Raw genomic sequence first — 72,089 nt, 5'->3', positions numbered from 1 at the left:
GTGTGTGTGTGTGTGTGTGTGTGTGTTGTCCAAACGTGCAACTAACCCAGTATCTTCCTTTTTAAGCTTAATATTATGTCATAAGTCTTGTCCACGTTACTAATACTATTTATTGGGAAAGCCGCTCACTACTCCATAATAGTCTATGAAGTGAATTTATAATCATTTTTTACCCTTCTTATGATTGAATATTTCAAGTTTTTTTCCTCAAGTTTATTACTGTGAAAATGCTGAAATGAATCTCTGCCTTTTTCTTTTTTTTTAATATTTTGGTTCAGTCCCCAGAGTAGATTCCCAGAGAGGAAACTAAGAAGTAAAGGAATATCAACATTTTTCATCTTATAAAATGTGTTGTAAAATTCATTTCAAAAAATTTTTGAAATAATTTATTTTCCCTCCAACAGTGAATTAAAGTACCTATTTTCACACATCTTCTCTGACATTGGGCAATGGGAAGCACAGGGGAAAAACAGCAACAACTTGCTATTTTAAAAACAATCCACCCACGACAGGATGCACACTGTGGGTAGGAATATCCGCCACATATTGCAACAGGAAATCTCCTTCCCAAACCAGAGGCTTACAGTATTCCAACCAGGGGAACTGAAGCAAATCGAGAAAAACAAATTGAGAAAAACAAAACCCAAAAAACTAAGGTTCTGTTGAAAAAGTTTCCAAGGAACATGCATTACTTTTGTCGTAACTTCAAACCCACTCAGTGGATACATTCAGTTCTGGGAAGTATTTTTCAGCTGAGGTTGAACTAGTATTCGAGCTATCCAAAATCCTACTGATGAAAAGTTTTCCCTCAGCTCACGTGATGCATCCTTTCTCTTGCTGAGAGGTGTGTCTGAGAGATGGAGCTGAACTACAAAGCACAGGGCTGGATGGGTCTGCCAGGCTCTCAGACCCTGAACCTGACGTCAGAGGGGAATGCCAGCCAACCTGCCTCTCCACCAGCCTGGAGGACTGAAGGTCCCCCCCCGCCCTGCCCCCAGCTTGCTTAGGAACTGTATCAGACTTGTCAAACATATTGTGTACTCTGAACATGCAAGAAGGGAGAACAGAGAGGTAAAGGAGGTAGTTAGAAGTACTGAACTCTCGCTTCCAACGGCTTGCAGCAAAACATACCTCCAGTAAAGGAAATGGAGACGATCTTACTTTTTCCCACACACAGAATGTGAGGGGAATCCAAAATGGAACACTGAAACAAATGAACCTAAATGACAAATGAGAGCGCAGAGAAGCAGTGACAGCCAAGTAGCAGTGAGCACCCTTCGTGTCCAGATCTTGGCTTCTAAGCAATATTCTCCACTTTCAAAAGGGAGCAGGGCTCCCTGGGGGAGCAGCTGACACCAGGGCTGGCCCAGGGAATGTACAGAATCAGCCAGGAACATTTTGTGGTGCCAGAAAATAAGACGGTGATCCAAAAATGATGGGATCATGCCAAAACGGGAGCCAACTTGAAGGCTCTCCCAATGACTACATCTGGGACAAGTTGAGCAACAAATATATGATGCTAGTAATGGATTATAATGCCTAGAATAAGCTAAATACCCACAAGTCCATACTAATACTAATCCATAATTGAATAAATAAATAGGAGAGAAAGCACAGCTCTTACTTAAAATTCCGGTTAGTACATATAGAAATGATGGAAATAGAAGGTAATTATTTGGCTAACACATAACAATAATTGTTGTAAGCAAAAATCAGTCATGGATGGTAAAATTAGTGAGTAAAAGTCTGATGAGAAATGGAATATTTACATAACCTCAAAGTATCTCCCCACTAGATATTTATTAATGGCAAAGGGAAATATGCTAACTTGACAGTGGAGAAACCTGGCAGACACGACTTTTACCAAATCAAAGTGACCATTACTAGTAATCGGACATATGGATCTAAGGTACCCCCTGCTACGAGGCACTGAGGATTCAGCATTGCCCCTGGGGTGTCCCTGCCTAAAAACACATAACCTCAGTCTCGTCATGAGAGAATACCAAATACAAATTAAAAGACCGCCTGTAAAATAATGGCGGGCATTTCTCACTCACACTGAGGTCATAAAAGGCAGACGAGAATACAGTTTGTAGATTAGTTAGTAGTGTTGTGTCAACATTAATCTCCTGGTGTTGATAATCATACTATTGGTTATATGAGACGGTAACGTTTGGAGAAATTGGAAGAAGAGACAGTAGAATTTCTGTATTATTTTTGCAGTTTATTGTTAAGTTTGAAATTATTTCAAAATAAAGAAAAGCAAAAAAGTGATGGCATGATTTTGTAGGGCTTCAAAATTTCTCATTGGGAATTTTATTTATTAATCATGCAGAGAAAAGTCAATATTTGAACAATACTGAACCGTTCTTTAGGTCACATGGCTTGATCTCTTCTTTAAAAACGAACAAACTAACAACATAGAGTGTATTTAAAAATCTTGAAAGTAAAATTAGCTAGGAAAGGGACTGTATTTTATGGTGAGCTGTAGAGCTAACAGCCATCCAAAATCAACAGTGTTGACTGCTAAGAGTTCAAGTTGAACTAATTATACAAATCTTTGACATGCTGTCTTGATTAAGAAAGAACTCAAACTAGCATTTATAGCACTTAGCAGAGATGGAGAGTCTCACAAAAGTATGTATGTAATCAAGGCATTTCCAGAGACACACCTTGAAGTCCCTGCTGCTGAATTAAGAAGCAGGTCAATTAGCTCTTCCAGCTGAAGGCCAGCTCTAGTTTCATGGATAATTAAGCCAAGGCTGTTGAATCTTGAGTAAGATGTAAATTACTGACAATTTCAGGATGAGCTAATAAAGGAGGCCCTCTAACTGGCTATGGGTTTTACTAGAAAATGAAGAAATAGTCAAAAGTCCAGATATCAAGTTGGATTTTAACGACATTTGATCCCTAATCTCTGAATTTACTATTTGGCATGCATTTAAAACTACAGATGATTTCCATCATAGAGCTTCCTTTAAAGTTCTCATTCAGGATGACATGCCAGCCTTTTGTAGCTTTTATATTCTTTACCCTCTCAAATCTCCACTAAAATGACCTAACAAAGTACTAGAAGATTATTCTCCATAATCATTGGGAACTAGGAAAAGGCACCATCCAAATTCCTAATTTCCCAATGATTTAGAGTAAGAAATGGTACCAGAAAAAAATGGGGTAAGGGAAGGTGGACCATCCCACCACTTATGTCTTCCAGAGTGGGCTGCAGATCATGGTGGTTCAGTTAATAGGGAATGGATGTCAGTCCTGCTGCAGACCCACACTGGGGCCAACCTTGCCCCACAATAACTGCCTAGAGAGTGGTGGGGAGGGCACAGAGCAGGGTAACCTGCTGTGTCAGTTCCCGCTGAAGTTGGTCACCTGGCCACTGGAAACAAGGGCTCAGCGCCCCCAGCTGGCTGCAGACTGACACAGCAGATGGTCCAGGGAGACGAGATGTTCCACCACAAGATTTGCCCAGGTCCCAACCACCTCCTGCTAATTGCAGTTCCTACCTTGCACATCAAATTACATTAAATCCACCAAAAAGGTCAGGAGTTCCCAAATTTTCCATTCTTTTTTTTTTTAATCTGGGATAGATTTCCTTCTGAAGGCTAAAAAAGCACTGACAACTCACCAGTTTCTGTGGATGAAAAGATGGACACCAGTTAGCCTGTTCAGGGAACTTGGACCTCTATAAAACAGGGGAAGTATTTTAAGAAAAACAGAAAAAAAAAACCCTTAAGAGACAAAAAGAAGCCAAAGTTAAAGTTAAGAGATTTGACATATATATTCTAAATGAGATTTGAGGAGGTATTCTTTCGTTATGACTGTTTTGCTGGTGCAATGTGAGAAAAAGAGAGAATTCTCAAAGTATCATGGACCCAGCTAAACTACCAATAAAGGATGAAGGCAAAACAAAGTCCTATTAACAGTGAAGAAATGAGAACATTGTCTTCTTTTATGTCCTTTCAGGGAACAGGAAAATGCACTCAGGAATAAGATTCAGCAAAATAAAGAGGAATCTAAGGAAAATGAAACGAGATTCAAAAATCAATGGAAATAAACCAGAAGTGCAATGAAAAGGAACATCAGGATACTAACATTAGGGCAGATGGCCTATGGGGAGTGAAAAGGGAACTCACAGAATGTGAGAAGAGACTGACATGCATCTATCTGACAAAAGGCTCATCTCTAGAACATGTGTAGAGCTCCTAAAAATCAATCATAGTAAAATAGTAAAACCAATCCAACAGTAAAATGAGCAAAAGACTTTGCAAAAATGAAATCCAACGACCAATAAACCTATGAACAGCTGCTCGGCTTCTCAGGTCATTGGAGTACAAATTAAAACCACACACATCGGAATGACCAAAATACTACATGTTTAAAAACAAACAATACTAAATGTTGGCAAGAATGCAGAACAACCGTACTTTCATACACAGCTCAGGGGAGTGCAAATTGGTACAATTGCTTGGGACAACTCCATGAGTCGGACAGAAACCCTCGGATCAGGGATTTGGAGCCACAGATCTGGGCTCTTCCTGTTGTTCACTAGCTTCTGGGCTCTGGGCCCTGTGAGCCACTCTTTAAGAAGATTGGTGTCATACCAGTCGGGGCCCCAGAGGGAAACAGATGGTGCTCTCAGGCAGGGTCGTGTAGGAGGGTTTAACAAAGGGACAGTGAAAAGCGCAGGGCCCTGTCTCCCGGGCCACCACATGTGGGCTCAGCCTACAGCTGAAATCGGGTCCTGTCCTCAGCAGCAGTGCACATCATCCCCGAGGGGAATTTGCAGTGCCCATTATTACCTAGACCTGCAACTTTAGGCACCTAGAGGTGCTTCCACTAGAGGGCACTGCAAGGGTCCCACTGAAGTTGAGGCCACCACCATGTTGGACTCCTCAGCCACTGGACCAGCAAGCAAAGAAAGGTATGGCTCCAAATACATTTTGAAGCAAGTTATTCTTGGTAGTGGGGGCTGTCCCGCAGCTGTAGGCAGTTCATCAGTAACCCTGGCCTCCGCACCCTCCACCACTAACTGTGACCACCAAAAAAATCTCCAGATGTTGCCAAATGAACCTTGAGGGACACAACTGCTCTTGGTTGAGGACCAGGATGATTTAGGGTATCATCCCAAAGGTTTGAAAAAATAAATCTAAGTTCCAACAGTTGCAGAATTCCTGCTGAGCAGCTGACGGCAGCTGAGGGTAGGGTTCCAGGTCAAACATAACTGCCGCCTTGTCCGCCGCTTTCCCGACAACCTTGGGCCCTTCCCCAGCTCCTGTAAAATACTTGAAAAACATGAAGCTTATGTTTTCTAATACCTTTACAAATATTTGAGATGCCTTGGTACTGAGAAAACAGAATGCGCTAGAATCGAAGAGGGAAATTTGAGTCCTGGTGGCACCATTTCCCGCCCCTTGCAGGGTCAGGTTTCCCCCGGGGGTGGGGGGCAGTGTCCTCAGACTTGTAAAATTATTCCTGCCCCGTGGGGTAAGTGGGTATCAAGGGGTAAATGAGTGATAGCACACTGGTAAAGCATGCACCCAACGCTCTTTTCCTGTCTGAGGCTGGCTGGGTTTCCAGTTGGCCGCACTTCCCCTGCCGGCTGATTCTCCGCCTTACCCTGCTGGACCAGGAGCATCAGCGAGCGACCGGAGCGTCCCCTGTCGCTGCGTACAGCCTTGGCTGTCCCCGTGAACCCGGCATAAACAACTGAAAATAGAACTTGAGGCTTTTGTAAACATCTCCTGAATTGACACGGAATGACCCCCACATAAACACATAGGTGTGGTGCGCGGCAAAGAGGGCTTTGTCGAGTCTCAGGCCCCGCCCTGCGGGGGCTGGGGGGGGCAGCGGGGGGGCCGGGGGGCGCTTGAGCGGGGGCCGCGGGGACGACCCATCCTGTAGAGCCCACCTACCTGCGTCAAGTGCCCTTCCAAGGCCTAGTCCCCGGAAGGCATTTGGGGGGAAGAAAAAGGGGAGGAGGGAATAAAGGGAAGCTGGTGTGCACATGCGCAGATCTGCCCCGCAGGCTTACACCTGTGCACACACTTACACACGAGCTCGCACACACACGCAGTCACGCAGGCCCCGGTTGTCACCCCCAGGGCCGTGCCATCTCCTGCGGCCCTCTATGACTCAGGGTTCCCAGAAGGAAGACTGCGCCACATCATGGTTTTGGCACCGGGTCCCCCCATCTTCCAGCCGCCTCGTCCGCGATGACTCACAGGCCTCTTGTTTATTTGACCACTTCAAGAAGCTGGGTTTCTGCCAGGTGTTTTCTTGGGCAGTGGGGACACGAGGCGGGGCAGCGCTGGGAAAGCCGGGCAGGAGCACCCTAGCGCAGGAGGAGGCGGGCATGCGGCACGGGGTCGGGGTCGGGGGGCAGGGGGGGACTCCCTCTGGAAACCAGCGTGACCTGCTTGTCTGCAGCCGCCGGGTATCCCCTGCCCCAGGATGCGGAGGCCCCTAGAGTCAGGGCGCCCCCAGCCCGCAGCGGATGCTGCCAAGGGCCCCCCACCGCCTCTCGACCCCCAGTCCCGAGCTCAGAACCCAGAGGGCTGCAGAAATGTTCTGTTTTCAGCTCCTGCGGACTTCACCAAGGCCCAGGAAACAGGATACTAGCAAATCAGGAGGCCTCCCGAAACTTCTGGAGGGCCTCTATCTGAGGCGGCGTGGATAAGGGCCAGGGGGAGTGGCTCAGCAACAGCTTTTCATATTTGCTTCTCCGGGTGCTTGTCGGTGTTTCTGTAAGGCCAAGAGGAAAGCAGAGTGTATTAGCTGCCACGTGTGCAGGAAATTAGATTTGTTTTACCTGCTTCTCAAAGGGGCTGACAGCCACTGATTTGCACACGCCCTGATGCCACTCACTGTCTCCCACTTCCAAGCAGGGTGCCGCCCCCCACTTTGAGGCATTCTGGATGAATTTGGCGGGCATCGCTCGTCCTCGTGCTGACCCACAGGGGGCACAGGTCCAAGGGGACAAGGCCGTCCCAAGGAATACAGTAACCCACTGCACATCCTTACCCTTCTTCCAGAAGCCACAACCAAAACCTTCAGTTGGTCAGAAGTGGGAGTCCACAGAAGAGCGACCCAGCCTGCGGCTCCACTCACTTGAACGTGACACCGGCTGGTCGCGCCTGAGCTCTGGTCACTGACCCAGGGACAACGGGCTGTCCAAGGAAGCGAGGGCCACTCATGTGGACAGCTCTGCTTCCCCTTTATCGGTGGCTGGAGACTATGGTTTAAGGAAAAGTGTCTTTTAGACCGAATTCTACGATACTTGGTTTCAGTTCAAGAGCAAAAGAAAAAGAACAGGAATGGAGAGGAAGGATGAGGTTGAAGCCAGAAATTGAGTTTCAAAGAGAGGGACAGGGACATAAAGAGGGGGAGCGGAGGGGCGCCTGGGTGGCTCAGTCGGTTGGGCATCCGACTCTTAGTTTCAGCTCAGGTCATGATCTCAGGGTCATGGGGTTGAGCCCCACATAGGGCTCCACACTCAGCAGGGAGTCTGCTTGAGATTCTCCCTCTTCCTCTGCCTCCCCTCCCTGCTCTCTATCTCAAATAAATGAAATCTTAAAAAAAAAAAAAAAAGAGGGGGAGTGGGGACAGAAAGGGAAAGAAGGGGAGGGGGGTCCGAGGAATGGTGCTGGCAATGGTGGTCCTCGTGGGACCCTGGGCTCAGACTTCATACTGGGGAGGGCCTGAAGACCAGGTACAGGCCCGACCCCACAGTGGGTGGGATACAGGGAACTCAGGAGGTCCCGGGCCAGCCTTGGTCTCCCCCAGTAGAGAGGACTGGGGGGTGGGAGACCAGCCTGGCCTGGGGCCAGGTGCTCCACACCTGTGTCCCCTTAAGGCGTGGAGGGAAGTCTCGTGTCCTGCTCCCATCATTGCACGCAACCGTGTGGCCTTCATAGCCCCTGCAGCCCGTGTGTAGACCCTGGTTCAAAGTCCAAGTCCACACAGGAACACTTCATCAACCTAAAAGTGAAGTTGAGGCCCGGAGCTCTCGGGTGGGGCTAGGAGGGAAACCGAGTGGGCTGGTCTGGGCTAAGACCCTGAGGCCGGGCTCCAGCCGTCCCCCGGTGCAGATCCACACCTGCACCCCCACCCTAACCAGCCCTCCGCCGCCCGGGCCATCCACATCCGCATCCCTGCCCCTCCCCCAGATGAGGGCAGACGCAGGAGTACACAGGAAAGGAAGAGAATCTGTTGGGAGAGGAAGACCGGCAGAGAAAGGAATTTTGGTATTTCCGCCATGCATTCGGTGGGTAATCTTGTGCATGTATGGATGTGCCTTGTACGTGTGTGCAGGTACTGGTGTGTTAATGTATTTATCTGGAGTAGGAGCACGTCTTGAATTTGGACAATACCAGAGAAGCTCTAGGTTCATACCAAACCTGAGGGAAACAAAATCCTCTTACTGGTAGAAAACTTTAGTCAATTAGGGAAAAAAAAAAAAAAACAAAAAAACAAGTTCTATCTTTTTCTTGAAATGCTGAGAAAGTACATTTCTGAGCTTGGGCATTTTCAATTCTCAATTTTTGAAGTGCTTCAAATTCCTTTTCATGGGTTGACATGAAGAGTTTTTAGTGTGTTAAAATTTACAGTCTTATTACGATGTTAGAAAACAGACAAAGCATTTAGCGCCCCTCCCAATCTTTGTCTAGACTAGTTCACTAGACACAGAAAATGGCAACAAAATAATTGAATTAATTTTTCCAATGCTATGGAACAATGGAAAGCCTTCAATTATTTGTGCTTCTAATTACAGAGTGGGTTTGTAAATGCCAAAGCTTCTGAATCTATTTTGAAGTTAACTGAATGATCACTCTCTCTGAGAAGGCGTTTTCTGTCCGGGCAGGAGAGAGGCACAGGGAGGGTGAGGACCTCGGTGGTGACAGTCACTGGTGTCCGTGAATGGTCCTTGTCCTCACTGTCCCGGTTTCTGGCTGCTCTGATAAATGAAGGATCAGCGGGCCATAGAGACAAAGAGAAGGAGGGCCCAGAGCAGGAGTGAATAACATCAAGGTTGGTTTTAGCCAAGCTCCATGGGAGGAGGCCCTGCTGGAGACAGGGAAGCGGGTTCACGACTCCCTCAAAAATCCTTCCAGTGCACCAGCTCTATTTTGCAGCGCTGTATCCGCAAACAAACATGCATCTGAACCCTCTAAATTAGGTGGAAAAGTATCTGCTCTTGCTCCAAGCAGGCCCCCCGTCTCTCATGTGCTCCGGGACAAGAGCGGGCGCCCCCCTCCCCCGCGTGCTCTGGGATAAGAGCGGGCGCCCCCCTGTCTCTCCTGTGTTCTGCGACAGGAAGCTGTTCTGGGCTCAGACAAGGGGGCCCAGGCTGCCACTCACCTGCAGGCTCACCTGGGGGAGAGATGACAGAACAGCCCCAAGAGGGCCTTCAACATGTGGAACAGCAGCTTGGGGGCCTCTCTCAGCAGAAGAGAGGTTCTCCCCAAATTCAGTTTTTCGGCTGAAAGCATTAAAGCAAACCACAGCTGCCCTTGAGAGAGAAGGTAGATCGTGCAAGTCGCCAGTGGCTTCCCAATGCTCTCCCAGCCCTGGGTTCCTGATGCACCTCTGGGGGCATGGGGGGAGGGTGGCAAGAACGTTCCAGTTTCCTGTGCACGAGATGGCCTGTGAGGGTGCAGAGTGGTCTGAGCAGGGCTGGAGCCCCGCCCTTCGGACATACTGGTGAGAGAGTGAACAGAGCAGGTGGGGCTGGGCCTGGCACTGCTGGATGGGCTGCCATTTAAACTCCAGTCTCCCAGACCTTTTGAAGTACACGTAGGCAGCCAGGAGGCCTTTCGGGGATTTCAAGAACAGGTCGCTCACTGCAGCGTAAGGCATGCTCTGGGTGGCATTTTTCTGCTGTTGTCCTTGAACTCTTAACAAAATGTTACTAGGACGTGTAGATGGGTCTCTGCCGAGCCGTGGGGGACCAGGGAGGAGGGAGAAGGCTAGACCAGGGCCCTCTGCCAAGGCCAGGGTGATGGCAGCAGCAATGTCCCCGAGGGAAGACAGCTTCCCAGCAGAGCAGGGTTCCAGGGTCTGGAGGCCAGGGCAGCAGGGGTGCGTGAGGACACCTGGGGAGGCCTCTTGGTCCTGGCTGGGGGGCGCCGAGGCAGGCGAACTTGGAGCAGTGAAGGTAGCACTGAAGCAGAAGTGCTTCTGCTTTTTAAGATGTTTAAGGCAACGGGTGTCTTCCCTAATCATCTTTTCTACCACCCCAAGCAGAGTCGTAAATGCCAAAGAATGAATTCAATTAGAGAGGTCCACCATCAAAATGTACTTGCCTCGTTTCAGATGTCTGGAACTTGCTGGGTGATCAGGAGTCCGGGGGAGTTGCAAACGGGAAAGCACACGGAGGAGTCATTGGGTTCCGAGGCTGTTTTTCTGAAACCCTGAAACCCTGTGTTCCCAAAGCTGGTTTTGGAAGTGGGAGTAAAAACCAGCCATGGCTGTTAGAAGCCATGTTTTGGGGACTAGAAAACGCTGAGATCCTTCTGCATCATCTCATACACAGGGGAGGAGAACACCGATTTTCAGGTCTGACAGGGTCGTGCTTGATCGCTGAGAGACCCGGGGTCCCCACACCTGAAAGCCACCCAACCCTTCACAGGTGCAGCCAGCGCTGGGCATGACGGGGAGTTTCTTCCACACCCGGGAGCTCTCCTGCAGGAATGACCGCCAACCACTTAGCACAGAAGTACCTTTTGGAACTCTGGGACCGTGAGCTCCTTTCAGTCCTTGCTCATCTTGCTCACCCCAAAGCCCAGCTCTGAAGGAAGAGGAGCCTGCCATGTCCAGCACCACTCAGCCAAACCTCAGAACAAGTGTCAGGATGGAGGTTTTTGCTTAAGCACTGCCTACCGATATATTTCTTCCCTTGCAAAACCATTTTCATTTCTAACTAATATTCTCGCTCCAAAATCTTTAGACACATCTCAGATGACTTCTTTAGAAAAAAATGATGAGGAGAAACATGGCCGGGTCAAGCAGATAAGAGATTTTTGAGGTATTTGTATGTGCTCCTTTATCTGGACGTTTGATACTTAGGATTGCAAGATGTCTCGGTTTTCTCTGGGAACTTCCTGTCTAATACATCATCATTATCTTGCACCTCAGAAGGACTCTGGTAAATTCTTTCATCTCTTTCCTCTGTGTCAGGTCGGTGTGGTAGGTAAGATGATGGCCCTGGCTTGCTGGCTCCATCACACCGCTGTGTGGACTTGGGCGAGCTGAAGCCATACTTTTCTTGTTTACAAAATGGAGACCCAGAGGTCAACTCCATAGTTTTGTGGGGATGAAACAATGTATTATTGGGAGCACGGTGGTGTGATAAACTAAGAAAACAAACACAAAATACACAGGCAAAAACCGAAATGAATTCTGACAGTTGGAGTCTGTCTTCCCCTGCTGAAGACAGACAGATGCGTTATCATAAGCACATTTACTGCTGGCTCCTGCCAAGGGGGACATGAAGGCCAGATGCTGGGGTCAAGAAATCTGGTAAACAGTTCTTCAAAAAAATATCACGAAGGCTTCCTTTATCAACTGAGGAAATGCCACCATCAGAAAAGACTATTAATTTTCACTGACATGAACTTATTAATGCATTTTCCCACTTGTTCTAGAAAAAAAATATGGAGGGTATTTACAGAAATTCATTCAGAATAAAGACAATTAGGTTTAAGAAAAAAAAAAGCAGGGTGTGTGGACAGTAAATAGAGGGGATAGTAAATCCCCCAGGGTGTGTGGAGAGTAAATAGAGCACGAGTCCAGCTGCGGGCTGGCCTCCTGCTCTGAGCTCCCTAAAGGCCAAGGCAAAATGGCAGAGACAATGGTCATATGGGTCCACAAGTCACTCTCTGACATGGAGACCTGAGAGGAATTTCTCACTGGTGGGGTCTCATGTAGGGATGGTATTCAGTGATAGAGGGGTGCAGCCTTCTCCATATTTAGGCAGCCAGCACTCAGGGGCAGTCCTAAGACTCCTTCTCAGAACATCTTCTCAGGGGCAAAGCCCAGAACAAGCACACTGCACGGGACTAGAGCGCCCAGGCGATGCCCACCGTGTGGCCCAGGGAACACACTTTGAGAATAAGGGCTTTAGCAAACTCTCCATGAATATTATTTTCCATAACTGAGCCTCTGATAAAACCTGGATAGCAGAGCACTCAGAGTTAATTTTCTGATGAGAGCTGGGTGTCTTTATATTCTGTGTTGCAATCAAAGGCTGGGCCACACACTTTGAATGGGCAAGGCCACGCAGCCTGTCCCTGATGATGTTGCCCAGGACAGGAGCTAAGACCATCATACATCTCCACGGAGGGGCTATGCCATTAATCAGCCTCCAGCTGGAGTTCCTGGATGCTGACTCTGCAGGCTCTCTCGTTCTCAGCAAATGGCCAGGATAATTTGATTAGATTTTGTCTATTTCATTTTTTTAAATTTAGCATACATTTGGATTTGATCTTCTAAACTGATGAATTACAAGGGTGTGACAACACCCACGCCCCAAAAAATTACACCTTGGTTGGACCTTTTAATTTCTTTCTCCAATTATTAAGAATTCAGCTCCAAATTCACCACAGATTTTTCTATCTTGCAAATCTTAGTAAATTCATCCATTCGAACAAATAATCCTACAATTTGTATGGAACCAGAAAAGACCCCGAATAGCCAGAGGAATGTTGAAAAAGAAAAGCAAAGCTGGCGGCATCACAATTCCGGACTTCCAGCTCTATTACAAAGCTGTCATCAAGACAGCCGGTACTGGCACAAAATCAGACACATAGATCAAAGGAACAGAATAGAGAGCCCAGAAATGGACCCTCAACTCTATGGTCAACTCATCTTCGACAAAGCATGAAAGAATGTCCAATGGAAAAAAGACAGTCTCTTCAACAAATGGTGGTGGGAAAATTGGACAGCCACATGCAGAAGAATGAAACTGGACCATTTCCTTACACCACACACAAAAATAGACTCCAAATGGTTGAAAGACCTCAATGTGAGATAGGAGTCCATCAAAATCCTAAAGGAGAACACAGGCAGCAACCTCTTTGACCTCAGCCGAAGCAACTTCTTCCTAGAAACATCGCCAAAGGCAAGGGAAGCAAGGGCAAAAATGAACTATTGGGACTTCATCTAGATAAAAAGCTTTTGCACAGCAAAGGAAACAGTAAACAAAACCAAAAACAGAATGGGAGAAGATATTTGCAAATGACATATCAGATAAAGGGCTAGTATCCAAAATCTATAAAGAACTTATCAAACTCAACACCCAAAGAACAAAGAATCCAATCAAGAAATGGGCAGAAGACATGAACAGACATTTTTCCAAAGAAGACATCCAAATGGCCAAAAGACACATGAAAAAGTGCTCAACATTGCTTGGCATCAGGGAAATCCAAATCAAAACCTCAATGAGATACCACCTCACACCAGTCAGAATGGCTAAAATTAACAAGTCAGGCAATGACAGATGTTGGCGGGGATGTAGAGAAAGGGGAACCCTCCTACACTGTTGGTGGGAATGCAAGCTGGTGCAACCAGGAAAACAGTATGGAGGTTCCTCAAAAAGTTGAAGTTGAAAATAGAGCTACCATACGATCCAGGAATTGCACTACTGGGTATTTACCCCAAAGATACAAATGTAGGGAATCGAAGGGGTACATGCACCCCGATGTTTATAGCAGCAATGTCCACAATAGCCAAACTGTGGAAAGAGCCAAGATGTCCATTGACAGATGAATGGATAAAGAAGATGTGGTATATATACACAATGGAATATTATGCAGCCATCAAAAGGAATGAAATCTTGCCATTTGCAATGATGTGGATGGAACTGGAGGGTGTTATGCTGAGCGAAATAAGTCAATCAGAGAAAGACATGTATCATATGACCTCACTGATATGAGGAATTCTTAATCTCAGGAAACAAACTGAGGGTTGCTGGAGTGGGGGGTGGGGTGGGAGGGATGGGGTGACTGGGTGATAGACACTGGGGAGGGTATGTGCTATGATGAGCGCTGTGAATTGTGCAAGACTGTTGAATCACAGATCTGTACCTCTGAAACAAATAATGCAATATATGTTAAGAAAAAAAAAAGAAGAAGAAGAAGATAGCAGGAGGGAAAGAATGAAGGGGGGGGAATCGGAGGGGGAGACCAACCATGAGAGACGATGGACTCTGAAAAACAAACTGAGGGTTCTAGAGGGGAGCGGGGTGGGAGGATGGGTTAGCCTGGTGATGGGTATTAAAGAAGGCACATTCTGCATGGAGCGCTGGGTGTTATGCACAAACAAGGAATCACGGAACACTACATTAAAAACTAATGATGTAATGTATGGTGATTAACATAACAATAAAAAACCCTCATCTATTCCTCTTATGACAAAAGGACTGGCATCTCAAGGACCAATCAAAAAATAAAAATAAAAACCAAGAAAACAAAACTTCTCTTGCAAAATATCTAATAACCAGTGGCACTTTCCCCAGCCTTTAAGAAGACGTATTTCTCTGTGGGGACTGTGTCATTAGCCAGCAGTGATAGTGACCTGATATTCAAAGAATGGAGTGGTAAGAATGACCCAATAGCAAGTGAGTTAGGGTAGCATATTTCAAACAAATAGAAAACCAAGTGACAGGGGAGAGTAAGAATCAAGCAGATGTCTGGCTAAACCATTTGCTATAGATTGCCCAACTCAGGAGGGTTCCAAAACCCAGTGTTAAGCCTGCATGTTTGGTTCTCCTTGTCAGAGCCTCTGCTAGCTTGAGGGAGGGAAGAGCTGCCCAGCACAGATTCCCACATCCAGCACCTCTGGTCACATGAAAGACATCAGACACAGCATAAAAACAAACGTTTAGCCGAGATAGTGTTGATAATGTAAGACAATGGTTAAAACTAAAGCCTCCTCATCTTTTGAAATCGGTCCATATTAAAGTGCCTCAGCAAAACTAAAGCAGCTGAGGACACATCCCCATATTTCCATCCACATTCTTTGTGTTTATGGGGAAATGGGCTCAAAATCCTGTGTAACAGTCTGCTAGAAATCTAGATTTTAAGGGAAGGCATCCAACAGGCTTAAGGCTACCAGATGGATTTGGAATTTCTTGGACCATTCTCCTTTGATATCATTCAGTGCCAACCTCACAACCAACATAATCCAGTTTTTAAATTGTGTTATTTAATTCACAGGGGATACCTGCAAATAGGTTTTTATCACTGTATGGATTATTACCCACAGAGCATTTTGCTGGCTGTCCTGAGTTGCTCTTCTTAGAGACTAGACACAGGCAGATAATTAGGAGAATATTATTAAATCAAAATGGTTTTTTGGCGATTCCCCCCATCATGTGACTCACAAGTGGAAAATGGCCTGGTTCCTCTTTTATTCAGAATGAAACCTTTTCCGACAGCTCCACCCAGGAGAAAAATCATGATTCATATCCAGGATGCACAGACTCTCATCAGGTGTATGCACACAATGTGATCATTAAAGTTCACTTGTTTCTTGAAAATATGTCTGAAGAACTCCACATTTCTCACTGTCTCAACTGATCCAGGAGACTCTGTCAGTCATTCAAACCAAGGAAATTTCCACGTTGGTTTTAGCTTGTCTTTTGATAGTTAGGTAAAACCACCATGTCTTTCCCACTACAGTCTGAAAGCTTCCTTTACTTTGAGAAGCGACAAAATCAGAGGAAAGTTATTAACTTTGCTTAATGGTAAAAAAAAAAAAAAGGATCAGATTAGTAATAATCAGGGTTACTAACTCCATCAAAAAGGCAAACTTCGTCTTCCTCGCAGTGCACTGTTATCAGTGGTCCTCAAGGAAGAGGAAGCTAAGCATTGCACTTGCTAGCAAGGAGGTACCTACTCCAGCGCATGAGCTCCTCCAGCCAAGAGTCCATAGATGCCTTTGCTCCCCCTGCTTCTCCATGCAGAGTTTAACTGCAGGTTTTTTTTAAAGAATCCCCAAACACACAGAAAGCGAGGGGGTTCCAGGAAAACTGTTAATCTCTCCCGGAGAGCATAGGAGTCCTGACTGCTCTCATCTGGGTGGATGGGAGCGGAGTGGATGGATGCTGTCAGATGGAGATGAGGTAAGGGGGAGGGGAGACCAGGAAACCGTTCCTAACATAATCAGTGTATGGGCATTCCTCCACGTGTCCTTGATGGGGGTTATTTAACTTGGTTTCCATCATATCTGACTGATAGGACTCTCCCTGTCTCTGAGACAATCCCGACCCCTGCTGTCCAATACTCTCCAGTCACACATGGCCAGTGAGTGCTTGGAAGGGGCCTAGTCCAAATGGAACTGTGCTCTAAGTGTAAAATCCACATGGGGTTTCAAGACTTAGCATGGAAGAATGCAAAATATCTCATTCGTACTTTTGATACTGATGACACGCTGAGCTGATAATACTTTGGACTGGGCTGAATAAGCTGTGTTGTTAAAATTAGTGTCATCTGTTTTCCTTTTTCACTTTTTTATTGTGGCTACTGGAAAAATTTAAAGTCACATACGTGACTCACCTTCTACTTCTATTGGACAGTGCTGGTCTGGACAGTTAGAAAGCTCTTCTTTGTGTTGAGTCAAATCTAGCCTTTTCTAACCTTCTCCTGATTTGGAAGCAATAAACAACACCCATCCACATGACCGTCCAGTATCTGAAGATACCATCCCCACCCCATCTTTTCTCCTCATGCTGGATAGCATTCCTTCTAGAACATGTCAAAGATTACTTATCCAAAGCATGACAAAGGGATTGCAGCTGTGTTGCTGGACAATTTCTCTCATAAGCCCGGGTGACCTCACTGGGCTCTCCCAGGGAATACAACTTTGATTTTATAGGGCTGTAAGATATCTGTCCACTTATCAGTGGTGGGTCATTACTCAGACTTTAACCTGCCAGATACTGTTCTTTATAACCTTAGGTAAAGAGCAGAAATTCCATAAATAGATCCCTTGGAGTTGGGGTGAGGACATCTGACCATGCTTTGTCCTCAAAGGGACACAACCTCATATTAGCTGTGGTTTGGTCCAGTGAATATTCTGCATCTTGGTAGGAAGCATCCTAGTCACCAAGTAGCCATCATGAAGCTGGCATGTCCACTGAGCCTTGAACAGGACATGCCACTGTTCTATTTGTTAGATACTTTGGGTAAGGATTTAGAATCAATGAAATAACTTAAAATCAATGGATCACATGGTCATGTACCTGTTGTCACATCTTCTCCTTTTTCATACAATGGGTCCTTAGACTAGGCAAACTTCTGTAGGATTCATGGTCAGTAGATATTTTATGTGTTCTTTGAAGGTGGTGCTGGAGAAACGTCATGCAGATGGAAGGCAAATGCATACCTGAGTAGATGTCATTCCCAGGAAGGATGCAACACTGGCCTTTCCAGGGTGGAAAGGGCCAAGGTAATCAGCTTGCTACCACCTGGTTATCTGATTTCTTTCAGGAATGGTGCCATTAGTAATGCTTCCATATCACATTCTGCCGATGCCAGGACAGCAAACAGTGGGATCAACGTCGGTGGCAGGGAACCCATGCCGCCCAGCCCAAGCATGTCCTCCATCCCAGCCACTAAGGCCACTCCATTTATGGGCCCAGTGTGCCAGCACTGGGGTGACTGAAGAGAGCCTGGCTGATATCCAAAGAAAAATGATCTTGTCCACTTGGTAGTAAGGATTGTCCTCTCTGTTGGATGCTCTCTAGTGGACGTTAACGTGAAACCCAGAGATGTATTTGCTATGCGTTCATTCCCTTAAATCCAACCTTGTATCTCTTTCTCAGATTTCTTCATCTCCAATTTTCCAATTTTGCTCCTTTCGGGCCCCAGACCAACCAGCCTAGCCATGTGTCGCTGTTGTAAAGTCTTTACTGCAGGCTTCTTCTTCCTTCCAAGAGCGTGGCCAAATGCACTGCTCAAAAATGTGCCCACTGGGAGAATTTCCCCTCACGGCTATCTTTTATGATCACCACTAAGGGGTTTGAAATGTGGCAGCCGTGCAGTTCTGGCTGGCATCAACATAGCAAGGTGACCTATTTGTGAGGCAGGCTTGGGTTTTTGCCTCCTCCATCAGCTGGTCAGAAGGAACCTCCCATAAAACTATACCCATGAGTTGAGTTGGTACAATAGAGGTAGGAGCTACGTAAGTCTGGGTCACCTGTGTAATTTCTCTGTACCCCTTGGACCTGCCTGGACCTGATATCAAATTTCCCATTTTCATTGAGGGACAACTCACTGTTGTACCCACAAGTCTTCTGATCTGACAGAACTGAGCTATAGACCATCTGCTGAGATTGTAATTTTAATAATTATGTTTTTCTTTTTGAGAGATTCTTGTTCTTTTTCATATATGCCAGGTATTTTTTTATCTCTTGTTCATTCTTCATACTTTCAATACCTTGATTTCCTTAAAATATTTTAAAAACAGTATTTAATAAATTTAAATTGTTTAATAAAATAACCACATCTTAACATATTAAACATAGTTTAACATATAAAACATTTAAAATTTTATGATAATTTAGATACCTAATGTCTTTGGGGGTTTAGTCCCCTAGTTTTTAGTTTATGCTGGTTCTTGTTCATAATGGCATATTTATGGTATGCATTTTAGTTTTTGATTGTGAATTCATCTTTCTCAGAACCTTATCTGTGGCAATTCATTCAGGCCTTGAGCTAAATTTATTCCTGCCGATATTTGCTGTTTCTTCTGCCAGCTTCTGGGAGGAACTATCAAATGCCCTTTAGACAGACTTGGGCACTCACAACCCCCATTCTTACCTGCTCCCTGGCAGCAGCTCCTTCTGTGATAGGATTTTTCTCTAGTCAGTCCTTTGAGGGTGCTGTCTTTAAGGTGTTCTACTTTATGTGTGTTTGCTGTTCTTGCTCATCTAATCGAACATTAGGTTTTGTCTCCTGCTTCCTTCACATCAGTGGCACAAAGTAATTTGGCTTCTAGGCCATCAGGATTGGCAGATGTCCCCAGAACAAATGAAGGCCCCAGAGCAGGAGATTAGTTGTTTCTGGCCTTTGGTGATGTCCCTTATTCTCTGCCAGCTCAACACTGTATATTAAAAAAATAATTGTAATGGAGCTTGAATTCTGGAATTTTGATGCCGCCAGCTTTGCTTTTCTTTTTCAACATTCCTCTGGCTATTTGGGGTCTTTTCTGGTTCCATACAAATTTTAGGATTATTTGTTCCATTTCTTTGAAAAAAGTTGATGGTATTTTTTTTTTTAAGATTTTATTTATTTATTTGACAGAGACAGAGACAGCGAGAGCCGGAACACAAGCAGGGGGAGTGGGAGAGGGAGAAGCAGGCTTCCTGCTGAGCCAGGAGCCCGATGTGGGACTCGATCCCAGGACCCTGGGATCATGACCTGAGCCGAAGGCAGACGCTCAACCATCTGAGCCACCCAGGCGCCCCAAAAGTTGATGGTATTTTGATAGGGATTGCCTTAAATGTGTAGATTGCTCTAGGTAGCATTGACATCTTCACAATATTTGTTCTTCCAATCCATGAGCATGGAAAGGTTTTCCATTTCTTTGTGTCTTCCTCAATTTCTTTCATGAGTATTTTATAGTTTTCTGAGTACAGATTCTTTGCCTCTTTCGTTAGATTTATTCCTAGGTATCTTATGGTTTTGGGTGCAATTGTAAATGGGATCGACTCCTTGATTTCTCTTTCTTCTGTCTTGTTGTTGGTGTATATAAATGCAACTGATTTCTGTGCATTGATTTTATATCCTGCCACTTTACTGAATTCCTGTATGAGTTCTAGCAGTTTTGGGGGGAGCCTTTTGGGTTTTCCACATAAGGTATCATATCATCTGCAAAGAGTGAGAGTTTGACTTCTTCTTTGCCAATTCAGATGCCTTTTATTTCTATTTGTTGTCTGATTGCTGTGGCTAGGACTTCTATACTATGTTGAATAGCAGTGGTGATAGTGGACATCCCTGCCGTGTTCCTGAACTTAGGGGGAAAGCTCTCAGTTTTTCCCCATTGAGAATGATATTCACTGTGGGTTTTTCATAGATGGCTTTTATGATATTGAGGTATGTACCCTCTATCCCTATACTCTAAAGAGTTTTGATCAAGAAAGGATGCTATACTTTGTCAAATGCTTTTTCTGCATCTATTGAGAGGATCATATGGTTCTTGTTCTTTCTTTTATTAATGTATTGTATCACATTGATTGATTTGTGGGTGTTGAACTAACCTTGCAGCCCAGGGATAAATCCCACTTGGTCGTGGTGAATAATCCTTTTAATGTACCGTTGGATCCTATTGGCTAGTATTTTTGTGAGAATTTTTGCATCCATGTTCATCAGGGACATTGGTCTGTAATTCTCCTTTTTGATGGGGTCTTTATCTGATTTGGGGATCAAGGTAATGATGGCCTCATAAAATGAGTTTGGAAGTTTTCCTTCCATTTCTATTTTTGGGAACAGTTTCAGAAGAATAGGTATTAATTCTTCTTGAAATGTTTGGTAGAATTCCCCTGGGAAGCCATCTGGCCCTGGGCTCTTGTTTGTTGGGAGATTTTTGATTATTGCTTCAATTTCCTTAGTGGTTATGGGTCTGTTCAGGTTTTCTATTTCTTCTTGGTTCAGTTTTGGTAGTTTATACATCTCTAGGAATGCATCCATTTCTTCCAGATTATCTAATTTGCTGGCATATAGTTGCTCATAATACGTTCTTATAATTACAAAGCTGTAATCATCAAGACAGTATGGTACGGGCACAAAAACAGACACATAGATCAGTGGAGCAGAATAGAGAGCCCAGAAATGGACCCTCAACTCTATGGTCAACTAATCTTTGACAAAGCAAAAAAAAAAAAAAAAAAGTATCTTCAACAAATGGTGTTGGGAAAATTGGACAGTCACGTGTAGAAGAATGAAACTGGATCATTTCCTTACATCACACACAAAAATAGACTCCAAATGGTTGAAAGACCTAAGTGTGAGATAGGAGTCCATCAAAATCCTAGAGGAGAACACAGGCAGCAACCTCTTCGACCTCAGCCACAGCAACTTCTTCCTAGAAACATCGCCAAAGGCAAGGGAAGCAAGGGCAAAAATGAACTATTGGGACTTCATCAAGATAAAAAGCTTTTGCACAGCAAAGGAAACAGTAAACAAAACCAAAAACAGAATGGGAGAAGATATTTGCAAATGACATATCAGATAAAGGGCTAGTATCCAAAATCTATAAAGAACTTATCAAACTCAACACCCAAAGAACAAATAATCAAGTCCAAAAATGGGCAGAAGACATGAACAGACACTTCTCTAAAGAAGACATGCAAATGGCTAACAGACACATGAAAAAATGTTCATCATCATTAGCCATCAGGGAAATTCAAATCAAAACCACAATGAGATACCACCTTACACCAGTTAGAATGGCAAAAATTGACAAGGCAAGAAACAACAAATGCTGGAGAGGTTGTGGAGAAAGGGGAACCCTCTTACACTATTGGTGGGAATGCAAGTTGGTACAGCCACTTTGGAAAACAGTGTGGAGGTGCCTCAAAAAATTAAAAATAGAGCTAACCTATGACCCAGCAATTGCACTCCTGGGTATTTACCCCAAAGACACAGATGTAGTGAAAAGAAAAGAGGGCCATATGCACCCCAATATTCATAGCAGCAATGTCCGCAATAGCCAAACTGTGGAAAGAGCCGAGATGCCCTTCAACAGACGAATGGATAAAGAAGATGTGGTCCATATATACAATGGAATATTACTCAGCCATCAGAAAGGATGAACACCCAACTTTTACATCAACATGGATGGGACTGGAGGAGATTATGCTAAGTGAAATAAGTCAAGCAGAAAAAGTCAATTATCATATGGTTTCACTTATTTGTGGAACATAAGGAATAGCATGGAGGACATTAGGAGAAGGAAGGGAAAAATGAAGGGGGGGTGGAAATCGGAGGGAGAGATGAACCATGAGAGACTATGGACTCTGAGAAACAAACAGGGTTTTAGAGGGGAGGGGGAGGGGGGATAGGTTAGCCCGGTGTTGGGTATTAAGGAGGGCACGTACTGCATGGAGCACTGGGTGTTATACAAAAACAATGGATCGTGGATCACCACATCAAAAACTAATGATGTAATGTATGGTGACTAACATAACATAATAAAATTTAAAAAATTTTAAAAAAAGGTATTTTGAGAGAGAGAGAGGAGCATGAGCACAAGCTGGGGAGAGGAACAGAGGGAGAGGCAGAAGCAGGCTCCCCACTGAACAGAGAGCCTGATGCGGGGCCCGATCCCAGGACCCTGAGATCACGACCCCAGCCGAAGGGCAGACACTTAACCGACTGAGCCACCCAGGTGCCCCTAATTCCCTCAATTTTTAAGAATTCTTTATATATGAGGAATATTACCAGCCCTTTATGTTGTAAATATTTTGTCAGTTCTCAGATGTCTTTTTAAAAATTTTTAATTGAGGTACAGATGACGTGCAGTGTTGTATGTTTCAGGTGTACAACACAGTGACTCAACAGTTCCGTACACTACACGGTGCTCACCAGGATGAGCACGGCCCCCACCTGTCCCCACGCATTATTGCAATATTACTGACTATATTACCTATGCTGTACTCTTCATCTCCAGGATTTACTTATAACTGGAAGTTTGCACTTTTTTGAGAGCGAGCGGGGGAGGGAGAGGGAGAATCCTAAGCAGGCTCCACACCCAGCACAGAGCCCGACATGGGGCTTGATCTCACAACCCCAAGATCATGACCTGAGCCGAAATCAAGAATCAGACGCTTACCTGACTGAGCCCGCCAGGCGTCCCTGGAAGTCTGGACTTTTCAATCCCCTTCAGCTATCCCACCCACTCCCTATCCCCAAACCCTTCTCTTCTGGCAACCCCAGTTTGTTCTCTATATTTACCTTCGGTTTCTGTCTCGGTCGCTGTTTGGGTATCTTTATAATTTGCAACATTTGTAAGTAGTCAAATTGGACTCTTCAACAGCTAGAATTCTGAGACACAGAAGCCTTTCCTTTGCCCAAGTTCTAGGACTGGCATGGTTTCATTCTTTCACATTAAGATCCCTGATCTATCTGGATTTTATTCTAATGGATTTATTTTTCCAAAGGCTAATCAATTTTCCCAGAGCCATTTGTTTAAAAGCCCACCTTAGGGCCCCTGGGTGGCTCAGTCAGTTAAGCGACTGCCTTCGGCTCAGGTCATGATCCTGGAGTCCCGGGATCGAGTCCCGCATCGGGCTCCCTGCTCGGCAGGGAGTCTGCTTCTCCCGCTGACCCTCCCCCCTTTCATGCTCTCTCTATCTCATTCTCTCTCTCAAATAAATAAGATCTTTAAAAGTCCACCTTAACCTCAGTGACCTGAGATGCCATCTGTATCATACGGTAGGTACATTCCTGTATGTATTCGAGTCTTTTTCTCATCTCTCTAGTTTATTCCTCTAGCTACTGTTCATGCTTGTGCCATGATTTTTTAATAAGGGGCTTTAGATTATGTGTTAATGTCTGGTAGGGCACATCCCACCCCAATGCCCCAACTGTAGAGGACTCTCAGTTGTTAACTTTTATTATATTTCATTTTTTATAGATTTAGAATCACATAATCCTGTTGTCTACTGTAGTGGGAAGATGATTGGTCCCCAAAGATGCAGATGTCCGAATCCCTGGAACCCGTGAATACGTTCAGTCACATGAAAGGGAAATTAAGAGAGCAGACAGAAGAAAGGTCACTCATCAGCCTATCTTAAAATAGGGAGCTTGTCCTGGATTGCCAGGTGGGACCAACATAATCACAGGGGTCTTTCGTGCAAGGGGGAGGCAGAGGTGAGCCCTGGAGGGTGGCAGCGTGCAAAGGACCTGGCCCAGCACTGCTGGTTGTGAAAATGGAGGCAAGGCCAGGAGCCAAGGTGTGCGGGCGGCCTGCAGAAGCTGGACAGGGCGAGGAAACAGACTGTCCCCGGGGCCTCCGGACGGGAAGGCAGCAGTCCTGTTGACACCTGCCGCTGGCCCAGACAGACCCAGCTCACACTCCTCAACTACCAGCTGTCAGTGTTGTTGGAAGCCATCAGGTTTGTGGTAACCCAGGGCAGCAATGGGAAACCTTGTCCACAAAACGTGCTTCTCCATCTCGGAGAGCGCTTCTTGCCTTCAGGCCGACTGTGTGCCATCACCAAAGCAGCACCTGCTTGCTTTTCGATGGTGTTTGCACCGATGTACCTTCTCCAACTTTTAAACTTAACACAGGAGGGCCGAAAGTAAGAGAGGGTCTTATAAATGGCAGTCAGGACTTTTTTCTTTCAACACTTAAAAAAAAAAAAAAAGCCATTTTATTATTCTCTGGCTTTGCTGTTGCTTTTCTTAAGAGAAATTCCCCCCTACTCCCCCCTCCCCGGTTACCCGCCTCCATGCTTTTAACATGTTTGCTTTCACTTTTGGTAGTTTCCTAGCAGGTGTCAGGGTGTGAGGGGTTTTTGTTTTGTATTCATCCTGTGCAGGGTTTTCTGAGATTTCTGAACCTGTGGCTTCATTTCTTTCATCAGTCTTGGAAAGTTCTTGGCCAGTCCTTCCAAGGATTGTTTTCCTGCTTTATTTTCTATTCCTTGGATTTCCACTGCACACATCATAGACCTCTTTGCTGTGATTCAATGTCTCCAACACTGCTTCCAGTAAGTTCCATTGTTTACTTTCGGTTTCCATTAGAACATGTTCCGCTGACCTGTCCTCCAGCAGCTTAACTAACTGTTCAACTGCTCTCTGCTGATAGGCACCCCCGCTCCCCGCCACCCCACCTGTTAACTGGAGCCCAGCACAGCAAGACTGGAGGAAAACTAAGCTGTTTCCAAAGGTTTTTTTTTGGACTTGGCCTCACTTCTTCCTACCCAAAGCAGACTAAAAGTTCACCAGATGCCTTGAGGTTACACAGCTGTGTGGTTTAGCCCTTTCAAATGCCCGTCCCCCAGGTGGTAGGCCCCCAGCAAGGGACCTGGCCCCGATCCGCAGCCACACCCTGAAGGCCGCGCCATAAGGCCCCCTGTGTTCTCTGCTCCCTTCAACACGCACCCCTCGGGCCTTGTCTCTTGAGGAGCTCCTTGATGCCCGTAAGCATGTTTCTTCCCATGCAGCCACCTGTTTGTAGTTCTTGACGACTGGAGTCGGCCTCAAAGTTCTTCCACCCAGGAGCAGAGATCTTCCGGTGCTCACTGCCAACTCTACCACCCTCTGATTCTTCTCAGGTCATTCATTTTTGAAGGAAACTCACTTTTTTGTCCTGTTAAATCCCCATTCTAGATCAGGCTGATTGCTTCTTAGTGGGGTGTTTAACTTGTTCACCTAATACCCACGTTTAATGGAAATGGGCAGTTAAGTCTACAACCTTGGTTAGATTCACATTCATTTTGGGGAAGGGGAGTTTGTTTTGACAAAAAACTTCATGGTGGAGGCTGTATGCTTACCGTGCCTTCCTGGCAAGCTCACTTGTCCCACTGTGAGTGAGGTTAAGGACACATGGATTCAGGTCCTTTCAACTTACCTGCAGATGGGCCAAGTCTCTCGATCCCAGGAAACACAGAGGGGCACTGGGTAGAGATAAACAGGAAGGGGGAGCTAGCAATCCACAGCACTGCAGACTGGTCACAATGGGCAACCACAGTTCAGTCTGGCTGTGGTCTTTTTTCAGGAACCAGGCCTAGAATTCCAGACCTGAAACTGTCTTCTCAAGACATGGAAGGCAGTGTTATTCCCTGGATCAGGCCTCCATCTGCTGAAGGGCTGCTCAGGGGCTAGCTCCCCCTTACCCAGGTTTGTGTGGGCAACCCCTGTGGTGTTGTCAGGGTAAGCCCCAGAGCAAACGCAGCAGTTGCAGTCAATGCATCAAAAGCAGGCTGCCGTTGGGCTACACCTGCATGCAGGTGGGAGTCTCAGCAGGTACCAGGGCACAGGGATGGGCTGGCTATATGCTCTCGTTTTCTCAGCCCGTGGTCCAAGCAGCCACTGATGCTTCCTTCCTAGATCCTTGAGGCAAAGTACTACAAAGTACAGATTTTCTACTTCTATCTGCACTAGGTGGAATCCTTCTAGAAAGAATTTTCTACCACCAGTTGTTTGATTACTTCACAGGTTCAATTTTGTTACTTTGGACATCACTAGGGCATCAATTCATTTATTCTTAAGATTGATAAATAAATACGGGGAAGATGGAATCAAGCACATCCTGAATTTCTTGTACAACGATGAGGTTATCTTAGTATTGTAATTATGAACTTCGGATTAAAAATATAGACACACAGATTTTTCATGCTCAATTTGTCTCATGTTCGACCAATGGGAGCTCCTTCAAGTCAGCTTCTGTGAACTTCTGAAAGAACCCTATGAGACTTTGAAACATTCCTGAACCTGGGACATCTTGTACTGGGGATCAACCTGTACAATTATTTCCCCAGACTTGTCCCTTTTCTTTTTTTTTTTAAAAGATTTTATTTATTTATTTAACAGACAGAGACCCAGCGAGAGAGGGAACACAAGCAGGGTGGAGTGGGAGAGGGAGAAGCAGGCTCCCTGCTGAGCAGGGAGCCCAACGCACGGCTTGATCCCAGGACCCTGAGATGATGACCTTAGCCGACGGCAGACACTTAACGATTGAGTCACCAGGCGCCCCAACTTGTACCTACTTTGAAAATAAGTTCTGATTCCGCTTAGTTGAAACGAGTTTAGAGACCACATCTGGGCACTATTGGTTCTCAATGGTGCTGGGTTGTAATTACTCTAGGCCTTTTTAGTTGGACAGAGCCAGGAACTATTTATTATTTAGAAAGAAAAATAAATCATTTAAGGTTTTTTTTTTTTTTTTTTGAAGATTTTATTTATTTGAGAGAGAGAGAATGAGAGAGCACATGAGACGGGGGAGGGTCAGAGGGAGAAGCAGACTCCCCGCTGAGCAGGGAGCCTGATGCGGACTGGATCCAGGGACTCCAGGATCATGACCTGAGCCGAAGGCAGACGCTTAACCAACTGAGCCACCCAGGCGCTCAATCATTTAAGGTTTCTATGTGATATTTAAGATTACTAGGTTCTAACAAGATTACCTCATTTCTAAACTGTTTTATCCTAAAATATACTTTTAATAATAGTGATGATATCAAGGTAGTTTTTTGAAATTAGCCATGAAACCATATTCAGTAGGCTGAGATCTTTGTGTCCTCAGTATATATCCCAGTGACAATGCAGAATCAAAATACTGTGATCGAGTCACTTGAAATAATTACTGTTTCACTGTGTGAAGTTCACTGACCTCCTCCTCTTTCCCTGTAGAGAATCATTTTTACTAGTTTTTGGCTGATCCTTCGACTGTTTTTCTGAAATACCAGCATGTACAGCTGCACGTGTACCCATATAGCCTTTCTCACCCTCAAAGCAACAGTCTAACCTCCTTCTACTTCGTCTGGTTTCACCGTGGAGATCACCTAATTCCGTCCAGAGACCTTCTCTCTCGTACTCACGCCTCCAGGAGCTGCACGGCACTGAACACCGTTTAGTCACCTCGTCCCGTTAATGAACATTTGGATTGATTCCAACCTACTAAAAATCAGGCCCGTGGATACAATTTGTACTTAATACCTGGAAGTTCAACAACTGGCATCATCACTTTCTAGCTACTGATCCTCTTGCTTCTTGAATTTCCATTTCCTCAACTGTAAAACAAGGGAGTTTTAACAACATGACTTATACATCGGAGTTCAATAAAATGTTAATTTAAAAGGTATTTCCATAAATGTTAACAGTAACTGAAAAATGTGTTTAAAATGAGTGAAAACATGAATCATGTAATCACCACTATATACGTCATTTCTATTTAATTAGGAAATTCATATCTTGAGAGACAATGACAAACTAGAATGTATCCACAGAAAGACCAGGAGAGTGAAATGTCTAGAAACTCTCTCAGATGAAACAGTTGATGCAATTAAATATTTATTGAACAAATGCAGAATAAATGAAGCAGGGGGGCTTCTAACCTGAAGATACAATAAACACCTCCAAATATTTAGAGGGCATCACACAAAAACTGAAAGACTTGTTCAGTGTTTCTCCAAAAGGCAGACCTTGAACCAAAGGATAAATATAAGCAACCAGTAGGTTGCAGGATAGTTGTACAAAGTGGATCACTTATCTTAATAGCTTCTTTACTGATAGAATGCATTCCACCCTAAGTTTCCCTTCTTCCGAAAGGAACATTACATCTAATACTTCTCCTGAAGGTCTTAAATAGTTGCATTTTCATGGCAAGCCCTCCACTGCCAGCAATGGATGTACTCACACTATCAGGAAAAAATCTGAAGTTCACAAACTGGTTTACTGAGGAAATGGTCTTTGGTTCCTCAGCTGCATTTCAGCATTCTGTAGGAGTGATGTTCAGGAGGTGAGGAGAAAGGAGAGCATATTCTCTGAAGGGGGTGCATCAGAAGCCCCGGCAGCTCAGATACTGGCTCTGGGGACGGTCCTCCTCAAACCCCAAATGAATCGCTCTAAGTATCAACAATCGGTGCAGATGGGAGTGTGCTGGGCGCTGGGGCAGGGACAAACAGCTGACAGCCACTGACCTCCATGAAGCAGGAGAGCTGTACTAGGAAATATAAACTGCATAATACTGACGGGCTCCATCCAAATTGTCAAATATTACAAAATGAGAATTGTTTCAACAACTATTCAGCATAATGTTTAAGGACAAAATATATATAATATACTTTATATATGTATTTTATCACATACTCAGTAAGGAATGCTGAGGTGCTTTATCCATCCAATAAATTGAAAATAAAAATTTTACATTTCTCTATCTGTCAGTATACAGGATTCTGAAGGTGGATCTTGAACTCAGAATGATACATCAGTTTTCGAGGAAAGCCACATAATCGGTCAGTCTGGCTAACTGCTGTTCATTGGGGATCGGGGGCACTGGGGCAGGCTCTGCGTGTGAAATACAGAGAGAGACTAAAGTTAGATCCCCGTGTAACGGCGCGTGGGCCCTGCCACCCACACCCTCCAATGCCTGTTAATTTAACAATAAGGAAACTTTCTTACTGATTTTGGACATTTTTGAAAAACAAGCAAAGAAGTCTCAACTTTGATGAGTAGTTTTCCTAAACTGGGAGTAAAGGCATGTCTGGCTTTGCTGAAGTTTCCACGTTAACATGAAACAACCCTCTTAGGAGAGCACAGCTCTTGTTGGAAGGACACCTACCCATGTGACACAGAATTCAATGAAGAATTACCCAGTATTGACCGTGGGCCAGGCACTGCTCTATTAAACTGTCAGTGAACAAAAAAAGCCCCACAAAGAACCCCATCATCCAGGAATTCAGTTCTAGCTTTTAAGTTTGCACATGTCAGCCTAGGGATGCCATCTGAGTAAGTGCTGGTGAGCAGCTTTATCACGGCTTCCCTACACAACACCAACGCGGCTCTGTGGCCGGGCCAGAAGGTGCCCCGGCGTCAAGGTAAGCTCCAGAGGGGAACCCACACGTTCTCTCTTGTAACCAAATATGTTATCATAAACAGCAAGTATAGAATTTAACCTCTTCGTTTATAAGGTTAGAGCTAAGAAAAAAAGAGACACACGACAAAAAAGAAATAAAGAATAATGAAACAAGTTTTAAATGAGCATATAAAAATACATACCTGATAAAGGAATAAACCGGTTAAAGGACACATCCAGGGCCCCTGCAACTAAGTAAAATTAACAGCACAATTTATAGGAGTCATCATAAAGAACTTTCACACAGAACATGTCGTTTTTAACACAATGGCATTTACGACCATTTGCTACTTCTCAGAGTTAACAATTATGCTCTGTATGATTAAATGAGTCTTCTCACCACAGCAGTTTTCTCTCAGCAGCTAGACTTGCCGGGACCATGTCTAACCACTTCCTGTACCTTCACAGGGTAGAGCCCATTGAAATTTGAGTAATTCTTTACTGTGGCGCCTACAATGTCTAAACAACAGGAATTCAGGGCAGGTGGAAGGAACTTTGGGTTGAAGGAGGAGGGCTCACAGATGTGGGCATTAAGCTCAGCTCCAAAGACCTGGCAGAAAAGGACATTCCTGCCAAGCAGGAGGAGAGGCCTCCAAGCAGGAATGAGCACGGCTCACTGCAGAAGGCGTACCGAGGGACTGGGAATTCAGACGGACACAACGAGGGCAGGTCAAATAATTTAAGCCAAAACACTTAATTTTGTGCATGTTAAAGCCACTGAAATCTTATTTCAGAGAAGAGTGTACATGTCTGTAGTACAAGGAGAAAAGGGGGGTATCTGAGTAAGATATATTTTTTTAAAAGGCAACAGTTTAGATATTATGGATAAACATGCTTAGAAATGGCCCCAATAAATAAAAGGATGGGAGACTAATACTTAGTAAAAATTAAGATGTAATAAGGATTATGAAAAAAACCCATAAAACATAGGTTTTTATACAAGGATGATGAAAAACCCATATAAAGGAAAAACCATAATAAGGATTATGAAAAACCCATATAAAATAGTTTTCTATACAAGAAATACATTTTTAAAAATTAAGGTAAAACTAGGTGATCTTTAAAATCCTTTCTACCGTGTCTATCGTTCCACATCTATATTTAACCTGAGTTACTTTCAATTTGCTAGTACAGAAGAACCTTATTATCAAATGACTCAAATGCATGCCTCAGAACCTGACGTGGTCTTAGGTCAGTGCTGCATACGTGGATGAAGAGCTCCACCTACCTGGCTTTTTGGGCATAACCATTCTTGTGGTGGAGTCCGCTTGCCATCCTTGTTCTAATATACCTAAAAAATGTGTATTTAACACACAAATGAGAAATAACCAAAAAAACTCTTGTAATTTTCATCTACGAGATCCACAGTCTATCAATGATACTACTTGTATGGAAGATCTGACAAGTGCAGGTTACCCTACAATGTGTCTTTTTTTCTAGAAAAGTAGATTATAGACAGCTTTCTCAGGTGAACTTACTTTTGAAACATTTCTGAAACGTGGATCAAAGCCATTTTACTGTGTCAGGCCGAGAGAATCCCTAGCAGATGAGCGGTCTTCTGTAAAGTGAGCATTACGGTGCTAATCTGGTCAGTGTAACTAAGACAACACCGTGTCCTGAGGAGGACGCACATGACACCACCTGCAGCTGCTCCATCAGTAGTGACAAAGCGAGTCCGATGACAAGAACCACAGCTCACACACAGACTCCTGGCCGGCAGGCACCGTTCCACAGGGATCACTCAGGTCATTATCACACTACTCGAAGAAGGACACAGGACCATCACCTAACTGATACGGAGAACGGAGTCTGGAGAACTCCAGGGATGTGTCCCAGATCACGCAGTTAGCATGGGGGGAGCGTACAGGAGTCCCACCCAGCAGTCAGTTAAGAGTACGGCTTGGGGGGATGTTATTTATTATGTAATAAACTATGGATCAACTTCAAGACGAATCAAAACAAATGTTTGTGAGTAAGCAACAGTACTGATTTACTCCAGGAACTCTCATTGACCTGCCTGCTATGCATCTAAAATTGTGGCAGGCTTTGGAAACTGAGGAACAAGATGTGGTCTTTACAGAGTTCCCATTTTAGTCAGAGAATCAAAAATGTCAACCATGGTAAGACAAAGACAATGCTATGGGCACAGACAATGTTCTATAGCAATTTACCGAGGGGAGGAGCTAGTCTGGGCATCACCTGAGAAATGAAAATGCAAAAGCACAGCTGGAGACCAGTGGGTAAGAGGAGTTACTGGTGAGAAATATGGAGGGGAAAAAAATGGGCTGAAAAGGGACGTGGGAGGAGACTGCCTTTACCAAGTACGGGTGAAATGAGGATTTCTACATGTGAATCATGAGGTCAATTAAGATTTTCTTAAAAAAATACATTTATCAACATGCTGATTTTCAGAGGAAAAGAAGTAATTTAAAGAAGTTACAAAGTTTAGGCTCCGAATCATGAATATAATACTACTTGCCTGGCATACTTACAAAAGCAACTAATTTGTACATCCTTTACTTTCTTGTATCTGGTATTTCCCACCACTTATAAGACCGGGTGTAATCGAGCTGCATGGAGTTGTCTCAAATGCCTTACTCCGCCCCCTCGTTGTCCCTTTCAGTAACTCTGTTCCCACCACATCCCTCCCTGCCCCACCCACTCCCAGTCAACAGCAGCTCTGAGTCCCCTTCCTGGGCATCATCTTGGGAGGGCACCCCACCATTTCACAGGCCCACTGTTAACTTAAGTCTTCATCAAAGTTCTTGGAAATAAAAGTAGAAAATACTCAGGGATCAGGCCCTGGGAACCATGATAAAAAATGACTACAGGAACATCAAAGAGGTTCCAATAAGGAAAGAGCCAGAATGATCGCATACAACAAGGGCACACCACACAGACATAGCTGAATGGTAACTTCATCAAAATGGCAAAGTACTCCTTTGCAAAGCTCGTGTTCTAGGATATCATTAACTGCCTCTGGTAAAAAGTGCTTTAAAAGTACATGAGAACCTGAAATTTCTTATCCACACCCAGATATCCAAAAAGTTTTTCCTGAACTCATTTGGTGGCAAAAGCGACTGTGAGGCCCTGTTAGGTCTGGATCCGGTATCTCCTCGCACCGCTGAGCGGGACACTCACACCAGCCGCCCCAGCACCACTGCTGGGCCTGCCGACAGCCTGCTTCTGGGCCTGGCCCTGCCGGGGGTGGGGGGAGGGGGCTGGGGGTTGGAGGCAGTGGGGGTCGGGGGGGATGCCACACAGGTTTCCCTTTCCAGGGAACGAACACCGCCTGAATTCCGAAACCAACCTGCTCCAACAAGTCACACTTCCCCATAAACAGCGAGCTCAAATACCTTTCACGGCCTCTTCCACGGGGAGCCCGACAAAGGCGGCGAAGTCGTCTGCAATGATGGAGGTGTAGGCTTGAGAGACCAGGGCAAAGGCCCTTCTCCTCGTTGCATCTGTGGGGGGAATGGACAGGTGGCAGACAGTGAACCAAGAGCTGGCGTTTTTAACACATAATTCAGTTACGTGATTGGCCTTGTCCACATTTCATAAGCGAGACTAGCTCGACCCAAAGGTTTCTATGCTTACAGATGCAGACACACGTGCCTGGCATGAAAGAGGTGCTCAGATACTGCCGAATAAACAATCAATTCCTTGTACTTCCTCTCAGACAGCCAATCTCCCTTGGAGGACAATGAAGTTTACAAAGAAGGAAAAAAGTTAATACACATAAGACCAAAATCTAAGAAAATTCATTTAAATATATTTATGCACTTGGTATATAATTTTCCTTAAATTTCTTTTTTAATCCCACTTACAAACACTGGACTGAATGGAGCAGAAATGATCTACTTCGGTAATTAGTTGTCCTTTCTGAGGAGGGTCTCTGATCTAGAATCACACCTAGGAACTGCAGAACAAGCTCTGTAACTAGAGCACTATTCTGTTAACAAGAAAACCATAAGCCCCAAATGCCGAGTCAGCAAACTGGGACTTCATACCAAACACAGTTTCAACCTCCCCTAGAAACACAGTCGTAAGAGGTCAGTTGGGAATTTCCCAAGCCTGTGGAACAGGTAATCTGTCACATAGGCCCCCCCTCCATCCCCCAAAAGGAGAAGACTCCCCACTCTACCCTTAAGGGAAGGTGACCTGGCCTGAAACATTCCTTTTCTTTTGCTAGTAACGTCCCTGCCCCAAGTTCCTTCCCATGAAAACCCGCATTATGCACAGCTCCTCAGAGCTCCCCTCTACTTGCTGGATGGTATGCTGCCCAATTCATGGACTGCTTAATAAAGCCAATTAGATCTCCAAGTTTACTCAGTTGAATTTTTGTTAACACTAATTTTTGAGTCTGCTCTAAACTATTGACTTTATTTGGGTTCAAATCCTAAGGTCAAATCCTGAATGACTAAACCTAATTGGGGGGTGGGGGTGGGGCTGCAAACAATTCCAGCAACAAAACCTCCCTAGAGATGACATGTGGGATTTCCCCAGGCTTACATTCCCACACTGACTATTCCAGAAATGAGGCAGAGACCAAAAGTCAATGGTAGGAACTGAGGTCCAGCTAGCCTGTCTTCCTGCCCACTGCTCTTCCAGGAACATAAGGACTCCTCCATCTGGCTGTCAACATGCTTAAAAATATTCTGGATTTTACTTTCCACAATTAATAGGCCAGTATATATGTGCAGTATAGTCCCATACTGAAAATCCTCTCTCCATTCCTGGGACATTGCCTGACAACTGCACCAAGTTCCTCAGGCACCCTTTGCTCCCAGTTAGGCCCCCGGCTCTCAGAAAGTCTCACACCTTCTCATCTCCAGGCTTTGGGTTTATGCTGTTGTGTGATGTCTGCTCTCTACGACTCCTAGGTCAGTTTACAAACTCCTGCAGCACTGAAGTTCACTGCCATCTCTGTCCTTCTCTAAATTCACAGCATTGTTTATACTACCTGTTTAGCAAGCATGCTTTCACCACCTACAACACACTGCCCCACCCCTCCCCACTCCCATCACCTCAATGATCCCTAAACTTCTCTATGGGAGGAGGGCTGTCTTTATATCTTTATACCCCCCCCCCCCCCCCCCCGCCAAAGAGCCCAGCCTCTCTAACGAAGTATGTGCTGAAGACGTGCTTGTTGACGATATCACCAGGACGAAGCCTTTGGCTTTGTTCCCTCATATTTCTTAAAGATCGTGGACGTTCCATTGCGTTTCTTCACTGCTCACTGAGGCTGATGTCCTCGCCAGCTTCTGCTCAGCCGGTACTGCCCCTCCTTGCATGCCTTCAGTCAACTCCTTCCTTCTTCCTACCGACCACTCAGCACATGACCTCACGCTGGACTTGAAAACATCTTAGCGTAAGGCAACTTTCCCTTACTGAAGGTCATGGGCACTCAGTGAAAAAGAACCAAGAGCAACAATGGAAAAGGGAAATCCAAGTGAGCGCCAACAACCATACCCACTTGGAAAGCCTACCATATTTTAAAAATATGAACCTGAGTTCAAGCACTCTGGTCAGATCTTTAGAATTGAGAGGAGATGGGGAGTAGAACAAGAGACACAAAGAGGCAGGCCTGGCACACGGCAGAGAAGCAAGCACACGGGGAGACGGAAGCTGGTGGGCAGAGGAAGCAAAAATACAGGCTTGGGGTGTTCCACAGGGTCAGTGAGAGGCTACACAACTGGGGCTGCTTGTAACCACTCAGAGACATTCTAGTCACTGTGTGACCCTTAAGATCTGTGAAATGTGTCACCTCCTGAGGGCATGCATTAGAATGACAAGCTGGAAAGGGGAATCCACTGAGCCGGCACCTAACATCTGTGGTGGTTCACCCTGGGACAAAGTCCCGGGGAGACCCGAAAAGAATGCTCCCTCTGTTGTGTAAGAAATAGCTCAGCATGCTTATTATATACCAGCAACTGCCAGGTGCTAGTGCTGCAGACAGAGGGCAGATGAGCCGCCGTCCCGCGCTTCCTAACCCACCCTGCCCTTCTGTTCCAGGCAGTCTGGGCACCACCACCCATGCCACCTGCGTGCTCCTGCCTGGGGAGTGGGTCCACGGGTCACGGGAACGTACTTCCTCTGCGCCCTCCCTGCCTTGCTCTAGCTGCTCCTCAGCTCCTGGGGGCAGCCCCTTTCTGTGACCTCAGCAGTGTGGGTCCCTCGCCTCCTCCCTTTGGGCCTAGAGTAAAAATGGCTACTGTCCACACCCGGCCCTTGGGTGCTTTGTCAGTCCCTGCTGGCTGCCTTTAGAGACCGCTCTTTCACTAGCCTCTCTTCACTGAAGCCACTTTCGATTTTCTGGTAGGACTGTGACTAATTCAGAACAGAAAAGGAAAAAACCTGAGAATGTGAGTGTTCTTAAAACCATCTAGGAAACCGAAAATTTGTAATACATTAAAAAGCAAAACGCCAAATTTAGCAGTAATTCAAATCTGTTATAAGACTTCCTTCACCAGGCTTCATCTTATGGAGGAAAATACGGTACCATTCGTGAATCTGGGGATTTGTAAAATTCTCAGGTATATTCACAGATATTGCAAGTGAACAGATGAGTGCTTACATGTATTAATTAATTAAGCATATGTAAGTGCTTATACATATTAATTCATTTCTAACCACCCAAGGAAAATACTACTTCTGATCGCACTTTACAAATGAGAAAAGTACAGAAGGGTCACTCAAGTGGCAGAACCAGGATGTGAACTCCAGAAGTATGGCTCCAGAGTCCAAACTCTCCCATGTTGTGCTCCACAGCCTCCCAGGGGCCCGCAGCACTGACTTCAAAGAAGTACTGCATCTAACGGGGCTGGAGGCAGAGGCGGTCCTGGGAGAAACACCGCTGCACCCACTGAAGGCACACAGGGAATATCTGCTGCGTGGGTCAGGAGATCTGAGCCCTAGTCCTGCCAATGACGCTGCTGTAGGCCGCTGGGAAATGGCCCGCAGACCGTGCCCTCACGCGACAATCCTAAGACTGAACCAGATACTACAAAAATCCACCACCACACTCTTTTCTCCTCTGGACTTATGTGAAGAGGTGAAGGCGATTTCCTGTGGGAAAATCCCAAACTGCCCCTACTGTACTGAGCAACTTTATACCACACTCCTCCCTTCCCACCCACCGGCTGGCCCTGCACTCCTGCTCACTTCCTTCATATTTAAAGCAAGTGCCTACTGTTTTGTCCCTTACATTGTTCTGTTTTATGCTGCCAGAGCTTTACCATCACAAGAAAAATGAGGTACATCTGAGAAGCAACCTTCACCTTCTGCTCCCTGAAAAGAGGATATCCCTTGCCGGAATAATGAGTGGTTATTCAAACATTCCTGCCCACTGATTCCTCCAGAGCAGGAAGGCAGAGAGTCAAGGCAGGTATTAACGGCAGCAACAAGGTAACAATAAGAAATAAGGATTGAACAACATGAAAAGAGGTTACTATATGAATTTATAAAAGAGTGAACCAGCAAATGTCAGGGGCAGGAAAACAGAGAGAGAGAGGCAGGGTCCAGTTTCATCGTGGGATCAGTGCTATGTCACACAGGCTTGTGATCTTTCAGAGCAATGAAAAAACATCTGAGCATCTGTGTACTGAATTGACCAGTTACAAATCCAGAAGCTGGAGACAACCCCTATCAAAGCCCGAGGTCAACAGACTCCAAAGCACAGTCTCTACTTTCAAATACATGGGGTTTACAATCTTAACCACCCCATACCTTGAGCTTATTACAGTATCACAAGATTTCGTTTTAGTAGCAAAAAAATCCTTTTACTGACGAGCAATTTCAGTCTGGAACTAAGAGACAGTGAGCCCCTTAGCTACCGATATGACCTCAGGCAAGACGAAATGAAGAAGTATGGTTACAGCAAATCCTCACATGTGATATGAAGAAGCATGATTATAGCAAATCCTTACAAAAGAATTTTGAAAGCTGCCCTATTCACCTAGCAAAAAATATCTATTTTTTAAAACACATCACTGACTTACTTCAATATCGCAGCACTTAGAGAACAGGTCTAATTTAATTCTTAACCACGAAGAAACACTACCTCTAAGTGCTTCCATGATTGGCTGGACCGTCTCAGACCACTGGTGTGCGTTGATGGTCGTATAGATCCCAGGGAAATCTCTCTGCCAGATTCTTTGTCCTACTGACCAAATTCCCCCAAGTTCAGAATTTGCCTGCAATAAATATCACTGCCTTTGAGGATAGTCGCTCCGCAGATTTACCAACAACTGTATCTTAAAACATAATTCAACATTTCTCTTAAGACGTATAATTACTTCTTCAGCCCAGTCACTATCAAAAAGGTTTTTAGATGCTGTGGACAGTAATGCAAAATTTATTTGTATGGTTTATATACATTTTTATTATCACAGAAAATTAAAGCATAAAACAGTTGTCCAAAAATATTTCAGAATTAAGTCTGGAAATTAATTTTCTTAAACACTGCTTTTTCAGAATGTTGTATTTGTATTTCATCTGTACATATATGTGATCAACGTTATGTAGAATATTCATATATATGTGCATGTAAAATACATACACATATTTCTTGGGCAAAAGTAATAGCAAAATGACTAATAATAAAGATTGTCAATCTAAGATGTCATACACTGGAGCCTCTCCCAGGAAAGAATTCCCGCTAACATCACTGAAACGATGAGTGTAATTTACAGTTCTTTATTTTAAGTCAATGAAGCTGGAGGAACATTCCAATCTTACTTAATCGAATGTCTGGAGAAGAAAGAATAAAAATACTAAAATGAATTGCTGCTGAATATCAATAATGAACAGAAGAATTCAAGTGAATTCTTGGTAATATTTGGTGAATGTTTAAAAAATTCACTTCGCATTTATGCTAGAAACAGGGAATCCCATGAAATTAAAAATATATTTCATTCCACTTTGGAAGAAACTTTTAAGACATTATTTCATCTAATCTCCCATCCAAACTAAGAAATCTAAAATCCTAATTAGCAAAAATAATCTTAATACCGTGAAAATCATTTTTAGGATATTCTTGGAAATAATATCAATTTCAAAGTAAATATCATTATTGCATAAATTAGTTAAAAAAGCAAAAAACACCATAAACCAAACCTTTATTAAAAGGTCTCAGTTGGTTGCCAGGCAAAGCGACACTTACAAGAAGCGTCTTAATAAACATGATCAGTAGAAGCTGAGCACAGATTTCTATACCATCCAAGGGAAATTAAATTTCTGATCAGAGGAATCTGTAGATCTGTTCTTAAACTTTAATACCAGTTTAGTAACTATTTCTGTGAACTACAGGGGAAAGAAAACAGAAACTTTAAAAACTTTAGAAGGTTGCCATTTAAATGAATGCTGTTACTACATTCAAGTAGTAGGATACATTGAAGAATACTTACAGATTTTATAGCAGGTGGTATCCGTTTCCAAAGATATCTTGCATTATTCCTAATTTACATCCCCCCAAGAAAGAATAAGCAATTAAAAAAAAAAATCATCTCAGTAAATGTTTAAAATTCTAGAACTCACTGCAAACACACAGAAGTATATTTTAAAATACTCTGTATTTATATATAGAGTGAAATTTAGTTTTGTTTTTTTTTTAAAGATTTTATTTATTTATTTGACACAGAGAGAGAAAGCACAAGTAGGCAGAGAGGCAGGCAGAGAGAGAGGGAGAAGCAGGCTCTCCACTGAGCAGGGAGCCGGACGTGGGGCTCGATCCCAGGACCCAGGGATATGACCTGAGCCGAAGGCAGCCGCTTAACCGACTGAGCCACCCAGGCGCCCCGAAATTTAGTTTTATATGAATTTGTCCATGGGAAGTAAAGTAGCTTTCCAGATAAAAAAACATAAAATACTTTCACCAAAGTAATATTTTGCCATTTTTAGTGGATTTTTAATTAACGATCTAGATCTTAAATTAAGGCAACGGTACACTAAAAACACAAACACTTAAGTAGGTAATTTATTCATATATAAACAAATTTCTATTCAAGGCTCTGGAATTCCCTGACAATGAGTGCAGAGTCACCAAAACTTCAAGGCAGTTTTTAAGAGTTTGAAAACTTGAACTACAACAAACATACAATGAGAGGATTACAAAAATGAAACCGACAGCTCTTATGATAATATGTCTAATAGAAATCGCAGGTTAGTTTTTTTAAAAGGTATGAAACAAAAAGGTTGAATAGAATTTGCCAACAACATTGAACAGTAATCATTGACGATTCATAGCACAAGGGACTCCTGTACGCTTATGCTTTCTGACTTTTCGTCAATGAACACGAATTAGGAATAACTAAAAAACAACACCTTTCAAAAAATCTCATAGGTGTTGTTACTTAAATTTCTCTTAACTTTCTCAATCCTCCCTTTCAGTTTCTCTTGATCTACTGATTACATATGAAATTAAGTATACAGAGGTCATACGAAGTTTTCTAAAGACAAAAAAGGTCACCAGAATTAAAGGAATTTATTGACACTGTAGTTTCGCATAACAAATTAGAATGTGTTTTTAGAGAATATATGTAAAACAACTCAGCCTAATCACAGTTTGAGTCACGATTCAATATATGTGTGTATTAAGTATTACAATAGAAGATAAAGCTCCTTGCACCTTCTTATGTTTTAATGATCTCTCTTCAATGCAAGAGTAATTTCTGTACAATCCTGACGAAGCTGCTGCTCTTGGCTTTAGGTAGAAGGTACTTACATGTCATTGTGAAGCAGATATAAAGCTAACAGCTGACCATACACTGGGGGAGTAGCAATTCCTCCAGGAGCCTATAAGGCCAAAAACAAGAAACCTTATTTATATTTACACTTAAAAAAGAAAAAAAAAAAGATTTTATTAACACTATCTAAAAAATAAGCCTATTTTATAATACTTAGTACTACAGATGTAGAAAGAGCTCAGAGAAGTACCAAACACTAAAAATCACAGTGTTAAGTTTAGATCTGCCATCAGCTGTGATTTTCTCTCTCTCCAAAGCTCTGTGTCTTTATATGCACGAGAATATTTAAACGGGATTCCTTTCCCAGTTCTCAAATTCTTAAATGGTCTTACTATTAAAAGAAACAAACATTTCCAACAGATGCCTAAAGCACTGATTCTGCCCATTCTTATCAAGTATGTTGAATAGCTAAGTAATGAGTGATGAATAGGAAAAAAAAAAACAACAACAAACTACAGCCGAGTGCTACAAAGACATTTCTCTCTTCATTCAAATTTGATTCATTCAAAAAAGATCTATTAAGTGTTTATTAGTGAGCTGCTGCTTCTGGCTGTTGTCTCCTTTGGTTAATTAACTTTTTATACCAATGTTATACATGGTTTTCCAGTGCCTTTCTAAGGAAAAAAAAACCCTCAATTAACTTTAACAGCTGCATGATACAACTTTCACCAGTCTTGTAATACAAGACCGAACGGTAAGCTTAGGTGGTGACATTATGAGACTAAGGACTTTCCTAGTTGAAAAAAGGTTACTCCTTCTTCAGTCTGTGTGTATGCCTGCACAAACGCCTTTAATAAAATCCACACTCTCCCGCCTTCCACCAGACGGGGAGGAAAGATGCCCAGTCTAATTAACACAAGAAACATACTGGAGGATGTCAGGAGCAAAGATGCCCCGGGTTTTCGCACTGACTAGCTGAAAATAAACAACAAAAAGCTCCCAGCGAGCTTGGGGAGACGGGGTCCAGACCCGTAGCCTTCGGAGCGGGCCGCGGCGTCCCGAGCTCCCCAAGCCCAGCTCCCGCGCCCGCCGCGAGCCCCGCGGGCCCTGTTACCCCGGAAACCGGCACCGCCCCGGGACCGCAGAAGACCCCGCGGTTTCTCCCAGCGCGACGCGAACGGCTACCTCGAGCTCCTGGTTCTCGCACTGATCCAGCAACTTTTTGAAACTAAAGGCACTTTCCGCCATCACCGCCACTGGCATCTTCCCGGCCCGTCCCGCCGCGGCAACCCCACGGAAGCAGACCCAGACTGTCCCTCGGGCCGTCGCGCCCGCAATGACGTACAAGGCCGCCGTTGCCGCGGAGCGCCCCGGCGCAGCTCTGCCGTTGATTTCCGGCGCATAGTCGGACGCCACTACTCTCGGGGAAGGGTCGCTGCCGCTCTGGCCGGCGCTCTCGGTGCTCTGGAGGACTTGCCCGACCTCGCGGGAAGCGGCTTCCGGAGCGCGAGGCCAGAACTGTGAAGGGAGGGGTGTGCGCGGATTCCAGGACAGCTCGGCGTCTCCGCTTGGCTGCCTGATACGCATGCGCACTTCGAGGAGCAAGCTTTTCCTGCTGGTCACAGGGATGCTCGCGGGCCTGGCTTGCGCCCCTCCTGCACTCCCAGACTCATGTTCTCTGAAACTGGTCAGGTGTGGGCTTCAGCCCCGGAGCCAGCGTGGCTGGACCGCTCACCGGGCTTGGAGATCAGGCCCCGGATCGCCCCGGCCGCCGCCGCCCCCCGGCCTCCGTGGGTGTCCCCTAGTGCTTTTCGCCCGCGGGCGCTCTAATGTGCAGTTGCATGGACTTATTGCCGTGTTGCCCTTCACGAGACCGCCCGCGAAGAGGCTTCTGTTTGTGTGCTGCTGCAGGGTTGGACGCACAATTTGTGGGCCCAGGGCAAATCGGAAATGCAGGACCCTCGTTGAAAACATGGGAGGGGGGACTTAAGGGTAATATAATGTAAAGCTTTCTCCTTTGTCTGCACTGTACCTCAATTTTTCATGTGCTTTTTGCTATTTAATATAATTCTAAGGAAAGAAAAATTAAAATTTTAAATTATTAGCATGAATCTTAACATCCGTCTTTGTATGGTGTACTGCCAGTTTTAAATTCATATATAAGTGCGTTTAACTCTTACGTGGAATCACAGAAATCACGCAATTCGTATTTCATAGCTCATAGATGCACACGTATGTTGTTCTTACTAAAGCCATGGAAATGCACAAAAGTGACAACTATTTTTCATGCTCTTCATTTCATGCACATGAAATACACTTTCTACCCTCTGTGTACTGATGGGTAAGGAAGGGCTGAGAGGAATAGGACCATTCCCTTTGATGCTATGTTGCCATTTTCAGCACAAAGGAGTCTTTCAGCAGGATTGCAAGGAAGTAACCTAAGTAACGTAAGTAAGAAAGAACGGTCAAGAGCGTTCCTTGGATGTTCATATTCCTTAGGACACCATTGCCTTCATTATATCTTTGAAGAAAGTTCAGGTTCCAAGTGAAAATGTGGCTTCTCAGGGCTATCTGCATGCAGCTAACTCAGTTGTAGACACAGTGCGCTTACCTTGTGAACACACTTTGGGGCTCGCTGAACTCCCACCATTGGGGGTCCAGCTGGGGATTCATGTAGTATTGGGAGCACTGTGGAAGGGCAGGGAACACACATATTGCTCCTACCTCTTGGCTCACGTGTAAATGCTCCTTCGTCCCTATGGGCTTCACTTGCCAAACATGCTCAAAGGTAAAATTACTAAGAATTTCAAGACAGTGACAGCATCACTGATTATTTTTGCTGAATCAACACTGTTTCCATGGGGAAATGACTGTGTAATAATGCTTCGGATGGAATACAAAGATAAACCACTACAAAACTCAAGGAATTGGCAACATTGAATAGGAAGTTACACAGGGGCGTGCGGGTGGCTCAGTTGGTCAAGCATCCGGCTCTTGATTTTGGTTCAGGACATGGTCTCAGGGTCGTGAGATCCAGCCCTGAGTTGAGCTCTGGGGCTCTGCGCTCTGGGGGGGAGGGGTCTGCTTGAGTTTCTCTCTCTCCTTCTGTCCCCCCCACCCCGCTCTCTCTCTCTCTGGCATAACTGGAGATATTTTGGAGAAATAAAGCAACCAAATTTCATCAATTACATGAAGAAGAGGAGCACCGAGAGGCAAAGTGATTCTAAGACCATTTGACATAAATTCAACGAACAGGATTTAAAATTTTTAACGTGTAATAATGGCTGCCAATGTATTTGGGGCAAAGTAAGATTCAGTGGGATCAACTTCCCAATGATTTTGATAAGGAAAATCTGTGTCCTAAGATGGCCGACCGAGCTGGCGGAAGAGTCCCAGTCCCTGCCCCAGGGCTCTTCTGGGTTCTTCTCCCTGCTCTGCTTCCTGCGCGCACCAATCCGGGTTCTTCTCCCTGCCCCGCTTAGCGCACGTGCCAAAAGTGCCAAGTATGCAGAAGTAGAAATGTATAAATTGCCCCCTTTGTTTGTGCTTGGGGCTCAGACCTTTGGAGACCACTCTCCTCTGAGCCCACCAGTGTTAAATAAACCTCCTATCCTCCAAGATCTCTGGGTGCCGCTTGGTTCTTAGGTTGGGCAATCCTGTCCAGGTTCTGTAACATTTGGTTCCCTGACCGGGAAACCCAACCGCGCTGGCCCATTGTTGCCACCGGTTTTGGGGCAACAGCAGGGCAGTGACGGAATGAGGGATTGTAAGGGAGAAGGAGCGCCCTGCCTAATTTTCGGCAGTCTCCTGCCCTGGTCTCCTTGGGCTGACCCTGCTCCGCTGTCCCCGCCGGACTCGAGGAGACTTAGCAGGTGAGGACTTGGTCCTGACGTTGGATTCCGGTAAGGCCTGGGGCCCCAGGACCCAGACAGGCCCACCCCCATTGGGGTGGAAGGGGAGCCTGATCACCTCCCAGAGACCTCTTAGATGTCTCACAGGTAGGGATTCCCAGGGAGGGAATGTAATAGCTTCTGGAGTGTGAATGTGTGAGTGAATGTGCAGTCCGGCCTGGCTTGCCCAAGCAGACTGATTCTATGACTCCACGGGCGGGCACCCTTAAAGTCCCCAGAAGCCTGTGGAGTCTGAGTGGGCCTGTCTGTGATTCCATGGTGAATGGCATACTGTCTTTGGCGGCATCGGAATAGTTTCTGATTATAAGTCACAACACTGAGCCCGCTACGGCTAAGCCTCACCTAAGCTCCTTTGGAACACGGCCAGATGGGCATCTGATTGGTCTCCTCACCCCAGGAGGCACCCCCCCCTTGTCTGTCTCTGCGCCACCGCACACAGGGACATCACCTTGGGGTCAGGCCAGAGTAAACCTACAGTTCTAGAGACCATGATCAAAAATTTCAAGAAGGGGTTTTCGGGAGACTATGGAGTCAGGATGATCCCCGGCAAGCTGAGAACCCTATGTGAATTGGAATGGCCCAACTTTGATGTCAGGTGGCCTTCAGAAGGGACACTGGATGTCCCAATAACTCGTCGAGTATGGTGAGTCATAACAGGAGAACCAGGACACCCTGACCAGTTTCTGAACATTGACTCCTGGCTAGGAATTGCTTAGACCCTTCCCCCCTGGGTATGATTTGCTTACAATAGGCAGGGACAGGCCAGGGTCTTAATTGCCTCATCCAAGCGACCTAAAGAAAATCAGCAAAAGCCCCGGTCTCCACAAATCCTAGCCAGAGCTCCCGAGGACGAACCAATCCTGCCCCCACTGTGCGCACCCCCAAGACCACCTACACCTGGCCCTTTAGCTCCAGACCCTCTGCCGCCATCAGTCTCACCGGCACCCCCCAGGCCCAGAAGATGCACCAGTGCCCCCAGGCCCCAAAGATCCACTGTCTCCAGGACCAGCAGCCAGGCTGAGCCCCAGGCCAGTTGCAAGCACTCTCCAAATGCCGGTACAAGAGACATGGGAACCCAAGAGGCACGATGAAGATGGGACAGTCCAACCCAGCCGTTCCATGATGTATTATCAGCCCTTCTCCACCACCAACCTCCTCATCTGGAAACAAAACACCCCATCCTACTCTGAGAAACCACAGGCTATGGTAGACCTCATAGAATCCCTCTTCCAGACTCATCAGCCAACTTGGGAAGACTGCCAACAGTTACTCCGCACCCTGTTTAACACAGAGGAGAGGAGGAGAATAATGAAAGGTGCACGGCTGTACCTGGAAGAGCACACACCAGTGGGAGTCATCAGCCCTGCTGCCTGGGCTAATACGGCTGCACCCAAAGAGCATGCAGCATGGGACTTCACCACAACTGAGAGACAAGCCCACATCCACTGGTACCAGGAGGCCCTCCTCCAGGGAATCTGGGCAGGAGCTAAGAAACCCATGAACATGACTAAGGTCACTTAACAACCAGGGGAGTCCCCTGGGGACTACTACGGAAGACTATGTGAAGCCTACAGGATATACACTCCATTTGACCCCAAGGCACAGGAAAGCCAACAGATGGTAAACACCTCCTTCATGGCTCAGGCCACTCCAGACATCAGAAAATAAAACTGCAGAAACTAGAGGGTTTTGCCGGGATGAACATCACCCAACTAACAGAGATTGCCAATAAGGTCTACATGAACAGGGAGGTCGCAGCTGAACGGGAAGCCGACAAAAAGATGAAAAAGAAAGTCAGCCTCCTCACTGCCGCCCTGAAAGAAAAGGACAACACAAAGGTGGGGAGACCACAACCACCGAAAGGGGGGAAGCCCAGAACCCCCTTGGCAAAGGATCAATGTGCCTACTGTAAAGAGAAAGGGCACTGGAAAAAACGAATGTCCCAACTGGGGAAAGGCTCAGAAGCCCAGCCGCTACGAGGAAGAACCCTGAGAGGAGGACTTCACAGGCCTTGCGGGAATGGACTCAGACTGAGGGGGACCGGGCTCTTTCCTCCTTGGCCCCCATGAGCCCATGGTCAAAATGAAGGTGGGGGGCCAACCAATGACTTTTATGGTTGATACTGGGGCCGAGCATTCTGTTGTCACCCCCTCACCCCCCAGTGGCCCCTTTCAGCAAAAGGACTGCGACCATCCTTGGGGCCACCAGGATGTGGGCGATACAACGGCCCTTCTGCCAGGCCCACCAGTGTGAACTCAGGGGCCACACGGTCTGACACGAATTCCTTTATCTGCCCGATTGCTCCATCCTCTCCTGGGCCGAGACATACTCTCCAAGCTTAGGGCTCAGATAACCTTTGAGCCCACTGGACACACTAGCCTCCAACTGAACCCAAGGCAAGAGGAGATGGGGTCTCTGGTACTAGCAGTTACCACGGCAAGGGAAGAAGAATGGAGGCTATTCTGTGCCCAGGCCCAACCAAGTAGCCTGCTGGAGTTCAGACTCGCCTTCCCTTCAGTATGGGCTGAAAACAACCCACCTGGAGTAGCCCGAAATCAGGCTCCTGTCATTGTTGAACTGATCCCAGGAGCCCAACCTCAGAGGCCAAGGCAATACCCCCTTCCACAAGCAGCTAAGATTGGCATCCAAGAACATCTGACCAAACTCAAAGAAGCAGGTATTCTAGTCAAATGCCAGTCGGCCTGGAATACCCCACTCCTGCCAGTCAAGAAGCCAGGAGGGGGATACCGACCCATTCAAGACCTGCGGGCCATCAACAAGGTGACCATCTCTCTGCACCCAGTGGTCCCGAATCTATACACCCTCCTTGGCCAAATCCCAGGGTCGGCCAGATGGTTCAATTGCCTAGATTTGAAGGATGCCTTCTTCTGCCTCCACTTAGCTCCCCAGAGCCAGCCACACTATTTGCCTTTGAATGGTCTAAACCGGATACAGGAGGCCAGATGCAACTGACTTGGACGCACCTCCCGCAGGGGTTTAAAAACTCACCAACCCTCTTTGTGGAAGCACTGGCTACGGACCTGGCCAGCTTCCCAAGAGTGGCCACACAATGCACCCTCCTCCAATATGTGGATGACCTCCTCCTCGCCTGTGACACACAAGAAGTCTGCACAAAAGGTACAAAGGCCCTCCTACAGCTCCTGTCAGACTCAAGATACCGATCCTCATGGAAGAAGGCACAAATCTGCCAACAACAGGTCTGATACCTTGGTTTCCTTCTCACCCAAGGGAAAACCCGTGGGTCACCCTTGAAACAGTAAGGACATTAAATCCGGCAACCTTTCTCCCCACAGAAGAGGGGGAACCAGACCATGACTGCTCCAAGGTGACTGATGAAGTCTATGCAAGCCGTCCAGATCTGTGGGATCAAGCCATAAAAAATCCAGAGCTCATGCTGTTCAGCGATGACAGCAGTTACCTACAAGAGGGTGCCTGGAAAGCGGGTTATGCAGTAACCACAACCACTGAAGTCCTAGAAGCTAAGGCATTACCAGCTGGATGGTCAGCTCAACGGGCTGAACTATATGCCTTAGTCCGAGCCCTCAGCCTCGGTGAAGGCAAGTGAGTCAACATCTATACTGACTCTCGGTATGTCTTTACTACTATACTTATACATGGGGCCATCTACAAGGAAAGAGGCCTCCTAGCCGCAGCAGGAAAAGCTATCAAGAACAAGGAGGAGGTACTGAGACTCCTCGAAGCTGTCTGGTTTCCAAAGGAAGTAGCAATCCTGCACTGTAAGGGACACCAGAAAGGAGACAACCCCATAGCACAGGGAAATCGTCCGGCAGATAAGGCAGCCAAGACTGCAGCCAGTGAGGACATGGACAGAGTCCCTTCCCTCACCATGGCCCTAACATCCCCAGAAGAAGTCCCTCCGCCCAGTTACACTAAAAAGGAAAAAGAATGGGCCATGGCTGAGGGAGCCACCCTGACTGAAAAGGGTTGGTGGATGATGCCAGATGGTGGCATCTTTGTTCCAACAGCAACTGGAGGGCATCTAGTCAAGGAAAACCACTGACTCACTCATCTGGGAAAACTGCATTAGAGGCCCTTCTCAAGAAGCACCACTGCCTCAGTCAGCTGCCAGCACTGTGCTGAGCAATGAGTGAACGATGCATGACATGTGCTAAAAATAATGCTCAGTCTGCACCACGGTCCCCGCCAGGTGTCCAGAGGATGGGAGCAACCCCTTTTGAAGATCTAGAGGTAGACTTCACAGATGTGCAGCCGAGCAGGGGGTTCAAATATCTCCTAGTAGTAGGATGCACATACTCTGGGTGGGTCGAAGCCTTCCTGACCAGGACGGAGCAAAGCCAGGAAGTAGCTAAAGTCCTCTTGCGGGAGATCATGCCCCGGTTTGGCCTGCCATTAACAATCCATAGTGACAGTGGACCCGTATTTGTGACAGATATTGCACAGGTCTTGACCAAATCTCTCAACATCACCTGGAGACCACACCACTTACCGGCCCCAAAGTTCAGGGAAAGTAGAGCGAAAGAATCGCACCTCAAGGGAACCTTAGCAAAGTTTTGTCAGGAGACTAACCTCCCATGGCCGGATCTGCTACCCCCTAGCTCTCCTGCGTGCTCACTGCACGCCCGGGACATCAGGTTTCTCCCCATTCGAATTAATATATGGATGGCCTCCCCCGTGCTTGGGAAGCCTTCCAGGAAACTTGCATCAGGTTGGAGATAAAGGGATAAAGGAGCAGCTTCAGGCCCTGGGGGCCACCCTGAATAAATTACAAAAGTACACCATCGAGAGGGCCCCAATCTCCTTAGGGTCTCAGGTACACTCCTTCCAGAAGGGGACTCAGTTTGGGTCAAAGATTGGAAGAAAGACCCCTCAAACCACAGTGGACAGGGCCCCACACTGTTGCTCTACCACCCCTTCTGCCCTCAAGGTCTCAGGTGTCACCCCGTGGGCCCACCACTCCAGAATGAAGAAAGCTCATCATTTGGATGAGGAGCCGTGCCAGTGGAGAGTCCAGCCAGACTTCACGAACCCACTCCGGCTTCACCTTCAACGAGATCCCCCAACTGATGGACATCTGCTCACACCGTGGTCCCTAGCTCTCATCGGCATGACTTCCCTCATCTTGGGAATCAGACTCTACACTGTTGCCCCTCCTGACTGGACTTCCCCCCCCAGGCTTACTATTGTCATTGCTTATTGGGTGTCCCTAGGGTGTATTATTGCACTTACTTGTCCATGGGTTTCATCTGCTGATGGGTTAGCCATGATGGCTCCCTCTACCTAAGGTCACAGACCCCACTTTTACTGGCCCTCTGCTGTCTACTCCTGAGCGCATGTCACTGTGGTTTTCCTGGCCCCAGTCAGTCCCGGTCTTCTGCTACCTGGTGTGCTGTTCCTCCGTACTGCCTCTAGCTTGCCTGGCCAGGCAAGGGGGGCAAACTCTTGTATCACCATTACTGGCCAATGGACTTTCCAGCTTATCCCCCTCAATCCCGCACCAGCGCCCCCACTGGCTTCTTCCACCTGGGATGGGCGCACACCGAAGGTTAACCTCCATTTTGATGGATGCCAGCTTCTTGACTCCTCCTGGGAACCTCACAGATGGTGTTCCTACCATGGCCCTCACTCTGGTTACCAGCTGGTAGATATCTACATCTGTGGGGGCCCTACGCCTCAACAGCCCAACACCTGCCCTCAGTTCTGCTCGGGAGCCTGGGGATGTGAGTCATGGGTGGCAACTTGGCTGGGAATGGAATGATGGTCCACCAGGTGGCGCCTCAAACAACGCAGTGACATCTGGATTTCCTTGTCACGGAACGACACCCCACCCTCTTGCCCTAACAATCGCTGTATACCGCTCACCCTCTCAGTCTCAGAACCCAATGCCACATCATGGGCCACAGGAATCATTCTCCTGTTGGGCCAATATCACCCTATGGGGACCGACTCCATGGCTAAATTTATGATTAAGTCCATGTTCACTCCAAGCCTTACAGTTAACCCCCAGAGTCAGACAGAAAATAACTCACCCTGGCGCATCACTGGGTCCCCCATTCATACGCAGCAAGCATCTATAACACAACTGTTAGGTGTGATTAACTCCTCCCACTAAGCGCTTAACCGCTTGAATCCACCCCTAGCGTCTGACTGCTGGATCTGTATGAAGCCCGGTCCCGTCCAATACCGAGGTGTCATCCTCAACCGGTCTACCATGTCACCTCCCACCTCAGCACCGGGGACCTCAGATTATCCTTTTCTGGCTCTGGTACCGCCATATGGAAACTCTTCCTCTCCCATTACGGGCCCCAGTTGGGTCTGTGCGCCTAACACTTTTCTGGCTTGTGATCAAGGTGTATACACCTGCATCACCCCGCGCGATCAATCATGCACGCTTGTCAGTCTCTTACCCGATCTTTCAGTCCTCTCTGGGGGCGATGCCCCGCTCATATGGAGATCCCCTAACTGCCCTCGATGCTCTCCCACGGCCGTCCCTCCTACTGTGAGCCTGCCGGCTGCATCAGGCGTTGCCCTTGGCGCCGCGGGCGTTGGGATGTCTCAGGTGCAGTACCAGGGGTTAACTCAACAACTCACGGTGGATTTTTCCGCCCTCACTCAGTCGGCCCTGGCCCGCAGTGCCAACTCGATTCACTGGCCTCAGTGGTCCTCCAAAACAGGCGTGGGCTTGACCTTCTCACGGCCGCACGGGGGAGGGGGGCTCTGCCTCTTCCTATAGAAGGACTGTTGTTTCTATGCTACTGAGTCAGGGGTGGGCCAAGAAACTCTGACCCAATAACAGGAACGAGCACATCGCCGGTAGGAAACACTCCAGCGGACAACTTGGTGGGATTCCCTCTCACAGTGGATCCCTTGGTTCGCCCCCCTCGTCGGCCCCCTCTTATTGCTTCTCCTCATAGTAGCATTTGGTCCTTGTATTCTTAATGCCCTTACTAGGTTTATCACTACTCAAATGGCTAAAATCAGACTCCAGTTACTCCTTACTCACTATCGCCCCTTAGAAGATGTAGATGATGCCCTCTAAACTAGGTGTTTAAAGGGGCATCAAAGGGGGGAATGATAAGGAAAATCTGTGTCCTAAGATGGCCAACCGAGCCAGCAAGAGAGTTCCAGTCCTTGCCCCGGTGGGGCTCTTCCAGGTTCTTCTCCCTGCTCTGCTTCCCGTGAGCACCAATCTGGGTTCTTCTCCCTGCCCCACTTCGCACACGCACCAAGAGTGCCAAGTATGTGGAAGTAGAAGTGTATAAATTACCCCCTTTGTTTGTGCTCGGGGCTCAGACCTTTGGAGACCACTCTCCTCTGAGCCCGCTGGTGTTAAATAAACCTCCTATCCTCCAAGATCTCTGGGTGCCGCTTGGTTCTTCTGTCGGGCAATCCAGTCCAGGTTCCGTAACAATTTGATCATTTAAAAAGAAAACTGTGATTGAAAGCTTTGGCAGGTACTCTCGGCTGCCAAAAGGTGAAGATCTAATAGATGGTTCTTTGCTGAACAGAAAATCCCAGTGAGCCTTTGGAAATATGAGTACAGGTTACAGGTACAATTTGGGGTGTCATTTGGAGGACCAAACTGTCCTCTAAAGACAGGTGCAGGCATTTGGGTATTGGAAGCTGGGAGTTGGGAGAGAAAGAGAGTCTTGGGAAAGGTAAAGAGGGCTGGGGGAGGGGCAGGGGGAAGAGCAGTCGGGGCCCAAGGGGAGATGTTGGCCTGGAAACAGGGAACTCAGAGTGCAGTGAAGGGCTGACGGGTTTCCAGGGCTGTGATGCTGGCATCCAGTTTTAGGTTGTTACTGTGAGTGCCGCACCTGTCTTTACCTCCAAACTTTCAATAATAGGCAGGGGGAATGGAGGCGTAGGAAAGAGGGCAGGCTGGTGTAAAAGGCAATCATTTCAGGAGGTAGAACTCAGAAAAGAGATCTGGACTTGGCAGAAGTAGGCAAGAGGAGAGGCCATGGGAAAGAAGTTCTGCATCCTGGAAACGCTGACTCGGGGGTGGCAAGGTTGCGTTTCTCCCCGAGCGTGGGGCAAGGGGTGGGTCAGCATGCCAAGGAAGTGTGGGTTCCCATGCTGAGAGCCCCATCTCATACCATGTATAATAATTAACTGGGACTAGATCAAAGACATCAATGTAAGAATTAAAATGGTTAGAAGAAAACACAATAAGTCTTCCCGACCCAGGGTTAGGCACTGACTTCATAAATATGACACCAAAAGCACAAGCAACAAAAGAAAGAATAGATAAAGTGGACGCTATCAAATTAAACATTTTTGTGCTTTAAAGGACGCCATCAAGAAAGTGAAAGGACAACCACAGAATGGGAGAACATTTTGCAAATCATATACTTGATAAGAGACTTGGACTTATGATCAATAAATAACTCTTACAACTCAAAAATAGAAAGTCAAATAATCCAATTTAAAAAGGGGCAGAGGATTTATTCAGTCAATTCTCCCAAGAAGACATGCAAATGGCCAAAAAGCACATGAAAAGATGCTCAAGAACATTACCTATTAGGGAAAGGCAGATCAAACCCCAAATCCCACCCACTAGGGTGGTTATAACAAACAAGGCAGATCATACTAAGTGTTGGTGAGGATGTGGAGAAGTTAGAGCCTTTATACGCCGTGGGTGGGAATGCAATATGCTTCGGCTGCCCTTGGAAAACAGGCTGGCGGTTCCTCAGAAGTGTAAACAGCCAGCATGTGACCCAGCAATTCTACTCCTAGGTCTGTACCCAAGAGAAATGAAAACACATCCATATAAAACCTCGTGCATGATGTTCATGGCAGCATTATTCTTAATAGCCAAGAAGTGGAAATAATCCAAACATCTATAGATAACAGACAAATAGATAGTAAAACACAGTATATCCAATATAGTAGAATATTATTTAGTAATAAAAACAAATGAATCTTGCAAACGTTGTGTTGAGTGAAATAAACCAGTTGCAAATGACCAAATATTGTATGATTTTATTTACATGAAATATCCAGAAGTGGCTATTCCATAGAGGCAGACAGTAACTGGCAGGAGGTAGCAGGACCTGGGGCGAGGGGATCGGCCACGGAGGACTGGGGCTGTGGCTGGAGTTTATGGACAGCTCTGCCTAGACTTGCAGGGAAGCAGCTGCAGGAATGGGCCACCCACCCCGGAGCCAGCCGTCCTCCGTGGGAGGGCCTGAGCTTCCCACCCGAGGCAGAAGCTAACATCAGAGCGGGACCAGCTGCTTCTGTTGGCTGGATAAGAACAGATAGGGAGGGAAGGGGATGCATTTTTAATTCCTGAGACGACAAACTCAGCAGAGTAGGGAAGTATATTAATTCTGGTGGATGGTCCTCTGGAAGAACTGGGATTTCGGGGTCCTGATGTGGCCGGGAATGGGAAAGGAGGTTCTCATGGACTGTCATTGGACCACTGACTTACAGGGACATTTGTGTCTGTGCTTGGTAAAATCTCAGATGGAGTTCTTGGCAAAGTCATCCCCTGCAGATGGCACTGCCCGTGGGGGGGGGCCACCATTTTGGAAACCAAGGTAGCAACACATGTGGGAGCTGCGACACCGTCTTCACCTTCAACGTAGAGTCTGGCCCCCAGAAATTATCCAGAGGAAGACATTGCAAAAGAGGGTATCAGTCATGGTGAGAAATGGCGCAGCAACGTAAAATACAAAAGCCAAAGCCCTTAAAATGACCTCTGTGTCTAATAGGTGAGAGGTCAACCATGGCATGGTCAGGCAAGGGGATGTTTTGAAGTCATTAAACTCATAAAGTCTATGTAAAAGGAGCCTTTCTGAAATAATGTTAAGGAAAAACAGGAAATAATGCAGTTTATATCACTATGTTCCAGACCAGATTTACGGGGACATGTTGGAAGGGACGTAGAACTGGAAGCTCTTGTAAGACTAAGGGGCTAGATTATAGGTGAGAAATATTTTCTTTTAAGAATTCTTTTAGGGGCGCCTGGGTGGCTCAGTCGTTAGGCGTCTGCCTTCGGCTCAGGTCATGATCCCAGGGTCCTGGGATCGAGCCCCGCATCGGGCTCCTGCTTGGCGGAAAGCCTGCTTTTCCCTCTCCCACTCCCCCTGCTTGTGTTCCCTCTCTAGCTGTGTCTCTCTCTGTCAAATAAATAAATAAAATCTTTAAAAAAAAGAATTCTTTTAATATTTTGAAATTATTTTAGTGATGATTTTTTTGCCCCAAATCTTGCACAACTTTAACAATTCAAAATTAAAAAAAAAAATAGGACACATCTTTCTTCCCCCACCCCCTTTTTCCTGATGCTCATGTTCACAGGGGAATAATAGAAGAGAACATTTTTGCAAAACTTCAGAAAGGCCCTGGAGCTAAGGGCAGATACGTGTTAGGGGACGTTCAGCGGGATAAAGAAAAGCGGTAAGGAAGGATGTCAGTGGGGGAAGCAAAGGGATTATAAATAAAGCAGGGAGGAAGGGAGAGCGGTGGTGGGTGGGTATGGGGGCGGGCTTACAGAAGTGTCACGTGGAAGCTCTTCTCATACTCATTTATGTGTCTCTTGGACAACGACAGGAGCGGGGATGCAGAGCTGCTCATCACACTTTCCATTGCTAGTTTTATTTAATGCTGTGAGTTCCACGGGGCAGCGTCTCACACCCGTATTGTGAGCACGGACCTAGCAGGTGCTCAGTTAATGTCTGGAATGAACCCATTTTCTTCCTCCATTCCCCGAGAACAGGACCTTGCCTTCTCTTTCCCTTCGTCCATCAATCCTTGCTTCATTTCCTTGCCCCCTACCACCCTCCGGGGCGCTCTGATGCCTTCAGAACCAGTGTCAGTTCTGACAAAAGGGTCCTGCTCTCCTCTCCACGCGGAGGGGGATTTGGCTCACTGTGTGCTCCCAGACTTCAGTACGGGATGTGGCCGGAACTGCTCTTGTCTTCAGAGAGCCGAGGATGGAGGGCCGTGCTGGTCACCCTCCCGAATCACCCTCCCCACCAGTACCCAGCACCTCTGCCTATGACATCTGACTTCGGACCCGCAACACTTCCTGGCTGCTTATGCTGGTTGCCTCCATCCTCTTATCAGCCCCAATCCAGCCCCACTCGGTTGGAACTCCAGGATTCTGTCTAATCCCCTTGAATTTTCTCCCCTTGCGTTAGGTCACCTCCTCCATATGCACCCTTTCGTTAGAGAGATTTCTTGGGATCAAAAGAGGCAGAATTCATGGCACGGGAGGTGCGGCTGCCCCAGGAGGAGACCATGGCCAAGATGACTAATCAATCGCAGTCTTCCTTCCCGTGGAGACCGGGCACGGTCTCAGAATCCTGCTCGACTGAGAACGTCCGACGGAACAGTGACACTTGTCGGCACCCCTGTGCCAGGATGGAGGGGCACCGCCAGTCTGTGTGCCCGGTTTCTTGCAATTGCTGTGTCCCACGTGCTTGACCAGGGCCCTGATCTTGAGCATTTTCAGAGGTGGGATCCAGATTGTCATTCCTCCTCAAACAGTTCTTCTCTCCTGCCTTCTGCATGCTCGGGGCTCCACAGGTCCCAGCAAACTGTACCCGTCTGAGTCATGGCGATCCCCAAGCCCAACCCAGGCCTTAGAGCAACAGCGCGTGCCTGGTGATGAGAGGTGGGGGTTATTTGATCTCTTCACCCACTGTCTCCGCACAGCCTTGCCCTGGGGTCACGGTCAGTCACCCGGGGAGACCCTACATCCATTGCACTGTGAGAACCACCAGCCCAGAACGTGAGCCTCCCGCTGGCTGACTTCCCCACAGCACCTATCCCAGCTCCCTTGCAAATAAGCCTATGGTCAATAAACTTTCTCAAAGGGATGATTCATACTTTCCTAGAAATAGACGGGGATCTGGAGTTTCTCAATAGAAAGTCAGTCTTTGGTGGGAAAAGAAGTGTAGGAATTTCGAAAACCCGATCAGAATGCGTCGTGTGTTTTGGAGAAACCGAAGCAGAAACCATCATGCGTTTCCCACTCCCTTTATAGTAGAATGCTTGAGAGCCCAGCCTTAGATTCCTGGCACTGACCTCGTAGCCTTGGGCCCTCCGCCCCTTCAGGTTTACTTCTGCACCTGCAAAACTGAGGTAACAGCTGGGCTGCCTGCAAAGCCGCTTTGAGGACTGAATTAGCTTAGTCTTAGTCCAGTGACTGGGCTCCTGTATGGAGATTATTATTAATCGTATGAGAGCAACCAGACCACCTCTAGGTTGGGACGTCCCATACCCTTATTCGCACAGGGTTTTAAGACACATCTGTTTTAACCTTTCACAGTAGGAAGCAAACATTGCACTTAAGTTTTCTGGAGGGAATGCAGTCCTGGCGAAGTAAATTCAGTTTTCTCCCTTCAGAAGGAGAAGGGGGAGGGCCAGCTAGGAGGGCAGGGTCTGGAGACCTCGTGGGTGCGATCTCAGGATGTGCCACGAGGGGGCGCTGTTGCACCGCGGAGGATCTTTGACCTCGCGCCGGACTGGCGGACCTGAGCCAGGCCCGGGGCTCAGCACGTGGATACCTGCTTTATTTCATCTGCTTTTTATTTTTCAGCTCAGGGCAGTTAATTGCTCCTCCTCAAAAGGAGGAGGGGCACTGTGCTTTTGAGGTGTACCTTTCCACGTGCCACATATCTGTCTCAATTTTTCGGGGCTTCTTCAGGCTTGGCTTCATCCTGAGCTGCACGGTCCAAGGGAGTGGACCTTGGACCTTGGACCGTGCGAGGCTCGGGGTGAAGGTCACCATCAGCTTGCGGGATTCAGGTGCCCGCCTTCTCACGGAGTAGGAGCCCCCGGGTGCTCGTCCCCGTCCTGGGGAGCTGACAGGCTGGCGGCGGGGCCAGCGTGAAGACCTGAAGGCTGTTCTGGGGAGTCTGGGACGGAGTCTGATAGAATTGAGGATGATTTTTAAATTGGATTTAAGTGGATTATGAAGCTACCTTATCTGCACCATCCCGCGAACTTCACAGCCACCAGATGAAGAACTGTGGCTCAGAGAGGTTGGGGAACTGTCCCAAAGTCACACAGCTAGCAAGCAACAGAGACATGAACTTGGGCTGCCTCCCTGCAAGGCCCGTTCTCAGCAGCAGCACACAGAGACTGAGGGGACCCCACACACCAATGAGTGCTCACTCCAGCTACGTCCAGACTCCTGCGTGACTCCTGGGGATCGGTGCGGCCTGGAAACAAGTTTGGGTCCAGGTCACCGCTGAATTTCCAAGGCTACATTATGACTCCATACCCTTCCTGGTACTCCTTTCAATTCCAAATTTCCTCACACCTGCATCCTCTCTGCCTACTGCCCATTCCCGAGACCTACTTGACCCCCCCGCCCCCCACATCAGCTCTTATCCTTCCTGGAACGGTTCTGCTGAGCACCTACTCTGTGCCGGGCACTGTGTCAGGAGCTGGGGCTCAGCCGGCAAGAGATTCAGCCTCTGCCCTCAAGCCACCCACTCCCTAAGGAATTCCTCTAGTTTTCTTGGGTCTGTGCTTTCTAGAACTTAGTGGTCCATTTCTGTGTTGTCTATGATCATGTTGTCTATGTTGCATAACAAACGATCCTAAACCTCAGCAGGTTAACATGATAGACATCCGTCATCTTACAGTATTCATGGTGCAGGACTCTGGGTGGAGCCCTGCTGGCTTCTCCCAGGGTCTCACGGGCTGGGCCGCCTTAGAGGGGTTGACCGAGGCCGTGGGCTCTTCTCAAGGCTGACGTGGGAAGGATCCCCGTCCACACTGTCTCATATGGAGGCTGGCAGGATGCAGGTCCTGGGGCTGTTGCCTGGAGGCTCCCTCGGCTCCTTGCCAGGCGGGCCTCTGCATAGATCAGCTCAGAGCAGGCCAGCAGGCGTCGTTCATGGCCATCGAGTGAGAGCAAGAGATGGCGCCTAGGAGGAAAGCCACAGTCTTTTTGTAACCAGATATTGGAAGTAACATCCTATCACTTCGGCTATTTTGTATTCTTCAGAAACAAGCCATTAGGCCTAGCCCACACTTAATGGGAGCTCCGTGACGACCAGAAGATGGGGCTTGTGGGGGGTCCTGGTAGGTACAGCCTGCCTGCGACAGTCTGCCCTCTGACTCTCAAAGAGTCACATCCCTCTCCCAAGCAAAACACACTCACCCTCTGCCCAAGATTCCCCCAAGGCTTCACGTTGCTAATGCATCAGCTCCAAGTTCAGTCTTACCATCTGAATCAGATCTGGGTGTGCTTCTTTACGTACAGTTCCTCTCTGTGTGTAGGTCTGTTAAACTAGAGACACACGTTCCGTCCCATGGGTCCTAACAGGTGGGACACGCATAGGACCCCCGCTATAGATAACCCTGCTCAGGAGAAGAGAATGAGGGGAGTAAGGGAGTCCCCAGTCCATAGCAATTCTGAAATTCAGCCAGGGAAATGTTGAAAGTTCCTGGATTCAGTCTCAAGCCCTGAGAACAGTTTTCCATGTCTCTGGGCTCTGCCCCGGGGGCCTGACTCTGTCATCCTTCCTCTACTCAGGAAAGGTAGAAATTGTTTGCAACTAAGTAGTTTCCTTAGTCTGTCTCCTGCTGGTCTAACTGATGGTGATCAATTCTTTCTTCAGCTGGGTGATAAGGACACAGGCAATCATGGTAACACTCTTCAAGTTTTCTTATGTGTCTTTGATACTACATAATAAATGTTGTAAAAAGAAAATTTCTTTGGTACATGAATGGACAGACAGATAATGGAACAGAATAAAAGTCCAGAAATAACCTAAGTGCATATGAAAGTTTAGTTATATGATAAAGGTGATATTTCAAATGCTGGAAAAGTGACTGGTTTTTTAATAAATGATGTGGAGACAGTTAGATAACCATACCTCACACCATACATACCAATACACTCCAAATGAATTAGAAATATACATGTAAAAAATGAAATTATACAAGCTCTAGAAGACAACATCAGTGAATTTTTCTGTGGGGAAAGGCTTTTTCATGATGACCCTAAATCCAGATGGCATGAAAGACAAGGTGAATAAAGTTGAACTCATAAACATTAAAAAAAAACAACCAACCAACCAAAAACCCTATGCACACCAAAAAGTACCATATGCATTCTTAAAAAGAAAAACCGCACAACCTGGTAGAAGATCTTTGCAATATATACTGGAGACACAGGGCCAATTTCCGTAATGTATGAAGAATTATTATTTTTTTTTAAGATTTTATTTATTTATTTGAGAGAAAGAGAGAGCACACACAATGGGAGGGGCAGAGGCAGAGGGGGAGAGAGAAGGAGACTTCCCGCTGAGCAGGGAGCCCAATGCAGGGCTCCATCCCAGGACCCAAAGATCATGACTTGAGCCGAAGGCAGATGCTTAACTGACTGGGCCACCCAGGCACCCTGTCTGAAGAATTCTTAACGATTGAACCAAGACAGGTGGAGATGGCCACGTTGGCTGTACTCTGTACTCTAGTTTTTCAATCTCTCTGAATTCCCCCATAAGAGTAGCCAGAGCAGCTAGATAGAGAAACAGAGGGCCATGGGTAACATTTACAATCAAACTAGGTCATAAGGTGTTCTCAGAACTTCAAAATACAGGCAGATGGGAATAATCCATTAACAGTTCGAAGACTTGTGTGTTTTTGTGTCTTTGTAAGAAAAAGCAGAGGAAGTAACGGGGCTTCTGATGGACCCAAGAAGAGGAAAAGTGAAAAGTCGCCCTGGGTCTTCACTATGGAGCACAGAGGATGATTTGCGAGCAGCAGGTGGAGCCGGGAGGGGTGGGGCCCACCTCAGCAGCGGCTGACTGCAGGCGTCCCTGCTGAACACGGAAGGGGTTGGAGCCGTCTAGACCCTGTTGACTCGCAAAATGGATCCCCCAGGGTTTTCTTCCCGGGCAGGCTGTTGAGAATGGAAAAAATATTTTGCAGGCAAAGGACAACTGAGAAAAGGAAAGTGTGTAGATGCCCCTGGGGAAGGGCCACGTAGCCAGGACGTCTCAGAAGCTGAGCTGCCTCGTTTTTGAAACACTTCACAGAAATAACAGCCGAGAGGGCTCTGTGGATGAGGAAAGTGTGCGAGCAATGATTCCTTCTGAATGGCCACGAGAGCCACATCACATAGAAACGGACAACAGAAAAGGACAGGGAAAAATCCTAGTTGAGTTCTCTACGAAAAATGAAGGGAATAAGATCACAATCCTTTGGGAAAGTGGGTAAAGATTTGAACAGACCAAAAAATGAACAAGTAGACACACAAGAAAACACGCTCACTTTGTCCCTGTGAAAAATAGAACACTGAGGTACTGTCCCCCACGTACCAGGCTGGCGGAAACCCCAAAGCCCGAGGACACACTGTGTTTGTGGTTGGGGGGCAGTGGGTGCTTCCACATACTGCTGGGGAGAGTAACAAGGTGCAGCTCCGTGGAGGGCATCACCACTCAACAGAGCCAAACTATGTCTACACTTGCAGAACTGGGTTGAATGGTGTTTCCCCCGGTTTATGTCCACCTGGAAGCTGTGAATGTGGCTTCATTTAAAAATGGGTCCTTATAGATGTAATTGAGATGAGGTCATGCTGGAGTTGGGTGGACCCTAAATCCAATATGACTGATGTCCTTATAATAAGCAGAGAAGACACCCAGACTTGGGGAGAAGTTCATGTGACAAAGGAGGCAGAGATTGGGGTGAGATTCTATAAGCCAAGGAAAGCCAAGGGCGGCCGGCAGCACCGGCAGCTGGCAGAGGCAAGGAAGTTTCTTTCCCTAGGATCTTCCTAGAAAGCACAGTCTTGCCAGTATCTTAGTTTTGGAATTCTAGTCTCTAGAATGGCAAGAGAATTAATTTTCTGTTGTTTAAAACCACAGGGGCAGTAATACTTTGTTAGGGGAGCCCTAGGCAGTAAGTACATGAACCCTCCAGCCAAACAGAGCCTCTTGTAGGAATTTATCCTGAAGACACATATCCAGTGATACAAAAAAATAATGTACACAGTCTTATTCATCAGGGGCTTGTTTGTAATTGAGACCAGTCTAAATGCTGAGATGGAGAAGACTGGTCGAAAACCATGCCACGTACTCTCACGGCTACGCAGCTCTAGGAAGGAATGAGTACTGTTATGAGCCGTGGGGGACTGACTCCAAAGATGGCGCCATGGATTCCATCACTCCCTCCATGGATGCCTGGCTAACCACATCAAGACTCTGGGCTGACCTTGTGTCTTGCTTTGCCCCATAGAACGCAGAAGAAACGAATTGTGCCAGTTCTTTAAGGGAGTCCTAGCTACTTCTACCTCCTCTCTTGGATATCCTGCCAAAGATTTGGGGCAGATGTGGAATAAGGGCAGTGCATCCAACAATGTCTGGGGGGTGTCGTGATCAAGGACACAGAAATCATGGTCTCTTTGGCAACTCTAACCCCTGGGGAAGGCAGGAAGCATCCTGACTCTCTTGGCCGGGGATGGGGGCTATCGGGAGGGGCTTTTAAGATCAGCCATGTCCTTCGTTCCCATTGTCTACCACCTACAGTGATTTTCTGATGGGAAGTTTGTTCCCAGGAAGCCATCCACAGGCAGGGAGAAGTTTGACCCCTCTAAGAACGGATGTTTCATTATGGAGTTTTCATGTTAGCATTTTCTTTTTTCTTTTCTTTTCTTTTTTTTTTTAAGATTTTATTTATTTATTTGACAGAGAGAGACACAGCGAGAGAGGGAAAACAAGCAGGGGGAGTGGGAGAGGGAGAAGCAGGCTTTCCGCCGAGCAGGGAGCCCGATGCGGGGCTCGATCTCAGGACCCTGGGATCATGACCTGAGCCGAAGGCAGACGCTTAACCGACCGAGCCACCCAGGCACCCCAATGTTAGCATTTTCAAGGACAGTTCAGCATCTGGAGGGCTTTGGTTAGGATGGGTGCCTCTGCGGCTCTGATCATTTTTGGGTTCTAACAAAATGGTTTCTCTGACTTGCTAGCTGGGGCCTGTATCTTCTGAGCCACAATTCTGCCTGGTTCTTTCTGCCTGGAGCCTGGGGTGGGCGTCCCTGCTCACAGCCCTCCAACCTGTAAAGTACAGAGGCGACGTGCCCGTCTCCCTCCCCGGAGGTCCTGGAAACTTTCCACAGGATCTGAATGCTCTGAAGAGTTCAATCATTGGTGGCACAATGTGGGGCAGATAGCAAACCATTGCCCCATTTGCCCGAAGGAAAAGGAAAATGTTCATACTTTTATAAACGTCATCATGTCCTTTTAAAGCTACTTGCTTTGTGCTCACCAACGTTACCTGGAGAATGCTTGGTTGTCCTTTTAAAGAGATGAACCATGAGAGACTATGGACCTGAGAAACAAACAGGGTTTTAGAGGGGAGGGGGGAGGGGGGATGGGTTAGCCAGGTGATGGGTATTAAGGAGGGCACGTACTGCATGGAGCACTGGGTGTTACACGAAAACAATGGATCGTGGTTCAGCACATCAAAAACCAATGATGTATTGTATGGTGACTAACATAACACAATAAAATTAAAAAAAATAAAAATAAAGCTACTTGCTTTGTGCTCACCAATGTTAGCTGGAGAATTCTTGGTGGTAAACGACTTTCCTGGTTTTCCTGGCCATTCTTGCGGCCTACCTGGGGCACATGCTGGCTTACGCCAACCGGCCATATGCTGTTGTTTCCACCTGTCTCCTGGAGGGGACAAGCCAGAGTGGGGTTTCTAAATTTCAGGATGATCCATAACATAGCTCTGGTAAAAGAGATGGTTTTCAATAGAATGGGATACTGATGTTAATTATGGAATTAGAAAAAAATATTCACAGAAAATGGGTAAGCCAAAGTGGCAGCACGCATACGATTATAGGATTATGATTTCGCTGTTCAGCCAAAGGCTTATCTAGTTGCAGAATTTAAATGTAGGCGCTCCTGCCCCAGAGTCCTATACCCAAAGGGCCTTCATCCCCAGTTCCTGGGAAGTGACCTCCAAACCTTTGGAATTTCCGGAAGGGTGGGAATATCTTTGCAATTCCCGGTGGGCCCCTGAGCCACACCTGACAGTCTGTCAGTGAGGTGACTCGTGGGGCGGGGGCACATATCCTATGCTGATGTGCAATCTGAGAGTCTGATGGGTCGGTTGGTTTTTCTTACAATGCAAGTGCCTGACTTAAGCCTTGACTGCCCCCAGCATCCATGTCCTGAGGGCAGCCCCAGTAAACACGCTCCTGGCCACACCGCTGGATCAAGAGCCAGCCACGTCCCCACAACAAGGTTTCCTTTGTTTTAGAAATCTTGCTTGAATTCAGTAACTGACCATTTGGGCCACTTGCCTTTTTTTCTCTTCCTGTGCTTTAAATGCCTGCTCTTATGTTTTAAATTCACCAATAGTGAGCCCATAGAACCCTAGGCCCCCACCCTTGACCCCAGTAAGAACAGAACCCCCTCGGGGCGCCTGGGTGGCTCAGTTGTTAAGCGTCTGCCTTCGGCTCAGGTCATGATCCCGGGGTCCCGGGATCGAGCCCCACATCGGGCTCCCTGCTTGGCGGGAAGCCTGCTTCTCCCTCTCCCACTCCCCCTGTTTGTGTTCCCTCTCTCGCTGTGTCTCTGTCAAATAAATAAATAAAATCTTAAAAAAAAAAAAAAAGAACAGAACCCCCTCTTTCTCTGCCTGGGACCTTGCTGTGTGGCCCCAGTGTGCTGTGTAATTTCCAGGCCTTGGAAATGATGACCTGAGCTGAAGGCAGACGCTTAGCCGAGTGAGCCACCCAGGCGCCCCCAGGTGAGCACATTTCTAGGGCTAGCAAGGTAGGCTAAGCTGAGCTGACACAGGATGTGGCTGGCCAGGCTGCAAAGACAGACCATGGGATTAGAGAGCTGGGGCTTTGAGCCACCTATCACTCCCACATAGAGGGGACAGTCAGGAGCTGGATGTGGAGTTTAGTCCCACAGGTGATGATTCAATCGATTGCGTTTCTACAATGAAACCTCAATAATAAAGGCTGGATACTGAAGCTCCCATGAGTTTCCTGGGTTCCTAATACTCCAGGCATATTGTCACACATCAATGACAGGAGGGCCCTGGCTCTCCAAGGACATGGGAGCTTCGAGATGGAGCCGTCCCTGACCCCAGATCTGCTCTCTGGGTCTCTTCCTTTGACTGGTTCTGATGTGTATCCTTTTGCTATAATAAAACTGTCATTGTAAGTACAGCACTTTCCTGACTCCCGTGAGTCATTCTAGTGAATTACTGGACTTGAGGATGTCTGTGGGACCCCTGAATTTATAGCCAGCTGGCCTGAGTGAGGGTGGCCCTGAGGACTCTAACCTTGCAGCTGGTGCCTGAGTCTTCCCAGTCTGGGCAGTCTGGAGGCCTGGGCCCTTCATCTTGAGTTTGCAAAGCTTGGCAGCCCTGAGGAAGAAGGAGAGGTTGGGAAAGGCAGGACACAGAGCCTGGGTGACCACGTGCCTGGGGAGGAGGCTGGGCCAGTGGGACAAGCTCAGATATCCTACTCCTGCCTCCGTGTTGCTTCGGGGACCAGGAAAGGCCTGTGCTTTGGGCAGGGGTCTGTGTGGCTGCCGGAGGGAGCCTGGCCCCTGCCTCGGCAGCTGCCCCGGTGACCTCACGGGTCGGTGCTGCTGAGAAAGCACTGTGGGGCAGTCCGGGCCCACGGACCCAGCAGGCTGGAGGAAGCATCTTTGCAGGGTCTCTGCTCCCCGATCCGAAGCCATCCAACCAGGGTCGATGCTGAGTTCCAGACATAAGCAGAGAGGGGCCCTGACTCTCCCCAGGTGCATGCAGGACACTACTCTGTCGGGCGGCTGCCCTGCTCATGCTGGGAGGCCCCGTCGCCTGATTTTCAAGTTGTGTCAATACGTGTTTGTGGGCTCTAACCAGCTTAAGGACAGCAGAGTCCTGTACCAGAAGCCACCGAGACAGAACAAAATCAGGGTCCTGGTGTAGACTGCAGTAGAAAAGCCAAGTCCATGGGGAGAGCTGGTAGAGGAAGTGAGGAATAAATAGCACCTTACGGACCGTCGGGGGCTGGTTGTCAGAAAGCTGGGCAGGTGCGAGCAGAGAGCCAGAGCACCGGGGATGTCACCGACGGAGACAGCCCAGAGTTCGGGCCAGCAGGGGGCAGAGACGGACGAGCACCCCAGTGTGGACGAGGGGGCCGGGCTGCAGGCTGACTTGGGGCTGCTCTGCTGGATCCTGCTGATGAGGATGTTCCTACCCGCTGGGCTCCGTGCCCATTATTCATCCTGAAATGCTCTATGCGGCGGGTCCTATTGCCTCCATTTAAAGAGGAAATCAAGGCCCAGAGGGGTGATAAGTCTTGTCCAGAGCCACACGGGGTGGTTTCCCAGTAGAGCTGGGTTTTTTCGTTTTGTTTTAAGCTTTAAAATATTTCTTTTATTATAGTAAATTATATATATATATATGCACACACTTATAACATTTGCCATTTTTAAGTGTATGATTCAGGGGCTTTAAGCACATCCCCAGTGTCATGGACCCATAACCATGACCTATTTCTACTTTTTCATCACCCCGAATAGAAACTCTGTACCCATTGAGCGATGGCTCGCACTCTTCTGTCCTCCAGCCCCAGGCAACCTCTAATCTGCTGTCAGGGAAGCTGGAGGAGCCGTGAGAGGCGGGCCTGCGTGCACACGTCAGCCCCGGACAGAAAGCTTGCCCCCGCTGGTGTGAGGAGCAGAGGGTGAGGGATGGGTGTTTGGGCTGAACGGGCCTCCTCAACGCTTTCCCAAGAAGCCCCCACATTATGGGCCCAGAGGGAACTTGGGAAGAAAAAGACAGAGGTTCATTTTCAATTTCAATTTCACAAAATTTCTGTATCATTTGGGACTCTTACATACACCAGAAATCAACCAAAAGGAGTCAAAGGACACAGGCCATGGAGAGGTCTAGAGAGGGGCCAGTGCCAGGCAGGTGTTCTGGGCAGGGTCACATGCAGGCGAGATGCTGATTGGCTTAGGCCCTGGTCCCCAGATCTACCCGCCAGAGCCCAGGGCTTGGAGGCAGGGTGGGGTGGTTTCCCGGCTGAAGTCTGCGTGGAGTCACCAGAAGTAGGGTGAGTGGATGCCAGGTGTTAAAGCCAACAGGTAATGATCCACCTTCACTGCACCCACCCTCTGAGGGCTGCTGAGCTGCTCGGAAGTTTACTGCACGTAACGTACTTAGAACAATGCCTGGCACCCAGAATGTTCTCAGTAAGTGTTCACTGCTGTCGTTAGTACTTGCCGAACACCATTCCCAGCAACTATCTTGCACAATGTCATTTAATCCTCACAAAGCCCCAGCAAGTGGGTGTTATTTCCTTCATTTTACAAATAACGACACTAAGGCTCCGAGAGGCTGTGCACCTTGGCAAAGGTCACACAGCTGGTGAGAGATGGAGCCAAGACACGAACCCTGGAAGTCCTACTCCAGGGCTTGTGTGGTGGACCACCCTCCAGGGCGGCTGCATGAGGGGGGCTGGCTCCACACACAGGGGCCAAGAGGCAATGGCAGAAGGCGAGCTGGTAGTGTTTTTAAAGCATCCCCTAAGAGTACAAATCAGATTCTTCCAGGAGCCAATTTGCACTCTGGTTTTAATTTGAAAACCCTAAACTATGTTAATGTTTTAAGATATAATTCTGAAACCCCATGAGCACTGACGATACCTTCTCGGTGCCCTAGCAGCCAGAAAGAGTTAATGTAGCTTCCAAAGCTTTGTAACTTATGATGAGGAAGAAATTTACACAACGGAAACATATAATTCACTGAATAATGGGAATCTGGATTAATTCCCAAATAAAGCTGTTATCATAAGAATTTATGAACAGAGGAATAAAAGACATTTAGCAGAATCTCCAGAGGCAGGTATTAGACATGAAAATCAAACTTCGCAGTGCTTTAAATGTTATTTATCAAGTGCTTTAAATGTTATTTATCACGTCTCTCTCCCTTTTGTGGTTCGGCGCCCGGAGCCCCAGGCCGGTGACTGTATTGTTATAAGTGGACAGGATCATCGGTGGCTGCTCTCACGTGGAAGCAAGAAGGACAGGGAAGGATGGATGGGGTGGAGATGAAACACACATGTGCTCCCTGCCTGTGAACACAAAACACAGGAGGTAGATAGCACATGCGGCTCCAGCCCAGTGCCTAAACCCTTTTCTGGAAGCTTACCATCAGGACTTTCCCATTAAATCAGTCCAGGGGATGTTGGGCAATTAAATGAGGTATCCCTCTTGCTCTTTCTTTTCCTATGAATAGCTCAGGACTCGTGGGGCTTACCTGGTGTGAATCAGGAGATGGGATGCCTGCTTTGCCTCTTTTCCCCAATGGTCCCGCTCAACTTCTAGAAGTCTCCTTGGAAGTGAGGAGCTGCTCCCCGTCTGAAGAGAAGCCAAAGCAACCAGCTCTGTGGGCTGCTCAGCTGGTGTTGGCATGTGCCCTGCACCTTTGCATGGCATTTCAGATAGGCCAGTGAAAATGAAGAATTGGGGTTATTGGCTCTCTTGTGGTGGGAGTACCTCTATTAGAGGCAATTCAAAGTTCTTGATCCAGGATGGGTCCTCATATAGACTCAGCAGCTCTCCTCTCTGATGTGAGCCATCTTACCCGGAGCCAACAGTGCCCTTCAAGGGAGCTCAGCCCTGACCAGCACCCAAGGGTCTCACGCTGTCCTCCACCTGCAGTTCACGATCTACAAATCGTTCATACAGTCACCACCTACACTGATTTTTCTGGCAAACCTCTTACTTTGTGCAAAGCCTTTTAAAAACCATAATCAGGGATCTGCTAAGCTCACTATTTTGCCCCAATCTTTACTCTAGCACCAGTTGCATGAAAACAAGACCCTCTACCTCTGTCGCCCGGAATCCACCGTTCTCGTGACGGGAGGGTGGGCTGACTGGGAGCAGACCTTGTGTTGGGTGGGAACTGCTGGGGTGAACGGGGACGTGATAGAGCTTTGGGATGATGGCTGGAGAGACACAGAATGAAGGACTGAGAAAGAACACATCTGCCTTCCATAGAGTAGTGACCAGGTGGGATGGGCTGGCTCTCTGACATTCCAAAGAGCTGGATTGGAGTGATAATTCTCAGGACCAAGAACCAGAAGGCTTGAGCCACCCAGGCGCCCCGCCACACCACAGCCTTGGGGCCCATGTGAACCCCAGGCTGAATCTCAGAGCCCCCAGCCCTTCAGAATGACCATCTTGTTAATCCTAAACGCTCTCTAGACACTGGGACCTGTTCTCAGATGACAACCAGCAAGAAAACGGGGACATCAGTCCTACCATCACAAGGAACTGAATTCTGCCAACATTTGAATGAGCAGGACATGGACCCCCCTCACCTCTGACCAAACCCCCAGAGGCTCCAGAAAGGAACACAGATTGCCACACCTACTTTTTTTTTTTTTTAAAGATTTTATTTATTTATTTGAGACAGACAGAATGAGAGAGACAGAGAGCACATGAGAGGGGGGAGGGTCAGAGGGAGAAGCAGACTCCCTGCCGAGCAGGGAGCCCGATGCGGGACTCGATCCCGGGACTCCAGGATCATGACCTGAGCTGAAGGCAGTCGCTTAACCAACTGAGCCACCCAGGCGCCCCGCCACACCTACTTTTATGGTGAGATCTGAACTGAACTTCCGACCCACAGAACATCACATTATACATGTGTGTTTGAAAGCGCCAAGTTTGCGGTGATTTGTTACAGCAACAATCGAAAACTAATAGGGGGTAAAGAAGTGCCCCAAGTACCCGGTCTGAGGGGGCTCTTGGCAGAGTGTGACAGAGCAGTTTTCAGGTGGAGGACAGGTCATTTTGCACATTTCTGTGAGCCTGGCCGCTGCGTGGGGAGGGCTGAAGGAGCCCAGCACACGTGGGTCTTCCAGACTTTGTCTGGAATGTTCTCCCAGAGCAACCAGCAGCAGTGGTGAAGGGACATGCTGCCCCCACGGCTCCGTGAGCAGAGCCCACGTGGGACAACCCGAGACACCCAAACAGAACAGAGGGGTCTTGGCAGGGATGCGGGGTGCAGCTTTCATTTGAGGGGAGTTATAAGCCGGTAGAATCTGAGTGTCTCTGACAGGTCCAGGGAAATTCAAGATAAGGAAATTTTAACCCCCGAGCCTCAGTTTCCTCTTCTGTAAAATGGGGAGAATAGGAGCCTCCCTGAAATGTTGTGGGGGAAGGAGTTAGGTGAGATGAGTCACGTGCCCATCTGTGCCCGACGTCAGTGGCCCCTCATTCCCTCCTCTTCCTCACGTGGTCCCACTCTGCTTCGTTCTGCTGTGACACCTCCACATCCCCTGTGGGCTTCAGCTCTTCCTAGAGCGGGGGCGCCTGGTGGCTCAGTCGGTTAAGCATCCGCCTCTTGACCTCAGCTCAGGCCTTGATCTCAGGGTCATGGGTTTGAGCCCCACACATGCTGGGTGTGAAGCCAACTTAAGGAAGTGAATAAATACGGCGTGTGGTAGGGCAGGGCGGGTAGGCGCAGTGGAGAGTGGTGCTCTCGGGCGTGGCCTGTCCTAGCGCACGGCAACCACGGTGGGACGTCTCGGCTCCAGGCCCGCCAGCAAATAGACGGTTGGTCAGTCTTCATTCTAGAAGTGGGATGAGCCTCCTGGGTGGGTCTGAGGTTAGGGGCACCTGTGCGGGCAGGGCGGGCGGGGCCTGGGGGGGGCCCAGTACAGGAGCGGGGGGTGCCGCAGGTACTTCGTGTTCTTGGGGGGAATGCAACGACGGACCACAAGGTGGCGCTCACCGCAAAAGGATTCTAGGACCACTTGCATCTTCACGGGGGATTTCATCTTTTCATTAACTTGTGATTTTCAAAAACAACAATATGAACAAAAGAAATTTGAGAGTTTCCTGGGCATCCCTTCCTTCTTCTTTTCCAATATTTCCAGCTGGATTGGACAGCCTAATCCTGCGTGATCCCACGGTCTAGTCCAGAACAGCGGGAGCAGACTCCGGAACTCACCGGGAAGAAAATCTCCATCATCACTCACTAAAGAGGCCACAAGCAGCGCCCCTCCACCCCCCGCCGGATTTCCTAGATGCCCCAGATGCGTAAACCGTTTTCCCCCCCAGAGCACTGAGAGAGGGGCAAAGTCAGGGAGTCTGGCAGAGCTGCCTTTGGGATGGGATCCTAGAAATTCTAGGGATAGGGAGGAGTTTGGTTTTATGCAAAATTATTCTGTTTCTATACACATGGATATTTTTGTTTTTTTGTCCCACACCCGCCTCCCTGTTTCTCACGTTCCCCACGCACTGCATCCTGCTCTCCTTCAGCCCCAGAGCTCGTGCTATTCAGAGCGCCGCGCGTTGCTGTGGGACGCGGGGTGAGGCCGGGGAGTGACCGTGTGCAGGGAAGGAGCCCAGGCTTTGGAAGTCAGGAAACAAGCGTGTTTTGTATCCTTGTGAAAAGTCACAGGAAGAGCAAATAGTCACAAAATGTTTTCCTCCTATTAGAACTCTCGATGGATTGGCGTGTGAGCGTATGTACACACAAATGTTAATTTCCAGTGCTGTCTGAAATACCCGCACGGAATTCTGCCTGCCTCTCAGGGCCGCCGGGGGCCTGCTTGGCATCCTGCGGAAGGTCCAGGCTGCCCGCTCCGAATAGCCGTTGTGAAGCCGCTTTCTGGGAGCTTTGGTCCCAGGGCTGTCCAATCTGGTACCATGATCGCACCCAGACTGCGGGGTTGGCCAGAGGACTCAGCCCCGTGTCGCCCCGTGATGCACCTGCCCTCCTTCGTCATTGGTGGGGGCCAGCCACAGGGAATGCGGCCTCGGAGCAAGTGTTTAGTAGACAGTAAGCCAGCTGAAGAAATCCATGGTGATAGAGGTGTCTAGAGGTTCACCTGCAATGGTGAAAGGAAAAAACATGGGAACTTCTATAAAAGGAATTCTTTTAGCAGTGATCTGCCGAAATGAACATATGTGCATCTTGGTGGATAGATACAGAACTGTAATATGAAGTCTGTTTCAACCCTAAACAATGGAGAGGTGGACTGATACGTTTGCAAAAATGAGCTTGCTGCATCAGCTACACAGACAACATTGTCAGATACCCAGCAGCACAGAATAATGTTCTGAGATGAAAATTGTAGGTGGAAACCAGTACATTCAAACTGTAATGATACGTTTTGTGAAAGTTTCACCACTGGTTATCTCTGTATGGTGGGAGTATAGGTAATTTATGATTTTATTCTTGTTTTTTCAAAAATAATTTCCTTTATTCTGTATTTTAAAACTACTTTTCTTTTCTTTTCTTTTTTGTCTTATTTTATTTCAATTCAATTACTTAACATATAGTGTATCATTAGTTTCAGATGTAGACTTCAGTTATTCATCAGTAGCATATAATGCCCGGTGTTCATTACATCACGTGTCCTCCTTAAAGACCATCACCAAGTTACCCCATCCCCCCACCCACTTCCCCTCCAGAAACCCTCAGTTTGTTTCCTAGAGTTAAGAGTCTCTTATGGTTTGTCTCCCTCTCTGGTTTTGTCTTATTTTATTTTTCCTTCCCTTCCCCTATGCTCTTCTGTTTTGTTTCTTAAATTCCACACGTGAATGAAACCATATGATAATTGTCTTTCTCTGAATGACTTATTTCACTCAGTATAATACCCTCTAGTTCCATCCATGTCATTGCAAATGGTAAGATCTCATCCTTTCTGATGGCTGAGTAATATTCCATTTTATATATATACACATATATATATACACACACACACACCACATCATCTTTATCCATTCATCTGTCAATGGACATCTGGGATCTTTCCATAGTTTGGCTATTGTTGGCGTTGCTGCTCTAAACATTGGGGTGCAGGTGCCCAAACTATTTTTAAAAGGCCCGGCGAGGGTTAAGTCTCCTGGCATGTGTCGAGGCCCCTGTTTCTCATCGTGGTGTGGCAGGGTCAGCACTGCTG

The 72,089-nt window shown here is 47.1% G+C and overlaps 1 protein-coding gene across 1 annotated transcript; it reads right to left on the bottom strand.

The window, feature by feature from the left end:
- Positions 1 to 27,401: 27,401 nt before the first annotated feature.
- On the bottom strand, positions 27,402 to 41,610 carry COPS8 (COP9 signalosome subunit 8). The gene is made up of 8 exons (XM_021678961.1): positions 41,457 to 41,610; positions 40,310 to 40,380; positions 38,994 to 39,042; positions 37,649 to 37,781; positions 32,943 to 33,050; positions 30,815 to 30,877; positions 29,730 to 29,777; positions 27,402 to 29,018 (listed from the first exon to the last, which is right to left on the bottom strand). The coding sequence occupies exons 1-8, from the start codon at positions 41,532 to 41,534 to the stop codon at positions 28,939 to 28,941; spliced, it is 630 nt and encodes a 209-aa protein (XP_021534636.1). The 5' UTR covers positions 41,535 to 41,610; the 3' UTR covers positions 27,402 to 28,938.
- Positions 41,611 to 72,089: the final 30,479 nt, after the last annotated feature.

The sequence above is a fragment of the Neomonachus schauinslandi genome, chromosome 3, assembly GCF_002201575.2.
Source record: "Neomonachus schauinslandi chromosome 3, ASM220157v2, whole genome shotgun sequence".
Taxonomy (NCBI): Eukaryota; Metazoa; Chordata; class Mammalia; order Carnivora; family Phocidae; genus Neomonachus; species Neomonachus schauinslandi.
Note: the sequence above shows the minus strand (reverse complement) of the source record. Positions and strands in the feature narration are given on the sequence as shown.

What these genes read in the sequence shown, in the direction of transcription:
- COPS8 (XM_021678961.1), bottom strand. Translation starts at nt 41,534, where the DNA reads ATGCCAGTGGCGGTGATGGCGGAAAGTGCCTTTAGTTTCAAAAAGTTG. An exon ending in TACCACCTGCTATAAAATCT is followed by an intron (nt 37,782 to 38,993) that starts GTAAGTATTCTT and finishes TATTTATTGCAG; the next exon opens with GCAAATTCTGAACTTGGGGG. An exon ending in AATCATGGAAGCACTTAGAG is followed by an intron (nt 33,051 to 37,648) that starts GTAGTGTTTCTT and finishes TTCCCCCCACAG; the next exon opens with ATGCAACGAGGAGAAGGGCC.